Raw genomic sequence first — 72,089 nt, forward strand, 5'->3', positions numbered from 1 at the left:
AGCCGTACTGCGGCTCGCATACGGTGGGTCCGCAATACATGGGGCACCGGCTGTGTGCATTCCGCATCACGGATGCGGAGCCATTCACTTGAATGGGTCCGCAAATCCAGAGATGCGGAACGATAGCATGGAACGGAATCCCATGAAAGCACTACGGAGTGCTTCCGTGGGGTTCCGTTACGCAAAAAAATAGAACTTGTTCTATCTTTTTGCGGAAAAGACAAACCGCGGAATGGGTCCGCGATCCGCATGCGGCTGCCCCACTGTCGATGCCGTGCATTGCGGACCACAATTTGCATTCCGCAGCAATGGCACGGCCAGCACACAGTTGTGTGAAAGAGGCCTGAGACTTTTATACTGATGACCTATCCTCTGACATCCAAGACCCCCGCCAAAAAGCTTTTTAAGAAGGCACCGGTGCTGGCAGTAGCGCCACTGCCTACTCGCAGCTTAGCCTAGACCATGTGTCGTCTTGTTCATCGGCCTAGGGGCAGCTTAGTCCTATTAAAGTGTACGGTGTACAGTGCTGTGCTTGGTGAGCTGAGAGAAGGCCATGGCGCCGCTGTGAGCACTTGTGCCTTCTCAAACAGCTGATCTGCCGGGGTACCGAGTGGACTACAACCGATCAGATACTGATGATCTCATTAGTATAAAAGTCTTGGAAAACCCCTTTAATAATAAATCTCTTGTGGCCCTATGGACTTCTTTAGACTTCATAAAGGTGTCAGTTTTTCTGTCATAATTTATGGAATCTGTGACGTTTAATATTTTCTAATTCTTCTTTCCACTTCTATCTAAACCAGGTATCTACATCTGATGCCAATAATGAAGCAGAGAGCAAACCTTATAGTGTTAATAAATCTGCAGAAGTTGTAAATTTAGGTGAGAAATTTGTGTTCATTATTGTACAGGGTTTCTGTATTACTTTTATTTTTCTGTTTTTCCATGAATGGTCACCAAACTTTCAACAACCTTTGCATAAATCAATAGTTCAGGTAAATATACTGTAATAAACTTCATAGTATATCTTATCAGAGAAAATGCCACCACTTTTCACCACTAATCAGGCTCATTTCCTGATCCTCACCTCCTACATTCTTTTTGAATTCTGTGATAAAATATCTCTTGAGAGTCCAAGATCGACTGCCAGCTCACTGAAGGATCAGATTACAGGTGCCCGTATAAGTCTATGGAGAGGGGTAGGAGTGAACTGCAGTGAGACAGGCAGAGGCATGGATAAAAAGGCTGGAGCAGTTGACAGTAAGGCTTACATCTCACCAGGGTGGATAAAAATCTATGATTTTTAAAAAAATAAATAAAAAATTGGATTTTTTTTATTTAAATCGGATTTTCTTGATTTAAATCGGATTTTTTTGATATAAAATGCTTTTTGAGGAAAATATATTACCATCCAAAGGTTATTCCATCATGAAATAAAGATTCGTTTTTTAATTATGTAGAATATAGAATAAGGCTGTACGTAGACTCCCATATTGTTGAATAGATTAGGCAGTGGCTGAGGGACAGACAACAGAGGGTTGTAGTCAATGGAGTATATTCAGACCATGGTCTTGTTACCAGTGGGGTAACTCAGGGATCTGTTCTGGGACCCATATTGTTTAATATATATTGCAGAAGGCCTCGATGGGAAGGTGTGTCTTTTTTCTGATGACACAAAGATTTGTTACAGGGTTGATGTTCCTGGAGGGATACACCAAATGCAAAAGGATTTAGGAAAACTAGAGGAATGGTCAAAAATCTGGCAACTAAAATTTAATGTTGATAAGTGCAAGATAATGCACCTGGGGCGTAAAAACCCAAGAGCAGAATATAAAATCAGTGATACAGTCCTAACCTCAGTATCTGAGGAAAGGGATTTAGGGGTCATTATTTCAGAAGACTTAAAGGTAGGCAGACAATGTCATAGAGCAGCAGGAAATGCTAGCAGAATGCTTGGGTATATAGGGAGAGGCATTACTAGTAGAAAGAGGGAGGTGCTCATGCCTCTCTACAGAGCACTAGTGAGACCTCATTTGGAGTATTGTGCGCAGTACTGGAGACCATATCTCCAGAAGGATATTGATACTTTGGAGAGAGTTCAGAGAAGAGCTACTAAACTGGTACATGGATTGCAGGATAAAACTTACCAGGAAAGATTAAAGGACCTTAACATGTATAGCTTGGAAGAAAGACGAGACAGAGGGGATATGAGAGAAACTGCTAAATACATAAAGGGAATCAACAAGGTAAAAGAGGAGAGAATATTTAAAAGAAGAAAAACTGCTACAAGAGGACATAGTTTTAAATTAGAGGGGCAAAGGTTTAAAAGTAATATCAGGAATTACTTTACTGAGAGAGTAGTGGATGCATGGAATAGCCTTCCTGCAGAAGTGGTAGCTGCAAATACAGTGAAGGAGTTTAAGCATGCATGGGATAGGCATAAGGCCATCCTTCATATAAGATAGGGCCGGGGGCTATCCATAGTATTCAGTATATTGGGCAGACTAGATGGGCCAAATGGTTCTTATCTGCCGACACATTCTATGTTTCTATATGTGTAATTTTTTTGGTAAATAAATTCCATTAATCCATTCACAATGTCATGCTCTTCCAGAGGTTTTTGTAAGATTATTGGGCAGTTTCTCTGCCTACAAGATATTATCACAGATGCTTGGTTTACTTTTGCAGTTCTCAAAACTGAATTTGACTCAGCAGAGATCACATGCCTCTTCTTCACAGCAAAAATGTTATAACATGAACAGAGTTGAGAAAAATACCTTAATCCCAAACCTATGAATGCAGAATCAACCTAATCAAACTAATATGAAAAGTTGTTTAAATCTTCATCTACTTGCATATTATAAGTTATACCAGCAAGAATTAGTCTTTATGTAGAAAACTATGATTTAAATCAAGCCCTACTGACTAGTGATTTAAATCGTGATTTAAATAATTTTGATTTAAATCAAATCCACCCTGCATCTCACCCAAAGTGATTTGTTCACATCTGTAGTGCTCAGTACTTCTCTATAATGTATTCCATGCTGCTGCTTCTCTGTATATGACAATGCAGACCTACCCCAAAATCCCAACCCCACAATAGTGCCATTAAAACTACTGTACAACTTGTCCCGCATAAAACAAGCCCTCATACAGCTACATTGATGGAAAAAAAGTAAAAAAGCTATAGCTCTTGTTAGACAACAATGGAAGAAAAAAAAAAAAAAAACGCTTGGTCACAAAGGCTAGCAAGGCTGGTCATGAAGGGATGACAATACTGCTACTATAAGTAAAATTTTGCGTAAAAAGGCATCCGGTGGAGCATGATGTGCATCGAAAAAGAGAGCAAAATAAAGGAGTCTGCCCTCCACGCAGATGGAGGTCTAAAATGGTAGGTATGATACTCCGAAGACAGCTCCATGCACCAGGACAAGGATGCTTAGGCTCCTATAACATAGAGCTAGAAGTTGACATTTTGCTGTGTGTAATCTGAGAGGCAGCGTTATTACTGTCACACTAAGTTATTGTCATATTTCTGGATGAGATCGTGATGGAGATAGTAAAGTGGTTTCCCCATCCTGTTGCCCAAACATGACTAGAAGCAGGTGTGCCGCAGGCTACACAGCCAGATAGTGGGAAGCTTTCTGAAAATAGGAAGGAGGAGTACACTGTTAACAAAAGTATACACATGAAGCCTATGAGGATCCAGCCTACTGTAACTTGGGGTTTTATTTTTATTTTTACTAATACTGATTGTCCTAGACAATGTTGTGACATGGTTTGCGGATAACATGTTGTTTCTCGTCATATGGTGCATGTTTTGTAAAAAATAATTCAATTTTTGTTGTATATTTTATGCTTATATATGTCTGAATGTTTTTACACATACTTATTACTTTTCATTCTTTTTAACTGTCAGTTAAAGTCAGTACACTAAGCCTAAGCATATCTATAAACATCTGCTATCTTTTTGAGCTTTTATGGCATTAAATTAATGCAACTAATGTAATGTAATGCAAGCTGTAAATGTAAAGATCCATCCATATCAATCCAAAGCTATTGATGCACATAGAGAAAGTGACTTTGTTGTCAGCGTCATCACAGTCACAGGTCTTGAACCCAGCTATAATCTTAATCTCAGCTATCTCAAGAGTTAACATGACATGTCTCTGTCCTTGTTCCTCAGTAGATGTGCCTGACAATAAGCACATAGACAACTCCACCGCACCTTTACTTCCAGAACAAGAGTCTGGGGTAACAAGTTCTCAACCAGCCCAAAACATATCTGAAAGACAACATCTTGAGGGATCTCCTCTAGACATCAGTGTGGAGAATTTCCAGAATGTTTCCAGCAAAGACTCTGGTAATGCAGCTACTACAGCTGATGTAGAAGACTTGAATGATTTTCTGGTGGATATGGAAGAGGAAGCCAGCACTGAGCTTGACAGCATGTCTTATCCACCAGCATTTGACCCACACATGACGGGTTTGAGCGATAAGCCATATGGGTGTAAATTTTGTACTCGTAGGTTCTCCCACAGATCGAGCCTCTACCGACATCAGAAAAGCCACTCTGGAGAGAAGCTCTACAAATGTTCTGAGTGCAACAAAACCTTCACCAACTCATCAAATCTGAGCGTGCATTCCAGAATCCACACTGGGGAGAAACCATACGAGTGCAATGGGTGTGGGAAGAAGTTTACACGGAAATTTGCACTTGACCAGCATTTGAAAATCCACAAACAGGAGAAGTTATATATATGCTCCCACTGTGGGAAGAGCTATTCAGACTATTTCTTTCTCCTCAAACATCAACAGATGGAGAGGCCTTCTCCCCAGTATATTCCTGACAGTATTATGAAATAAACCATGTCATATTCATACTGGCTTCTTCTTTTTTAATGATAATTCACTAGCTACAAGGAATTGATGTGGCCTTTATATACAGTATGTGAGTGTCTGTGTACTATGTTGTTATGTACTGTATTTGCTATGTAGCAAAGCAGCTAGATATATAGGCATGGCTATGGTAAAGGAACTGTGGCTGTGCCATCTGCAGCAAGAGCCTGCTGTAATATAAAGCTAGGCTTCTGCTGCCACGGGTGTTTAACTCCTTGGTCAGGTAGAGAGAGGATGCCCTCTGTCACACCTTCACCAAACCACGGCCACAGATCAGTGTCAGCCAGGGCCAAATGTGATAATAGCAGATCAATAGCTGTCAGAGGCCTAACAGTGGTCAGAGGCTGGACGTACTAGGATTCCTGTCAGCATTACACTGACTGGCATAATACAGTGCATTACAGAAGTATTGCAATGTAATATACTAGGGATGGAGCCTATAGTTGAAATAAAAAATCTACATACAATATTTAACACTTTCCCGACCGCCTAATGTAAATTTATGCCAGTGTTCAGGTATTTAAAGATGGCGCCATTGCCGCTTAGTGCCTGCTGTTCAAAACAGCAGACACCTCGAGCTAATGCATGAAATCATAATGTCAATCGCACACATTTGTGAACACAGAAGCTGGGAACTCAAAAAACGGGAGCACACTCTCCCGGCCATGCACCAGCTCCCTCTAGCAAGGATCGGGGGAGCCCGATGGTATGTGCGGCATCCTCAGTCCTCCTGAATGATCCAAGGCTACCACACATAGGTTCCTATGGAGACCCTAGCCTGTGGCAGGGCTCCATATGAAAGCAGTCTGAGTGAAGCAATCTATGGATTGCTTATTCAAGTTCCCTAGGGGAACTATTAAAAAGTGTAAAAAAAAAAAGTATAAAAAAAGTTTTTTTAAAATATAAAAATTAAAATCACTCCACTTTCCCTCCAATTTTCAGTATTAAAACGCAAGAAAAAGTACACATATATGGTATCGTATGAAAGTAACAGGTCAGTTTTACCGCATATGGATTGCCGTAAAAACAAAATCCATAAAGCGGAATTGTGTTTTTTTTTTTTACAATTCCACCCCATTTGGAATTTTTTTCCCGCTTCCCACTACATTGTATTCAACCGTAAACGGTGCCATTAGAAAGTACAACATGCAGCACAGTGTAGCACATGCAGTTCTTGTTTCCCCCTGTTAGTGAGATTGCCTGTCTATTATCTCTGCAGTACGGCATCACAGGATGGTCATGTTTGAGTATGGGTTGTATGTATAAAAATGTCCATTTACTTTCTTGAGAATCTTAGTAATGAGCCTGCTGCCGTCCTGAGCATGGTGCTGTCCCTGCACCTCCATTACCAGTGACTGACAGCTGCATCTCTTTATACATACCCGCTGCCGTCAATCAGTAGTGAAGGGGTCAGAAAGAAGTTAGGCAAGTTTTCTCTATGAATACAATGGACTCAGCTTTGTACCATGTTTCAAACTCTTGCCTGCTCATCATCTATCACCTATGACGGCTACTTCTTCAATAATGACGGAGGAGAAACAGGATTGTATCTTAGGTAACATAGTAGAGAAGAGCGAATCGATTCTTAACGAATCTGATTAGTTAAGAATTTTAGAAAATTTCTGCTGCCATACGACTCTGAAGTTTTGGTCATTTGCTTTGGGACAAATTACTCAAAACACTGCCCATGCAATTTTACAGGGAAAATTGGCAGGGAAAACGACAGGAAGACGATGGAGGATTTGATCCTGAAAGGGAGCTTGCCCTGATTAGCTCAGACAGCCTGTTAGCCAATCAGGAGGCAGGATTAGAAGGTCCTTGTGAGAACCCCATAAAAGCCATTCTATGCACAGCTTGCAATCTGAGAGCGCGTGTGTTAGCTGTGTCTGCCCAAAAGGCAATTTCAGACACAAGACAGTAATCTAAGTGTGGTAAGGAGAGTATAGGGATATAATTAGATAGATGTAGGGTTTTTATCATAGTATAGAGAGGGGAGAACTGGTCACTCAGAGTTGTGTGTTTCATGCTGCTGGCAAGTGAAAAGTTCATGTAGTTCATATTGCACTGTAAATTCTTCAACCTCAGGGGTCACAGCATTCCTCCTGCTCCTCCTTGCGGTCTCAGAGAAACTTTTCAGTTGCATCATCCCTTTTTTACTTTCCCCTTATAGTGGGGTGCCTTCTTTTTTTCCTAAGAAGCAAAAATATTCTGTGTGCTATGTAACATACTCAAGATAGTCTCCCTGTTGATGATTTATGTGAGAAGCGTCAGATTCAGAATACGGACTGCCATGAGGAGGAGTTACGGGCAGAGATGGGGGATCCCATGCATAGCTGTGGTAGTGGCGGCACCTGTAGCTGTGAAGGTGGCAGTAGGGGCAGTGGTAGCAACAGTGGCACACATACGGAGGAGGGAATCCAGAAGGGAACAAAGAGCCCACGGGGACATATCACAGTCTGTGATACTATGGGCACAGGCTCAAAATGTGCCAGACCTAGGCCAAGCTGGGCAGCTAACATATGTGCAAGTATCCCCCGTTTTGGAGTTTGTTCGCCACAAGCCTGGCACACAAAACCACTGCCGTGAACAAGATCTGCTGGATGAAAATAAGCCATGAGCGTTCAATAAGAAACATTGTACCAGTTGCAATACATGAGGCAGCATCACAAGATCTTGTGGTAAAATAGAACTAGCCAGCACTCTGAATCAGAAAAAGTCTTCTCTCTTTCTTCCAGTCTTTGTGGCACCCAGGCCATATCCCCAAGCATTGCAGAGTCTTTATCATCAGCTGATTCTTCTCCTGCCCAGGCTTTTCCTCAACCCCAACGTGAGACATCCATAATGGACTTAGCCTGTGTGCAACCCAAACCCCCTGGCCCAAGTTGCTGGCGGTGCAGTTGCTGCTGTACCACTTAGTGGGTTCTGCTGCCCTTAGGGAACTGATTGCGTGCCCTCAGCCTTGCTGGAGGATACCTAGCCACCATTATTTCTCCAAAAATCCATTCTTGCCTTGTACTCTAATGTGGTAGAGAACGTGGACAGTTCCTTGCAAATGTTGCTGTGCGGCAAGGTGCATGCCACCATGAAAACCTGGAACAGCTATTACGGGCAAGGACGATACATGTCTTTCACAGTCCACAGGGTCAATGTTTTGCATGGTAGCAGCGACGTAGTAACAAGGCCAGGTTCTAGTGACACCTCCACCTCGAGAAGGATGATTAGCTACCAATGGAGGAAGAGAGGACTGATGATGATGAAGACAATGCTAGTCATGATGACCAATCATCTCAGTGGGGGGGTGGGGCCAGAAAAAACTAGGTTCTCGTGCACACTGTCAAGCATGGCAAGCTGTATGCTTTCTTGCTTACATACTGACAGGCATGTTGTTAGCAATCTGATGATTACTGGATAGCCATGCTTTTCTACCCTAGCTGTCAAAGGAAAATAGGGAAATGTATTCTTGTTACCGAAATGGAGACCAAATTACTGTACTTCCAGGACACACTGCGTACACAGCTTACCACAACTTTAAGTCTCCGTGTCTTAAGAGCAGACCCCTCACCGCCCCTGCCAAGTCACCCACCTCCTGCTGTCTCTGCTACCACAAATATCAGAAACTGCAGCAGCCAGTTCAGTCTCACAAACATAATGAACACTGATGCCTATACGGCTACTAACCACTCTTGTCCCAGACTAATAAAACATAACTTTTACTTGTTCATGTTAAAACACGAGTGAAAATAACAAATTGTGAGCTACCTATAGGGTTAAAAACACTGTACCCCATGAGACTTGCTGTGTATAAGGGAGCACTGCGGTGTATGGATTGGCGGGAGTGCACTATCACCACTCAACCATAAACCAGCATCCCTGCTGTATAAGCAGATTCCAAAAAAGTGCCTGATAACTGCTTGGCCCCCGTGTCTGGGGTATAGACACCAAGATTCAGCAGACCTTATGGCCGCACATATTAGTATATATATCAGGCACACAGATCCCTGCAAGAACTCAATGTGGTCAGCAGATTAAGAACCTAAATTCCGCCCCCCCAAACATAATGAAGCATTTTTTTCAGGTGCCACATCAGGCTGAGGCAAATCAACAAACAGAGAACCTGAACAACCAGGTTCAGTCCTACCTGGACTCTGACCTTACTGTAGACTTTGGCACATATCGTGTTCTCTGATCCTACGGACTTCTGGGCAGCCAGATTGGAACAGTTGCCTGAACTGGCCCAGTTTGCTTTTTCTGTACGGTCTTGCTCATACTCCAGTGTCATCTCAGAGAGGGTTTTCAGAATGACAGGTGGTGTTGTCACACCCAAACGGACAAAGTTGTCCTCTGCCAGTGTACAAAACATCATATTTGTCAAAATAAATAAGGCATGGATCCAGTAGGATTATCACACACCTGTGGCTGAGGGAAATGAAAAGATCTGCCATTGCTATTTGTCGCCGGACACATCATGCCACTGCCGCTGTCTGCCTAACATCATGTTTCATACTGTATGGCTGCTGCTGCAGCCACAGTCGCAGCTGCTACTCTCCCTACTGCCACTACCATTAGCCCTACCCAGCCACCACTTCTACTACTATTATTACCCCAACACAGCTGCACACACATCTACTGCCTTGTCTGCTCCAGGCTAAGCTGCTACTGCTGCCGCATGCCACAAATATCCAACCCTTTCCACAATTAGAAGTGAAAATTTTTCCATACTTGTGCAGAACAAGCCACTATTCCTCCTGACACTACAATACTTGTGTGTGTACAAACAGGGACAGGCATCTGCCCCCATTAAGGCATACTTTTTTTTACATTTTAAAATGCATAACAAATGTGAAGGTGCAGTGCATTTTTAAACAGGCTGTTTGTAACACAATAAACCATGCGTTTACCCTTTGCTATATACACTACCTGTCCCAAAATAAAGTCGCCACCAAAAAAAAAAAAAAAAAGATTCTCAATGGGGTTAAGGTCTGGACTCTGTGGTGCCCAAACCATGTGTGAAAATGATGTCTCATGGTCCCTGAACCACTCTTGCACAATTTGAGCCCGATGAATCCTGGCATTGTCATCTTAGAATATGCCGGTGCCATCAGGGGAGAAAAAATCCATTGATGGAATAACCTGGTCATTCAGTATGTTCAGGTAGTCAGCTGACCCCATTCTTGGAGCACGTACTGTTGCTGAACCTAGACCTGACCAACTGCAGCAACCCCAGATCATAGCACTGCCCCCACAGGCTTGTACAGTAGGCACTAGGCATAATGGGTGCATCAGTTCATCTGCCTCTCTTCTTACCCTCACTCTGGAACAGGGTAAATCTGGATTCATCACACCACATGACCTTCTTCCATTACTCCAGAGTCCAATCTTTATGCTCCCTAGCAAATTGAAGCCTTTTTTTCTGCTTTGCCTCACTGATTAGTGGTTTTCTTACGGCTACACAGCTGTTCAGTCCCAATCCCTTGAGTTCCCTTCGCATTGTGCGTGTGGAAATGCTCTTACTTTCACTATTAAACATAGCCCTGAGTTCTACTGTTGTTTTTCTTCGATTTGATTTCACCAAACGTTTAAGTGATCGCCAATCACAATCATTCAAGATTTTTTTCCCGCCACATTTCTTCCTCAAATACAATGGGTCCCCACTATCCTTCCAGTTTTTAATAATGCGTTGGACAGTTCTTAACCCAATTTTTGTAGTTTCTGCAATCTCTTTAGATGTTTTCTCTGCTTGATGCATGCCAATGATTTGACCCTTCTCAAACAGACTAACATCTTTTCCATGACCACGAGATGTGTCTTTCGACATGGTTGGTTAGGAAATGAGAAACAACTCATTGCACCAGTTGGGGTTAAATAACATGTTGCCAGCTGAAAGATAATCGCCCATGCAGTAATTATCCAATAGGATGCTCATACCTGTTTGCTTAGTTAAATCCAGGTGGTGATTTTTTTTTGGACAGGCAGTGTATATGTCAGTGTCTCTCTGACATTATTTTCTATTGCTTTCGTTATGTTAAAGAGAAAAAAGAAAAGAAACATGAAAGAAAAAAATAAGAGTCCTAGAAGACCTCAGAGTGTCATAAACCAATTTTCAGGCCAAGGGAAGTACTTTTGATTCAGGTAGAATCTATTAGGACACAAATAGAATTTTTAGAAAAATATGACAAATCGGACACAAAACAAAGTTCAAGAAAATTGCTCATCTCTACTCCATTGCTTTTTTTAGTCAGTGCAATTGTATAGAGACACAAAGGATTTACATTTAGAAATTGATTTGGCGACTCAAACTATACGGCCAGTTATATATCCTTGCATAGTTTTTTAATCTAATACTGTGCAATCCAGATCCTGCCTTTGCTGTGGGCTACCACACTTCTTTATAGCCCATAAGTCTCTAGTCAGATATTATTTAGTCCACCACAACATTATTCCTGCAAGTTAAAAAGCTTGTAGTAGTGCATTAACCCACATTACTGTGATTAAAACTTCTTTTATATATATACCTCCTAATGATTTAGCGCATCTTGCGCCATCACAAACTACATCAAGTCTGGCGTTTCAAACGCTAGTTTTGATAAATCTCTTCTATTGTCTTTTTGTGGCCTATATTGTAAACTTTGTACTTATTACGGTAATCACATTTGTACAGAAATAGTTTCCATTCAAACCATTGTAACCATCTGTGTCTATATGGTTAGCAGTAATTAATGGTGTTATAGCACTTCCTCTGGAGGTCCATATCCATAGGTCATAGTGAGGCGATAAACATTTCTTCATTGTAAATTTCCACATTTTATAATCATGTCCTTTTAGTTCTTTCTGTGCTGATTAATTTTATAAATATATTATAATAAATTTGGTGCATGTTACTCATGCACATTTTTATTGTGAAAAATATGTTTTAATAAATTGCCCCCTATGTCTATGCAGAGGCTACAGTTATAACAGATCCAAAGGGCACCCAATGGACCACAACAGACACCATTTTTTAACAGCAGTATACCATTACACGGTGCACTATTTTGCATCAAAATTATAGGAAACCTTGAAACCTCTACACGTTATACAACCAGCTATTTGAACATAATAAAAGTTCTCATTTTTGACAAGAAACTTTTTTAAGTGCACTCTCTATGTCCTGGTCTCTAAGACTATATATTATAGGGTTAAACAAAGGGGTAAATACAGTGTGCAGTAAGGAAACAATTTTCTTAATAAGCAAGGTGTGTCTTTTAGATGGGATCATGTATTTAGCTGTTAGCGTCCCGTAAAATGTCCCGACAACCATAAGATGAGAACTGCAAGTTGACAAAGCTTTTTGTTTGCCCGTTGTTGTAGGTTTCCTGACTATGGTGAGGATTACCCACCAACTAGGCTGCTCTGACTTAGCTCTTAGGAAGTGTTGGGAGCAGTGGCTTCTTGATGGCACGCACATTGCACATGAATAGGCTCAGGATGGCCCACACAAACCACCACTAGAGAGGATCGTTTAATCCACTGTCAAGCACGAGCAGCTCTTACAGTTTTGTTGTCCACCAACACAGGTGGCATCTTAATTACATACCCCTGTCTGTGCCCAGACCATTTCCAGGCGCTTATCAGGAGAAAATTTGGTGTCACAGAAGCCATTACTTATGCAGCTGTTGAGAGCCTGCCAATATTTCTTTTGTTTGCAGTGGTATCCTGAATGAGAAATCTGGATTTCTACAGACTAGAACTGTATGGTCTTTAGTGACTAATCCGGGTTCTTTTTAGGATCCCACAATGTTTAGGATCTGGTATGGAGACCTTGTGGTGAGCGCTTCAGTCCTGCCTTTGTTGTAGAGCGACACACTGCCCCAACTGATGGTGTGATGATCTGGGGAGATAATGCATACAACAATAAGTCACTCCTAGTAGTGATAAGAGGGACACTAACAGCTCAGCTACATGTGCAGGACATCCTGTGGCCACATGTCTTGCCACTCATAGCAGGGCTTCTAACTTACATTTTTCAGCAGGATAATGCTCACACACACAAATAGCAAGGATTTCCCAGAAATGTCTCTGACAGATTGCAATACTTCCTTGGCCTGCCTGGTCACCAGATTTATTGCCAATTGAGCATTTATGGGACAGCTGAGACATCATCTTCGGCAGCCCACACATGTGCAGAATCTACAGGCCCAGCTGAAACATCTGTGGGCAACTGTGCCACAGGATACCACACGGAATCTGTATGCCATCATGCCCAGCCGTAATATTGTGAATTTTCTTAGTTTCTACATTTGACGAGTGTCTTCATTTTTTAATAAATATTGTAAGTGCCTTATACAGTTTTGTGAATATTACGTGATCACTTAATTCTCAGCTCAAAATTATAAAGCATGAACTGTATACAGAATAGCTACAGGAACATAGGAACTCGGAGTGGGTAGCACCAGCATCAGAAGTCTCGAGTGGTGTAGTTGCGTTAGGATAATTTAATAAAATACAGCATTGACATATACTTTCAAAACGTAGTCACAACCTTGTCTGGATAAGAATTTAAAAGTACTGGAGCAAACTAGCCAACTACAAGGGGGCACATACTAATCAACAAAATCAAGCTAGCTGAGATCAGGACATGCAGAAGGTCTGAAATCCTGATGGAAGTGCAGAGTGGTCACAAATTAATAGTGTTGTCAAATGATTCAGGTCAAACATAAAGGAGGCAACAAAAACAGTCACAAAGGACACTATAAACCTCTATAACTAGCACCAGCAATAGGACAGAATCGAATCCAAAAACAGTGCCTCTTCTCTGATCTCAATGCAAAATGCCTTACATAAGTAAAATTAAACTCAGCATACTAACATAAAAGTGTAATTGCTCACTGTCAAAATTCAAATTCAGTCTTTTTATAAAAAAATCAAAAATGACAGTTGCACTTATTCACTGACACCTTATTCACACAATCAGTGTTCGGTCAGTGATTTCCATCAGTGATTCTGTGCCAAAACCAGGAGTTGGTCTAAACACAGAACAGGTGTAGATCTTTCCCTTATATCTCATCTCTGTGTCACTTCCAATCCTGGTTTTGGCTCACAATGACTGATTAAAATCACTGACCAGAACACTGATGTGTGAATAAGCCATAATTTACTGTTCAAAGGTGTCTTTGGCATTGAGTGACAACTTTTTGTTAGCTTTAGTATAAGCCCTAAAAGGTCCCTTTCCCCCAAAATATGCCCTGTAATACTGTGGGTGTGCTGAGGATAAGAATTAAGTCAGACGGCCATAATGTGGATGTATTTTAGGGTCCAAGACTCCAAATTAATGCCACAATTCCTGGACTGATCAGGGTTAAATCACCCAAAATTAACTGTCAGATAAAATCACAGTGTAAAAGCAAATTCCCCATTAGCAGTGGCCTGTATGACCCAGAAAGAAGTGCAGCAGCATCTTAAAAAGATTAAAATAGACAAATCACCGGTCCAGATGGCATACACCCCTGTATCCTAAGAGAATTTAGTAATATCTTAGACAGACCCTTATTTCTGATATTTATATCTATATTGACAGGGAGCGTTCCACAGGATTGGCGCTTAGCAAATGTCGTGCCAATATTTAAAAAGAGGTAAAAAGCAGAGCCTGGACCGGGGTGAGTCAATAGATGCCATATATCTTGACTTCTCCAAAGCATTTGACACTGTACCACCTAAAAGGTTAGTATATAAAATGAGAATGCTTGGACTGGGGAAAATGTCTGTATGTTGGTAAGTAACTGGCTCAATGATAGAAAACAGAGGGTGGTGGGCGGTGATCGGAACCCGGTGCCTGCTGAAATCATTGAGCAGGCACCTTGGCTAAATGCGCGGGGGGGTCTAGTGACCCACCCGTGTCGGCGATCGCCGCAAACCGCAGGTCAATTCAAACCTGTGGTTTGCGGCGGCGTGTCCTCATGCAGGTCCCCATGCGGCTGTAGGGGGGACCCGATGGCATGGAAGGCAGCGCGATGCCTAAGAAAGGCATTGCACTGCCTTCCGGTGACGAGCCTGTGAGATCCAGCCCCCTGGATCTCACAGGCCGGAAGCTGTATGAGTAATACACACAGTATTACTCATACAGCCAATGCATTCCAATACAGAAGTATTGGAATGCATTGTAAAGGATTAGACCCCCAAAAGTTCAAGTCCCAAAGTGGGACAAAAAAAAGTGAAAAAAAAGTCGAAAAAATAAAGTTTTCCCCCCCAAAAAATAAAAGTTTCAAGTAAAAATAAACAAAAACGTAATTTTCCCCAAATAAAGTTTAAAAAAATTGGTAAAAAATAGGGGTGAAGAAAAAGTATACATATTAGGTATCGCCGCGTCCGTATCGACCGGCTCTATAAACATATCACATGACCTAACACTTCAGATGAACACCGTAAAAAAGTTTTGAATACCTTGAGGGGTGTCGTTTCTTAGATGGGGTCACTTTTATGAAGTTTCTGCTCTAGGGGTGCATCAGGGGGGCTTCAAATGGGACATGGTGTCAAAAAAGCCAGTCCAGCAAAACCTGCCTTCCAAAAACCGTATGGCATTCCTTTCCTTCTGCGCCCTGCCGTGTGCCCGTACAGCGGTTTACGACCACATATGGGGTGTTTCTGTAAACTACAGAATCTGGGCCATAAATATTGAGTTTGGTTTGGCTGTTAACCCTTGCTTTGTAAATGGAAAAAAATTATTAAAATGGCAAATCTGGCAAAAAAGTGATATTTTGAAATTGTATCTCTATTTTCCATTAATTCTTGTGGAACACCTAAAGGGTTAACAAAGTTTGTAAAATCAGTTTTGAATACCTTGAGGGGTGTAGTTTATAGAATGGGGTCATTTTTGGGTGGTTTCTATTATGTAAGCCTCACAAAGTGACTTCAGACCTGAACTGGTCCCTAAAAATTGCGTTTTTGAAAATTTCTGAAAAATTTCAAGATTTGCTTCTAAACTTCTAAGCCTTGTAACATCCCCAAAAAATAAAATATCATTCCCAAAATGATCCAAACATGAAGTAGACATATGGGGAATGTAAAGTAATAACTATTTTTGGAGGTATTACTATGTATTATAGAAGTAGAAAAATTTAAACTTGGAAATTTGGTATTTTTTTTAACATCTTTGGTAAATTTGGTATTTTTTTTATAAATAAAAATTTATTTTTGGGACTTCATTTTACCAGTGTCATGAAGTACAATATTTAAGGTGAAATAGGGCTGAGTCCTGATCTTGTAGAAGGCTTGCACAATAAAATAAAACATTTTTTCAGATGACACTAAACCGTGTAAAGTAATTAACATGGAAAAGGACAATATACGGCTGCAGATGGATCTGGATAGATTGGAGGCTTGGGCAGAGAAGTGGTAGATGAGGTTTAACACTTACAAATGTAATGTTATGCACATGGGAAGGAATAATGCAAGTCACCAGTACATACTAAATTGTAAAACACTGGATAACACGGGTGACATGGAAAAGGACCTAGTAATTTTAGTGAACCGCAAACGAAGGCGACTTTCACACTAGCGTTAATATTTTCCGGTATTAAGATCCATCATAGGGTCTCAATACCGGAAAAAAAAGCTTCAGTTTTGTCCCTATTCATTGTCATTGGGGACAAAACGTAACTGAACAGAACGGAATGCTAAAAAATGCATTCCGTTCTCATACTGGAGAGCAATCCGCAGCATGCTGCGGTTTGCTTTCTGCCCTGGAATGCGGAGCAAAACGGATAGGTCATGACCCACAATGCAAGTCAATGGGGATAGGTCCGTTTTCTCTGACACAATCTGACACAATAGAAAACGGATCCGACCCCCATTGACTTTAAATGGAGTTCATGACGGATCCATCTTGGCTTTGTTAACCACCTCCCGTCCGCCCATAGACTATAAACGTCCGGGAGGTGGTTCTCTATTTCTGAATGGACGTTCCAGAACGTCCATTCAGAGATCGCAGATGCACGCTAATCGTGCAGCTGCTGATCGGGTTGCCCGCTGTCAGTGACAGCAGGGCAACCCAGAGAGAAGGCAATGACAGTGCCCAGGTGTCCCTGCCTTCTGGATCGCTGTATACTGGAGAGTGCAGGAGCTGTGTGAGGTCTTTCACAGACCTCGATCAGCCCTGCTCTGAGGCTGTACAGCGCAGAATTATGCTGTACAGCCTCTCTGGGGGGGTGTATTTCTCCTGTAACTGGGGCTACTATGTCAGCCCCAGTTACAGGAGAAATCAACAGTGAAAAAAAAAAAAAGTGAAGTAAATGTCCCCCAGAGGTCTTGTATGACCTTATGGGGGACGAAAAGTGTAAAATTAAAAAATAAAGTGTTAAAAAAATAAAATAAGAAAAAAGGTTTCCCATGTAAAAAAAAAATTACCCAAGTAAGGAATAAAAAATAAATGTTAATAATAGAAAAAATGAAATAGACATATTTGGTATTGCCGCGTCCGTGCCAGTCGGCTCTATAAATATTTCACATGATCGACCCAGTCTGATAAACACCAAAAAAATAAAATAATAATAACTGTCAAAAAAAGCCATTTTTGTCACCTTACATCACAAAAAGTGCAACACCAAGTGATCAAAAAGGCGTATGTCCTACAAAATGGTACCAATAAAACCGTCACCTCATCCCGCAAAAAATTAGCCCCTACATAAGAAAATCTCTCAAAAAATAAAAAAAAATATAGCTCTCAGAACATGGATACATTAAAACATCATTTTTTTGGTTTCAAAAATGCTATTATTGTGTTAAAGTGAAATAAATAAAAAAAAGTATACATATTAGGTATTGCCGCGTCCGTAACAACCAACTCTATAAAAATATCACATGACCTAACCCCTCGGATGAACACCGTAAAAAAAAAGACTGTGTCAAAACAAGCAATTTTTGTCACCTTACATCACAAAAAGTGCAACACCAAGTGATCAAAAAGGTGTATGTCCCACAAAATGGTACCAATAAAACCGTCACCTCATCCCGCAAAAAATGAGCCCCTACATAAGAAAATCTAAAAAAATGTAAAAACTATAGCTCTCAGAACATGGACACATTAAAACATAATTTTTTTGTTTCAAAAATGCTATTATTGTGTAAAACTTAAATAAATAAGAAAAAGTATGCATATTAGGTATCGCCACATCCATAACAATCTGCTCTATAAAAATCTCATTTGACCGAACCCTTCATGTGAACGCTGTAAAAATAAATAAATAAAAACTGCTAAAACAACCAATTTTTTGGTCACCTTGCCCCATAAAGTGTTATAATGAATGATCAAAAAATCATATGTACCCAAAAATAGTACCAATAAAACTGGCACCTTATCCCCTAGTTTCCAAAATGGGGTCACTTCTTGGGAGTTTCTACTGTAAGGGTGCATCAGGGGGGCTTCAAATGGGACACGGCATCTAAAAACCATGTGGAGTTCCTTTTCTTCTGCGCCCTGCCGTGTGCCCATACAGCAGTTTATTGTCATGGTCTTACCTTCTTGCTGTTCTCCTTCATTTGACATGTGCTGGCGGCCATCTTGGTTTCTGGGTTTCTTGTAGCCTTCCACCCTGCGGCTCCTCCTTCCCACTGGGAGGAGCTGGATGCCTAGCTCATATATATAGGAGGTCTGTGGCTTCAGTTCCTTGCTTGGTCCTCTTGTGTTCACATGCTTCTAAGACTGCTGCTGCTTCTGGTTCCTGATCCTGGCTTCGTCTGACTACCCTGCTGGTTCCTGATCCTGGCTTCGTCTGACTACCCTGCTGGTTCCTGATCCTGGCTTCGTCTGACTACCCTTCTGGTTCCTGACCTCTGGCTTCGCAAAGACTCTGCTCGGTTTCACCATCCGTTTGGACTTTTGCTTTACAGCTTTATTTTCAATAAAGCCTTCTTATTTTCACTTATCTCTTGTTGTACGTCTGGTTCATGGTTCCGTGACATTAGGACCAAGCCATGAATTCTGACGGTACAGGGCCATCCACGCTGGTTGCCAGACTTGATCAGCAGGATCACCTGTTGGGTCGGTTCGCTGTGGCGTTGCAAACCCTGCTTGAACGCACGGCTCATTTCGCTCCCGTTGCCGATGGGTCGGTTGTCGCTCCTGGGCTCGCTCCTACTGCCGCTCCGGTTGTTGCGCCAGAGTCTACCCCGACACCTGTTGTTGCGCCTGCGGTGTTTCGGGGTATGACCGGTTCTGCCCCTCTTCCACAGCGCTTTGGGGGAGAGCCAACTCAGTGCCGAGGTTTCCTTAACCAGGTGGGCATTTATTTCGAGTTGCTGCCACATGCCTTTCCCACTGAGAGATCAAAGGTGGGCTTCTTGATCTCGCTGCTCTCGGACAAGGCCTTGGCCTGGGCCAGCCCTTTATGGGAGAACAACAATCCGGTGGTTGCCGAGTTTTCCGGTTTTGTTGCTTCTCTTCGGAAGGTATTCGATGTGCCGGCTCGTGCTGCCTCTGCTGCGAAGCTCCTTATGTCCATCAGACAGGGTTCACGATCCGTAGCTGAATACGCCATTGAGTTTCGTACCCTGGCAGCAGAGGTGGGCTGGAATAATGAGGCTCTGGTCGCTGCTTTCTCTCATGGTCTCTCGGATGCCTTGAAGGATGAGGTTGCAGCTAAGGACCTACCAGTTGAGCTCGAGTCTCTTATTTCTTTCCTGATTTTGATTGACACCAGACCCAGGGAGAGACCTTCCTTTAAGGAGAACCTGCGGAGGTCTTCTAACAGATTGGTGCCTACGTTTGCTGTCCCACCCGTGCCTCCCTCTCCTCCCACGCCTCCTGGGGATGACTTGTCTGGGGGTGAACCCATGCAGCTGGGGTTTGCTCGCCTGTCCGAGGGGGAGAGGGCACTCCGGAGACGCGAGGGCCGATGCATGTACTGTGGTCTCGGTGGGCATTTTCGGTTGGCATGTCCGAACCGTCCGGGAGAACGCTCGTACCTGAGATCCTGTCGGGGGCAGATCTTGGGTGGAGTCTCCTCGTCCCCGGTTTCCCGTGTTGACAAACCACTGATCACTGTTGTCCTCTCCTGGGTCGGGGGCTCGGTGACGACCCAGGCGTTGGTGGACTCTGGTGCTGGTGGTTTGTTCATTGATAGTGTGTTCGCTGCCGCCAATTCCATTCCTCTGCAGGCTCGAGGTTCCCCACTGGCTCTTGAGGCGATAGACGGCAGACCCCTTCTGCCGCCACACGTGACTCATGAGACCCTTCCAGTGGGGATAGCCATTGGTGCCGTTCACAGAGAGTCGGTCTGCCTCCAGGTTATTTCGTCTCCACACTACTCGGTGGTCTTGGGGTACCCCTGGCTCCAGAAGCATAATCCGACTTTCGATTGGAGATCGGTCGAGATCCTCTCGTGGTCACCGCAGTGTGGGGCTAGTTGCATCCATGGGTCTGTCAAGTTGCTGTGTACTTCCTCGGACTCTCTGTTGCCTCCTGAATACGAGGAGTACCGGGATGTATTCGATAAGGTGCGCGCGGTTGCCCTACCTCCGCACCGCCCATACGATTGTGCCATAGAGTTACAATCTGGTGCCGTTCCTCCTCGTGGCAAAGTCTATCCACTGTCGGTAGCGGAGAATGAGGCCATGGAGGAGTACGTGAGGGAGGCGCTTTCACGCGGACACATTCGCAAATCTTCGTCCCCGGCAGGGGCTGGATTTTTCTTTGTGAAAAAGAAGGGCGGTGAGTTGAGGCCTTGCATCGATTATAGGGGTCTCAATCGCATCACGATCAAGAACGCTTACCCGATACCCTTGATTTCCGAGCTGTTCGATCGCCTTAAAGGGGCCACGGTCTTTACCAAACTCGACCTGAGGGCGGCATATAACCTGGTAAGGATCAAGGCGGGCGATGAGTGGAAGACCGCGTTTAACACCAGGACCGGTCATTACGAATCCTTGGTTATGCCCTTTGGGTTGTGCAATGCGCCCGCAGTCTTTCAGGAATTCATCAACGATGTTTTCCGTGACCTGTTGCAGCAGTGTGTGGTGGTCTATTTGGATGACATCTTGGTATATTCTGAATCCATGGAGGCCCACATTCTGGATGTCAGACGAGTGTTGCAACGGTTACGAGAGAACAAGCTGTTCGGTAAGCTTGAGAAATGCGAATTTCACCGATCCCAGGTAACCTTCTTAGGTTACATCATTTCCGCTGAGGGGTTCTCCATGGATCCTGAGAAGGTTTCGGCTGTCTTACAGTGGCCCCAGCCCAGTGGTCTTCGTTCCCTGCAGCGCTTTTTGGGCTTCGCCAATTATTATCGGAAGTTCATCAGGGACTTTTCCATGCTGGCCAAGCCTCTCACGGATCTGACCAGGAAGGGCAGTAATTCCCAGGTCTGGCCGCTCGAGGCCATCCGAGCTTTTGAGGCCCTAAAGTCCGCCTTTGTGTCGGCTCCGATTCTGTCGCATCCCAACCCTGGGTTGCCCTTTGTCCTCGAGGTGGACGCGTCTGAGACGGGAGTAGGCGCCCTTCTGTCTCAGCGTAGAACACCAGAGGGTCCTCTGCTTCCTTGTGGGTTTTACTCCCGGAAACTGTCTTCCGCGGAGTGCAACTATCAGATTGGTGACAGGGAGTTATTGGCCATCGTGCAGGCCCTTAAAGAATGGAGGCACTTGCTCGAGGGTTCGGTGGTTCCGGTTCTCATCCTGACGGACCACAAGAATCTGACCTACCTTTCTGAGGCCAAGAGATTGACACCACGTCAGGCCAGATGGGCTCTGTTCTTGTCACGTTTTAATTACGTGGTCTCCTACCTACCCGGTTCCAAGAACATCAGGGCGGATGCCTTATCACGGCAGTACTCCGAGCTGTCCAGGGAGGAGTCGATTCCGACTTCGGTCATACCTCCGAATCAGATCCTGGCTGCCATTCGCACCAGCCTGACCTCTCCCCTGGGTGAGCAGATTTTGGCGGCTCAATCTGGTGCTCCCTCTGGGAGACCCAACGGCAGATGTTTTGTGCCTGAGGAGTTGCGCACTCGGTTGTTGCGAACCTACCATAACTCCAAGACCGCGGGGCATCCTGGAAAGAATCAGCTGTCCTGGGCTGTTTCACGTCTGTTCTGGTGGCCTTCCCTACGTTCCGACATCGCCGCATATGTAGCGGCATGCTCCGTTTGTGCCCAGAGTAAGTCTCCTCGGCACCTTCCGTTGGGCCTTCTGCAACCCATAGCCACCGGGGAGCGCCCATGGTCACACCTGGGGATGGATTTCATTGTGGACCTCCCTGCATCCCGAGGCCATATGGTCATTCTCATGATTGTCGATCGGTTTTCCAAAATGTGCCACTGTGTTCCTCTCAAGAAGTTACCCTCTGCACAAGAGTTGGCCACGATTTTTGCCAGGGAGGTCTTCCGGTTGCACGGTTTGCCCAAGGAGATTGTGTCGGATCGGGGGAGTCAGTTTGTGTCCAGGTTCTGGCGCGCCTTTTGCTCCCAGTTGGGGATTCATCTCTCCTTCTCCTCGGCCTACCACCCTCAGTCCAATGGGGCCGCAGAACGATCCAATCAGGCCTTGGAGCAATTCCTTCGTTGCTATGTCTCCGATCACCAAGACAATTGGGTTGACCTCCTGCCTTGGGCTGAGTTTGCCAGGAACACGGCGGTGAACTCTTCCTCTGGGACGTCTCCCTTCATGGCCAATTATGGGTTCCAACCTGCCGTGTTACCGGAGGTATTCTCTCCCCAGGATATTCCGGCTGTGGAGGATCACCTTTCCGTCCTACGTGCTTCTTGGGTACAGATCCAGAAGTCCCTTGAGGTCTCTGCGCAGCGCCAGAGACTCCAGGCTGATCGCAGACGAGCGCCTGCTCCTTCCTACCAGGTCGGAGACCGTGTATGGTTGTCCACCCGCAACCTCAACCTTCGAGTGCCCACTCCCAAGCTGGCGCCTCGCTTTGTTGGTCCCTTCCGAGTGCTTCGCAGGGTAAACCCGGTAGCCTATGCCCTTGCGCTTCCTCCTGGCATGCGGATCTCCAACGTGTTTCATGTCTCCCTGTTGAAGCCACTGGTGTGTAATCGTTTCACTTCCTCGGTTCCTCGGCCTCATCCGGTCCAAGTGGGCAATCGTGAGGAATATGAGGTGAGCAATATCCTGGACTCACGCCTGGTCCGCGGTCGGTTGCAGTTTTTGGTCCATTGGCGTGGTTATGGTCCAGAGGAGCGTTCCTGGGTTCCCTCCGCAGATGTCCATGCTCCTGCCTTGCTCCGAGCCTTCCACGCACGCTTCCCTCAGAAACCGTTTTGTGCTCCGCGGAGGAGGGGCCCTTGAGGGGGAGGTACTGTCATGGTCTTACCTTCTTGCTGTTCTCCTTCATTTGACATGTGCTGGCGGCCATCTTGGTTTCTGGGTTTCTTGTAGCCTTCCACCCTGCGGCTCCTCCTTCCCACTGGGAGGAGCTGGATGCCTAGCTCATATATATAGGAGGTCTGTGGCTTCAGTTCCTTGCTTGGTCCTCTTGTGTTCACATGCTTCTAAGACTGCTGCTGCTTCTGGTTCCTGATCCTGGCTTCGTCTGACTACCCTGCTGGTTCCTGATCCTGGCTTCGTCTGACTACCCTGCTGGTTCCTGATCCTGGCTTCGTCTGACTACCCTTCTGGTTCCTGACCTCTGGCTTCGCAAAGACTCTGCTCGGTTTCACCATCCGTTTGGACTTTTGCTTTACAGCTTTATTTTCAATAAAGCCTTCTTATTTTCACTTATCTCTTGTTGTACGTCTGGTTCATGGTTCCGTGACATTTATGACCACATGTGGGGTGTTTCTGTAAACCGCAGAATCTGGGTAATAAATATTGAGTTTTGTTTTGCTGTTAACCATCGATGTGTTAAAGAAAAAATTGGATTAAAATGGAAAATCTGCCCAAAAAGTTAAATTTTAAAATTTGATCTCCATATTCCTTTAATTCTTGTGGAACGCCTAAAGGGTTAACAAAGTTTGTAAAATCGGTTTTAAGTAACTTGAGGGGTGTAGATTCTACAAGGGGTCATTTATGGGGGTATCCACTATGTAGGCCCTTAAAAAGTGGGTTTTGGCAATTTTCTTAAAAATTTGAAGAATTGCTTCTAAACTTCTAAGCCTTCTAATGTCCTAAAAAAATAAAATGACATTTCCAAAATGATGCCAACATAAAGTAGACATATGAGGAATGTTAAGTAATAAATATTTTATGAGCTATCACTTTCTGTTTTAAAAGCAGAGAAATTGAAATTTAGAAAATTGAAAATTTTTCCAAATTTTGGGTAAATTTGTGATTTTTTCCTAAATAAAGGTGAAATATATTGACTCAAATTTATGACTATCATGAAGTACAATGTGTCACGAGATAACATTCTCTGAATGACTTGGATAAATAAAGGCGTTCCAAAGTTATTACCACATAAAGTGAGATATGTCAGATTTGCAAAATTAGGCCTGGTCAGGAAGGGGGCAAATGGCCCAGATGGGAAGTGGTTTAAGATAATACAACCGGATCCGTTCATAATGGATTGCAGTTGGTTGTATTATCAGTAATAGATGCGTTTTTGCTGAACCCTGCCGGATGCAGCAAAAACGCCAGTGTGAAAGTAGCCTAAGCTATAGAAACCAGTGTCAGGCAGCTGCTGCCAAGACCAGTGTTTGGTTGAAACGCGTCAACTTTGAGGAGCAAGTGTGCTGTCGGGTCCACTATATGTTATTTTGAATTCAACCAATAAAGACGGAGTTTAGATATTCTTATCTGAAGTGCTGGACTATCTTTTCTACTGCCAGTAAGATAATGGGCTGCATTCAAAGCGGCTGTCATGGTCTTACCTTCTTGCTGTTCTCCTTCGTTTGACATGTGCTGGCGGCCATCTTGGTTTCTGGGTTTCTTGTAGCCTTCCACCCTGCGGCTCCTCCTTCCCACTGGGAGGAGCTGGATGCCTAGCTCATATATATAGGAGGTCTGTGGCTTCAGTTCCTTGCTTGGTCCTCTTGTGTTCACATGCTTCTAAGACTGCTGCTGCTTCTGGTTCCTGATCCTGGCTTCGTCTGACTACCCTGCTGGTTCCTGATCCTGGCTTCGTCTGACTACCCTGCTGGTTCCTGATCCTGGCTTCGTCTGACTACCCTTCTGGTTCCTGACCTTTGGCTTCGCAAAGACTCTGCTCGGTTTCACCATCCGTTTGGACTTTTGCTTTACAGCTTTATTTTCAATAAAGCCTTCTTATTTTCACTTATCTCTTGTTGTACGTCTGGTTCATGGTTCCGTGACAGCGGCATAGATGCCCATGATAAGAACATAGTCCTCCCACTTTACAAATCACTAGTCAGACCACACATGGAGTACTGTGTACAGTTCTGGGCTCCTATGAATAAGTCAGACATAGCAGAGCTGGAGAGGGTTCAGCGGAGGGCAACTAAAGTAGTAACTGGAATGGGTGGACTACAGTACCCAGAAAGATTATCAAAATTAGGGTTAGGGTACTTTCACACTAGCGTTTTTCTTTTCTGACGCTGAGTTCCATCAAAAGGGCTCAATGCCAGAAAAGAACAGATCAGGCATATCCCCATGCATTCTGAATAGAGAGTAATCCGTTCAGGATGCATCAGGATGTCTTCAGTTGAGTCTTTTTGACTGATCAGGCAAAAGATAAAACCGCAGCATGCTACGGTTTTATCTCCGGCCAAAAAACTGAAGACTTGCCTGAATGCATTTTTTTTACATGGGAATGTACATATTAGTGCCGGATCCGTCCTTCTGGTCTGCGCATGCACAGACCAAAAAAAAGGGGAAAAAAAAATAAATGCCGGATCTGTTTTGCTGGATGACACCGGAAAGACGGATCCGGCATTTCAATGCATTTTTCTGACTGATCAGGCATTTTTAAGACTGATCAGGATCCTGATCAGTCTTACAAATGCCATCAGTTTGCATACGTTTTGCCGGATCCGGCAGGCAGTTCCAGCGACGGAACTGCCTGCCGGAATCCTCTGCCGCAAGTGTGAAAGTAGCCTTATTCACTTTAGAAAAAAGACGACTGAGGGGAGATCTAATTACTATGTATAAATATATCAGGAGGCAGTACAGAGATCTATCCCATGATCTATTTATCCCCAGGACTGTGACGAGGGGACATCCTCTGCGTCTGGAGGAAAGAAGGTTTGTACACAAAAATAGAAGAGGATTCTTTACGGTAAGAGCAGTGAGACTATGGAACTCTCTGTCTGAGGAGGTGGTGATGGTGAGTACAATAAAGGAATTCAAGAGGGGCCTGGATGTATTTCTGGAGTGTAATAATATTACAGGCTATAGCTACTAGAGAGGGGTCGTTGATCTAGGGAGATATTCTGATTGCCTGATTGGAGTCGGGAAGGAATTGTTTATTCCCCTAAAGTGAGGAAATTTGGCTTCTACCTCACAGGGGTTTTCTGCCTTCCTCTGGATCAACTTGCAGAATAACAGGCTGTCTTTTTTTCATCCTTACAAACTATGTTAGGCCTCTTTCACATGAGCGTGACGGATTGGCTCCGGATGCGTTCAGGGTGCGTTCGGTGAATTGTGCACCATTTTGCAAGCAAGTTCAGTCAGTTTTGTCTGCAATTGTGTTCAGTTGTTCAGTTTTTTCCGCGCGGGTGTGATGCATTTTGATAAAAAATGGAAGGTTTACAAACAACATCTCTTAGCAACCATCAGTGAAAAACACATTGCATCTGCACCTACCGTTTTTCACTGAAGACCCATTCACTTCCATGGGGCCAGGGCTGCGTGAAAAACGCAGAATATAGAACATGCTGCGTTTTTCACGCAACGCAAAACTGATGTGTGAAAAAAAACGCTCATGTACACAGACCCATTGAAATGAATGGGTCAGGATTCAGTGCGGGTGCCATGCGTTCACGTCACGCCTTGCACCCGTGCGGAAAACTCGCTTGTGTGAAAGGGACCTTACTATGTAAACTAAACTTACAGCATAATATATGCCTGTTAAGCCTCATTCACACGTCAGTGTTTGGTCAGTGATTTCCGGTATATGTGGTTATAAGGGTGTTTTTACACTGTGTTTGCAGTGTACACTTTTAACATACGCATATGTGAAATAGACCCATAGCGCCCCCCCGCCCTCCATTGTACTGATGGACTCCAAAAGAGTATTCTTTTGGCCTCTGTTAGACAGGTATCTGATAGTTTCCAATTTTTCACTGCATGGAGTAACACAGCAGCCTGCTCTTTTTCATACAGAACCATGCAGCATTGCCACCTATGTGGGTTAGATGCATGAACCAAAGGTTTCCCTCGATGTAAACCTATAGTGGACACTGCAGACACCATGTATAAGAGGCCTAATATTGATGCCGTCCTACTCATATCCTTATAACAAGGATCAAAACGCAGTATAGATTACTTATTCTACTTATACCATGCTTTTATAGGTTTGTACGCAGCAGTTCTTTTGGATAATAGCGTGAATTACTTTTTTATGACTTTTGTACAGTTGCAGGATGTCTAGGGAGAATTTCTTGTATTCCCACTACACTCAAGAGAAAAATATAATTCCATATTAAGTAGTCAATGAAATTAATAATGCACAGCAAAACTACAGTATTTCACATAATATAACAAATAGCCAAAAAATGGTTAAGTGGCAGAAAGTAGGAAGAACTATTAACAGTATATCAGGACTTACAATACCCTACCATTTATCTAGGTTAGATGCCGGAGCAAAGAGCAGCTCCTGCCCTGGAGAACTCAGCTAATTTATTTGTTCCTTGATGCTCCTCTCAGCAACTTATCAACACCCTCCAAATTATACCCTAGAATACTGTAACATGCGGAGGGTAGGACGGAGTCCATTGTCTAGCTGTATGTTATACTGCTGTTTGTAATTCTATAGTTCAGCTTAATGTCCACAAAGTGGAGTGAGGTTGGGGGACAATCTTCATTTTGTAATGGGACCCTAAGGATTCTAGTTATGCCTTTAACTAGACATCAGTTTAGCTAAACATACATGGGTTCTCAATGTAGAGTGGTAATCCACTCCCTATAGAACAAAATGATTAGGTATATTGAAATTCAACATGTTCGACCCTTTTTTCCCCTAACACTTGCAATCGAGGAAGAGTTGGGACATGATGGTCAGCTGGTGCCACCAAATCATCTAATTCGTCTAATGTGTATAGCCTTCCTTTGACTTATAGATACCATTAAAGGGGTTTTCCAGCAGTAGAATATTGATGACCTCTTTTTAGTACAGGAAATCAGTGTAGATCTCACATCTTGTACCCCACTGATGAGTGTCGGGGACTCCTTACAGATTACCACGCACAGCGCCATACATTGTATAGTGGCTGTGCTTGGTATTGCAGCCCAAGTCCATTGTTTTGAATGGGACTGAGCTGCACATAGGTCATGTGACCGATGAATGTGCCGCCACTGGCCTAGGAAGAGGTCTCATCGGAGCGCCACAGACTCTTAAAACAGTTGATCGCGGTGGTGGCGGGAGACATACCCCACCAATCACATATTAATGGCCTGCCTAAGGATTGGCCATCAGTATTCTACTCCTGGCAAATTCTTTAAATGTTCCAGGAGCTGTACTCATTTTAAGTGCTACACAGAAAAAATATTACATTATACACAGAGATCATATTTAAGCCTTATTCATGTCAGTGTTTTGGTCAGTGATTTCCATCAGTGATTGTGAGCCAAAACCAGGATCGGAGCCTCTATAGACATAAGGGATAAGGTAAAGATCTGCAGCCTTGTGTAGGACCGCGCTGCTTCTCAATTCTCAGGAAGGATTCCTCCTTGCTACAGTAGATGTAACATCATTATACACGATTATCCCGAAAGAATTGGGACTGAGGGCAATTGAGGAGGAATTAAAAATGATCTAGAAATGTCTAATCAACAAGGAAAATGTATTTTAGATTGTGTAGATTTTTGTCTTACTCATAATTATTTTTGGTTCAAAAATGTATATTATTTACAGCGGACTGGGACTGCGATGGGGGTGAAAATCGCCCCCAGTTTCGCTAACCTTTTTATGGCCCTCTGGGAAAAAGAAAGAACTAATCCTATTTTAGAGAAAAAAAAACTCAAAATGGAGAACTTCGGTTTTGGAAGCGTTACATTGATGATTGCTTATTAATATGGGAAGGAGAACAACAGGGATTGATAAATTTCATTGCGGACCTTAATAAAAATAACTGAAATCTTAAATTTACAAGTAACATCAGTGCCACTTCTATTGACTTTCTAGATCTAACTATTTTTATTGATGATAATGTTTTTAAAACAAAAACCTTTTTTAAAGAGACTGATGTAAATGCATATATTGAAACTACCAGTTGCCATTATGGCCCCTGGCTTAAAAATATACCGAAAGGTCAATTTAAGAGAATATATCGTAACTGCACGGACATTAGTGACTATAAAATACAAAGTCAGGTCATTCATGAGCGGTTTGTAGAAAAAGGTTATCTAAAAAAGGATTTGACTATCTGCTGTAAAAACATAGAGGAAAGTGGAAGATTGGGGGGGGGAAAGGCCAAACAGAGGGTAAAGGATTTTCCCTTTACTTTTCTCACTCAATATATTTTGAGTGCGGGTTATATGAAAAAGGCCATTAAGAAAAACTGGGCGGTTTAAAAAAATGACCAGATATTGGGAGAGGTTATTTCGGATAAACCTGAGATTATATACAAAAAAGCCCCGAATTTGCGCCAGCATTTGGTGCATAGTTTCATTTCAACTGAAAATGTTAAAAAGAAAGGGAATAAATTCATATGGTGCGGTCTTTGCCTCCCGTGTAAAAATAGAGCTAAAGGAAATAGGATTAGAAGTGCACTAGTAATTCACTCAAATAAAAAAGATTGATTTTAAAATAAAGGGGGAAATCACGTGTGAATGTACAGGGGAAGTGTATTTATTAGAGTGCCCTTGTGGCCTCCAATATGTGGGGAGAATTATGAGAAAATTAAAAATAAGAATCCACGAGCATATCCGTAACATCAAAAAGGGCTTGGAGACACATAGTGTCCCTTTGCATTTTAAAAAAGTCCATCAAAAAAATCTGTGAACTGAAGTTCACTGGAATTGAATTAGTTAAATCCTACTGGCGGGGAGGAGATCCCCTTCGCAAAAATCAATCGCTGTGAGGTCAAATGGATTTATAAATTAGAGACATTACAGCCACAGGGATTAAATGTGGAGTTTGACCTAAAGCCCTGTTTGATGTGATGGAATTGCTATGAACCGTTACTGGCTTTATGCTGCGACACCTTTAAAATGTTTGAGAGTGGGGAAAGTGCAGGGGCAGTTTTTGTTGCACCTACATTGTGAACAGCACCCAGTGGATAAAAAGGATTTGGTGCTTTAATTAACTTGAGAGGATTCGCTTGTAGGTGGGGAGGGTGCGGTCCCTGGTCTCCTGAGCATATCATGAGAATAGATTTCTGCTAGAGAACAAGAGAGGGAAGGATATCTACCTCTTGTGAATGAAAGATGTGTAATTTTTTATTGGTTAAGAGTGAACCATGTGATCGGGGGAGTGATAAATGGTAGATTGGTGCTTTGAATGGGACAAAAATTAATTTTCGCTTTTTAGAATATTGATTGATAAAATTATGTGCATTGAGTGCAAATTTATGAATATGAATTGAATTGTGTGTAGAAAAATGGTTTTATATGGATATTGGTTGGGGGGGTGGGGATTTTAAAGATCTAAAAAGACAGCCCCCTAAAGTAGGTGGAGTATTCGCCCCTGACGAAGCATGAGCGAAACCCTGGTCGGGCAGGAATACGAGGGTGACTTTATTGCTGATATGCTTTTAACTCTATCACGTTTGAGAGTATAAATAAAACGTTTTATATGTGACTCTGTAGATGGTGCTTCATTATCTATGCGCCTTTCCGATACATCACAGAGCAACTTACCCAGTGGGACAGTGTCTCGTGTGAAGATTGATGTTCCTTTTCCTGGGTCTGCAATATACCTGTGACTTGAATATAGGCGGAATCCTCCCTGAGAATTGAGAAGCAGCACGGTTACAGAGGCAGCGGACTCCCTCTGCCTCCCATCGGCACCCTGCAGATGAGATCATGGGATGGCGATTTCAGTGCAAGCAGACTGGGGCCTAGTGAAAGCCCAAGGCCTGCCTCCAACATTTCCCAAGTGGCTGTGTCAAAGAGGCGCAGCCTGTTGAGAAACGCTGGAGGCAGGCCTTGGGCATTCACTAGGCCCCAGTCTGCTCGCACTGAAATCGCCATCCCATGATCTCATCTGCAGGGTGCCGATGGGAGACAGAGGGAGCAACGTTAATGTCAGTATATCACTGACATTAAAATATAATGCACTACTAAAATAGTGTATTGTATTTTAGAAGCAATCAAAATATTGCCTATTATAGTGCCCTTGTGGGACTATTAAATGGTTAACAAAATAAAAAAATGAATTAAATAAAAAAAATCTAATTAACCACCTCAGCTCCCCTAGCTTAAACCCCCTTAATGACCAGACCACTTTTTACAATTCTGCACTACACTACTTTCACGGTTTATTGCTCGGTCATACAACTTACCACCCAAATTAATTTTACCTCCTTTTCTTCTCACTAATAGAGCTTTCATTTGGTGGTATTTCATTGCTGCTGACATTTTTACTTTTTTTGATATTAATCGAAATTGACCGAAATTTTTGCAAAAAAATGACATTTTTCACTTTCTGTTGTAAAATTTTTCAAATAAAACTACATTTCTATATAAATTTTTCTCTAAATTTATTGTTCTACATGTCTGATAAAAAAAATGCAATAAGTGTATATTTATTCGTTTGCGCAAAAGTTAGAGCGTTTACAAACTATGGTACAAAAATGTGAATTTCCGCATTTTGAAGCAGCTCTGACTTTCTGAGCACCTGTCATGTTTCCTGAGGGTCTACAATGCCCAGACAGTAGAAACACCCACAAATGACCCCATTTTGGAAAGTAGACACCCTAAGGTATTCACTGATGGGCATAGTGAGTTCATGGAAGTTTTTATTTTATGTCACAAGTTAGCAGAAAATGATTATTATATATTTTTTTTTTTCTTACAAAGTCTCATATCCCACTAACTTGTGACAAAAAATAAAATTTTACATGAACTCGCCATGCCCCTCACGAAATACCTTGGGGTGTCTTCTTTCCAAAATGGGGTCACTTGTGGGGTATTTATACTGCCCTGGCATTTTAGGGGACCTAAAGCGTGAGAAGTAGTTTGGAATCCAAATGCGTAAAAAATGCCCTGTGAAATCGTAAAGATACTCGTTGGAATTTGGGCCCCTTTGCGCACCTAGGCTGCAAAAAAGTGTCACACATGTGGTATCGCCGTACTCAGGAGAAGTAGGGCAATGTGTTTTGGGCTGTATTTTTACATATACCCATGCTGGGTGAGATAAATATCTCTCTAAAATCAACTTTTCCCATTTTATTATACAAAGTTGTCATTTTACAGAGATATTTCTCTCACCCAGCATGGGTATATGTAAAAATACACCCCAAAATGCATTGCTCTACTTCTTCTGAGTACGGCGATACCACATGTGTGACACTTTTTTGCAGCCTAGGTGCGCAAAGGGGCCAAAATTCCAATGAGTACCTTTTAGGAGGGCATTTTTAGACATTTGGATTCCAGACTTCTTCTCACGCTTTAGGGCCCCTAAAATGCCAGGGCAGTATAAGTACCCCACATGTGACCCCATTTTGGAAAGAAGACACCCCAAGGTATTCTGTGAGGGGCATGGCAAGTTCATAGAAGATTTTATTTTTTTGCACAAGTTAGCGGAAATAGATTTTTTTTTGTTTATTCTCACAAAGTCTCCCTCCGCTAACTTGGGACAAAAAGTTCAATCTTTCATGGACTCAATATGCCCCTCAGCGAATACCTTGGAGTGTCTTCTTTCCAAAATGGGGTCATTTGTGGGGTGTTTGTACTGCCATGGCATTTGAGGGTCTCCACAATCATTACATGTATGGCCAGCATTAGGAGTTTTTGCTATTCTCCTTATATTGAGCATACGGGTAATACGTTTTTTTTTTTCCGTTCAGCCTCTGGGCTGAAAGAAAAAATGAACGGCACAGATTTCTTCATTCGCATCGATCAATGTGGATGAAAAAATGTCTGCCAAAAAAAAAAAGGAGGGGAAAGGCGTCTGCCAGGACATAAGAGCTCCGCCCAACATCCAAACCCACTCAGCTCGTATGCCCTGGCAAACCCGATTTCTCTATTCACATCAATCGATGTGGATGAATAAATCATTGCCGGAATTTTTTAAATTAATTTTTTATATACAAAGTGTTTGCCAAAGCATATGAACACCGCCCCTCAGCTCATAAGCCTCGGCAAACGTATCTTTTTTACTGCAGAGGAGAAATCTCGTCTTGCAGCGCTGCATACACCAACTTTTGTGTAATCTGACAGCAGCGCAATGCTTCTGTCAGAATGCACATCAGTGCTGCAGCTGGTTCATCGGTTGGTCCACCTAGACGGTAAAAAAACAAAAAAAAAAAAAAAAAAACAGGCCGTAACGCAATCAATTTATTAACATTAACTTTATATAACATTTGAAACAGAACATTAACTTTTATAAACTTTATTGAACTTTATTAAACTTTTTTGCTTACCTGTGATTTTTTTTTTTACCTTTATAGGACAAACCTCTCCTTCCCCATGGGACAATGTGCAAAGCGCAAATCGCCCAGAGATGTGGCGAAGTACATTATGCACTTTGTCCCAGGTGAAAAGAGAGGTTTGTAGCAGCTCTGTGTGAAAGGGCCCTAAAACCCCTGTGTGCCTGTCCTGTGTCACGCAATCCCTATACTAAGTGTTCCGGAAACACTCCCCTAAGCATAGGGCAGGGTGGTCAGGGCAGTCAGGACAGAAATAGCGGGTGTCACGCCTTATTCCACTCCTGCTACAGACACGACATCTTTTTCGGGGTGGCGGTTGGTTTGAGGTACCAGCAACGACATTGGGGAAATGTCGCTCGTGTAGACGGCTCACTACACTGGTGGATGGGGCCACGGAACCTCCTGGATACAGGAGGTTCTCGATGATCTCTTCCTGAAATTTGAGGAAGGATCTTGTTCTCCCAGCCTTACTGTAGAGAACAAAACTATTATATACAGCCAATTGAATTAAATATACAGACACCTTCTTATACCAGCGTCTGGTCCTGCGGGAGAGTAAATAAGGAGCCAACATCTGGTCATTGAAGTCCACCCCTCCCATGAGCAAATTATAGTCGTGGACCAAGAGGGGCTTTTCAATGACTCCAGTTGCTCGTTCAATTTGGATTGTCGTGTCTGCGTGAATGGAGGAGAGCATGTAAACGTCACACTTGTCTCTCCATTTCACCGCGAGCAGTTCTTCGTTACACAAGGCAGCCCTCTCCCCCCTTGCAAGACGGGTGGTAACGAGCCGTTGGGGGAAGCCCCGGCGACTAGGTCGCGCGGTGCCACAGCAGCCAATCTGTTCTAGAAACAAATGCCTGAAGATGGGCACACTTGTGTAGAAATTGTCCACATAAAGGTGGTACCCCTTGCCAAATAAGGGTGACACCAAGTCCCAGACTGTCTTCCCACTGCTCCCCAGGTAGTCAGGGCAACCGACCGTCTCCAGGATCTGATCTTTACCCTCATAGACACTAAATTTGTGCGTATAGCCGGTGGCCCTTTCACAGAGCTTATACAATTTGACCCCATACCGGGCGCGCTTGCTTGGGATGTATTGTTTGAAGCCAAGGCGCCCGGTAAAATGTATCAGGGATTCGTCTATGCAGATGTTTTGCTCAGGGGTATACAAATCTGCAAATTTGGTGTTAAAGTGGTCTATGAAGGGCCGAATTTTGTGGAGCTGGTCAAAAGCTGGGTGGCCTCTGGGACGAGAGGTGCTATTATCACTAAAGTGCAGGAAACGCAGGATGGTCTCAAATCGTGTCCTGGACATGGCAGCAGAGAACATGGGCATGTGATGAATTGGGTTCGTGGACTAATATGACCGCAATTCATGCTTTTTTGTCAGGCCCATGTTGAGGAGAAGGCCCAGAAAAGTTTTAAATTCGGAAACTTGGACGGGTTTCCACCGGAAAGACTGGGCATAAAAGCTTCCCGGGTTGGCGGCTATAAATTGAGTGGCATACCGGTTTGTTTCTGCCACGACTAAGTCTAAGAGCTCCGCAGTGAAGAACAGCTCAAAAAACCCCAGTGCCGATCTGAGCTGTCTCAACCCGAACTCCAGACTGGGCGGTGAAAGGGGGAACTACTGGTGCGGCTGAAGATGGGGGCTGCCAATCAGGGTTTGCCAGCACCTCTGGGACTCTAGGGGCTCTACGGGCCTGTCTGTGCAGTGGCTGCGACGGGGGAACTAATGCACGTGCCACCGTACCAGCTTCAACTGCCCTTCTGGTGCTCGCCACTTCACCATGTTCTACGGCAGTGCTGGTACTAGGTCCAGGATGGGCTGCGCTGCTGGTGTATGCCTCACCACGTAATCCGACAGCGCCAGCCCCACTCTGCTGCCCTTGAAGCGGATCCTGCGCAATCTGTGGTCTAGCAACACGGGGCTGGGTACGCCTGGTGGTATCAGGGACCTCAACCTCATCGTCCGAACTTTGGGTCAGACTGCCACTGCTTTCTACAGGTTCGTATTCTGACTCGCTGGATTCGTCAGATGAGGGTTCCCATTCCTCATCCGACTGGGTCAGAATCCTGTAGGCCTCTTCAGAAGAATACCCCTTACTTGCCATTTGGTCAACTAAATTTAGGGGGTATTCCCTGAGACTACCCAAGTAAAAAAAAAAGCAAGCCTGTCTTACAAATGGGAGGCTAGCGAAGTACCGGAAGCCGCTGCGATTGATAAAGAATATCAAAACTGATTTTTTTTTTTATCGCCGCAGCGCTTGTGTAGTAATTGTGCAGTGATAAAAAAAAAAATTACATTTTGTCACTGCTGCGGGGCGGGCGTGGGTGAACGCACGAGTGGGCGACCGATCAGGCCTGATCAGGCAAACACTGCGTTTTGGGTGGAGGGCGAGCTAAGGTGACACTAATACTATTATAGATCTGACTGTGATCAGTTCTGATCACTTACAGATACTATAAAAGTACCAATGCTGATTAGCGATACGCTAATCAGCGAATCAGTGACTGCGGTGCGGTGGGCTGGGCGCTAACTGAAGCTAACTACCAAAGGGGCCTAAACTAATCTAAACCTAACAGTCAATACTGGTGGGAAAAAAAAAAGTGACAGTTTACACTGATCACTTTTTTTCCCTTTCACTAGTGATTGACAGGGGTGATCAAGGGGTTAATTGGGGTGATAGGGGGGTGATCTGGGGTTAAATGTGTAGTGTTTGGTGTACTCACAGTGATGTGTGCTCTCTGCTGGGACCAACCGACGAAAAGGACCCAGCAGAGAGCACAGAAGCCATTTAACACATTATATTTATAAATATAATGTGTTAAATGGCTTGTGATTCGATTTTTTGAAAGTCACCAACCTGCCAGCGATGATCATTGGCTGGCAGGCTGGTGACGAACTCCTCCTGTAACTTTTGCCGGCCCTCACTGCGCATGCGCGGGCCGACTATGCGCGTAATCTCGCGTCTCGTGAGATGACGCGCCGATGCGTCTACGAGGAATAACCCGGCCGCCCGCAAGACGCATTCCTGCATTAGGTGGTCGGGAGGAGGTTAAAAGACACTTTTTTCCATTGAAAAAAATGCTTTTCAATGGAATAAATTGCAAAAATAAAATCTCCTCCACATATTTGGTATCATACCACATGGTGTCCATAATGACCCACATTACACAATTATCATGTAATTTGTACAGTTAGCGCCATAAAAACCAGAAAATGCCAGAATTGCTGCTTTTTGCTTATCTGCCACCAAAAAAAACTTAATTAAAAGTGATCAAATAGTGTTATGTACCCCAAAATGATACCAATGAAAACTACAAGGTGTCCCGCAAAAATCAAACCCTCACACAGCACCATAAAAAGAATAATAAAAAAGTTATGGGTCTTGGGATGCGGTGATACAAAAATATTTTCTTCTATTTTTTTTATTTTAAAAAAAGGTTTTTATTGCGCAAAAGTAGTGAAACATTAAAAATACTTTATGTATTTGGTATTGCTGGAATCGTACTGACCCAGAGAATGAAGTTATCATGTTACTTTATTTATTTATTATTATTTTCCAAATAATTATCGTGTTAACATATAAACTGCATAACACAGTACTAGGTTTATACTTAGGCAGAAACAACCTAAGTTACGATACATTGCAGAGCAAATATGGTAAAAGACATGTGCTAATGAGAATGTAGAATTCCACATCAAACACTTACATAACATGTAAAACTGGAAATTAAGTCCTCAGTTATCATGTTACTTATGCTGAAAAATGAATGCCGCAAAATTTATAATGAAAAACTCAGTGGCAGTATTGCTGTTTTTTCCTATCCCCTTCCCAGAAACAGGTAAGAAAAGTTAATCAGTAGGTTATGTGTATTCAAAAATGGTACCATTAAAAACTACAACTAGAACCAGTTTCCATTGAGACCATTCTAACGTTCTGTGTCCATATGATGGTTGGCAGTAATTAATGGTGTTAGAACACCAATAAAATATCCATAGGTCAATAGCGAGCCAAAACACATGTTTTATTCATTGCTTTCAAATCTCAAATCAATTTTTAGGATCATGTCCTTTTAGTACTTTATGTGCTGAATGATATATCTTTATATCTTAATAAATTTGGTACATTTTGCTTCAGCACAATATTATTATGAAATGTCAGTCTTTATAAATTACCCCTTTGTCTATGCAGAGGCTTCAGTGTATAACAGATCCATATGGTGCCCAATTGCTGCATGGTGCACTAGTTTTGCCATCAATATTAAAGGAAACCTTGAAACCTCTACACATCATACAACAAGGTATTAGAACATAATAAAAGTTCTCATTTTTTACAAGAAACTTTTTTTAAGTGCACTCTTTATGTCCTGGTTTCTGAGACTATATATTATAGGGTTAAACAAAGGGGTAAATACAGTGTGCAGTAAGGAAACAATTTTGTTAATAAGCAAGGTGTGTCCTGTAGATGGGATCATGTATTTAGCTGTTAGTGTCCCGTAAAATGTCCCGACAACCATAAGATGAGAACTACAAGTTGACAAAGCTTTTTGTTTGCCCGTTGTTGTTGGTATCCTGACTATGGTGAGGAAGATATACACATAGGTTCCAACAATAAAACCACAAGGGCAAATAAAAATTGGCATAGAAAAAATAAAGACTTCCAGTTCTACAAGAGAAGTGTCTGAGCAAGAAAGCTTCTGAAGAGGCAAAAGGTCACAGTAGACATGGTCAATAATATTATCGTGGCAAAAATTAAAGTTTGCTATAGGTATGACGATGACAAAATTGAGCGTAAGACCCAGGACCCATGGCAATAGTGAAAGACGGATGCGATACTTCAAGTCCATTATGCAAGAATATCTTAAGGGGTTGCAGATGGCCAAATATCGATCATATGACATCACTGGAAGGAGAAAGCATTCAGTAACAGTTGTACCACTGAAGAAGTAGAACTGAGTGATGCAGCCTAGATAAGTAATCTTTTTCCCTCCTAGAAGAATGGCACCAAGCATGTTGGGAAGAGTGTTTGAAGCAATCACGAGATCAGAAGCAGAAAGATGACTCAGGAAATAGTACATGGGGGACTGGAGCTGGACATTAACTGACACTAGAACTATGATCAGAAGGTTTCCCATAAGTGTAAGAAGAAAGATGATCAGGAAAAAAATGAAGAATGCAATACTGAAGCTGTGAAGGTTTCCAAAACCCAATAGAATAAATTCTGTCACTTTTGTTCGGTTTTCCATATATCTTCTATGAGATGGAGCTCTGATCTGCAAAATGGAAGCAAAATAATGTTAATGCATAGTAACTTAAAGGGGTTTTCCAGCCTGGAGATATCGATAACCTTTCCTCAGGATTGAGATAAAATGAAGGCAAAAGGGAGATTCCAGAGCGCACTTCAGGGTGACTAATTTATTAAAAATGATATCTATAAAGAAGGATGTATATACTGTATGTGTGTATGTTCCGCGATCAGTCAAAAACGCAACCTTCGATTTCAACGAAACTTGGTAAACACATCCCTTGCTACCTGGAAAGAATCTTGTGGGGGTCACAACTCTCTAGCACGTACCGTTCCTGAGATATTCCCAAAAAAATACAAATATTGCACATCACATAACCTACATTAGCGAATAGAAGCCTGCAGGTCTTTCTCTTCATATCCCAACTGCCATACACACGGTAACATGTCCCTTATCAGATCACCAATAGAAGCTCACAGGCCCTTAGTCTGCACATACACACAGTTTTACACCAGGTTTCCATAACAACCCAGCCATTCTTTTTCACTGCTGTAGGTCAGCTTTAAAGGAGCTGGACACTATGGATGACACTGTTAAGAGAGCGGAGTGCTATGGAGGTCACAGTTCAGGGGCAGGTAGGGTGGCCATTCAGACCGTCCTCAAAAAATGAACTTAAAACCCCCACCCCAGGTCTTGTTAAGCCACGCCCCCTCCCACTCCGCAGCCGATGAGATTGAAAAAATGAAATTAAAAATCAACTTCTGTCAGCTGCAGGGGTGGGGGGGTGACTTTCTCCCTGCAACTCACGCTCAGACAGCACAGTACTGCTGTCTGAGAGTGAGCTGTTCAAATGAACATCCCTGTGTCTGTCCAGGCCCTGCGCCGGACGGAGGACAGGGAGTCTGAAAGCCGGACTGTTTGGCCTAAAACCGGACCTCTGGCCACCCTAGGGTCAGGCTGCTGTGGAGGTCACAGTTAAGGGGGCAGATTGCTGTAGAGGCAACTGTTAAAGGATAACTGTCATTTTTATTTTTATTTGCTAGTTTATTAGAGCTAGGCATGTATACCTGAGTTAGTCTGTCAATGATTGTCAAAAGATCTGTAATTACCTTATAATAACAGCTTTCATTAATGTCCTCTGTGTCTTTCCACTGCTCCCTTAAAAGACCGTAGCTATGGGCCATCTGTCTCCGGCTAGGAAGACAGGAAGACGGAGGGGTGGTCCTCTACACTGCATGCCTGCATTAGGCTTCAGAGTGAGGAAGCATGTCTCTCAGTAATCAGTGACCTGAGGGAATGCAGTTTTGGCCTCAGAGAACTGGCAGAGGAGCCATCTTGAGAAGATCCTCATAATGTAGGATTCAAAACAGCCGTAACTAAGGGGAAAACTCAAGGAAAACAGTGGTAAGTGAATAAACTAAAGATTGCTTTATGCATAATGCTGCTGCAGCAGTAACATATGCTAAGATAGATTTTTTGATGCAAATATGACAGTTATCCTTTAAGGGGACGGGGTGTAGTGGAAATCACTGTTAAAGAGATGGGGTACTATGGAGGTCACTAATGAAGGGGCGGCCGCTGTGGAGGTCACTGTTAAAGGGGCAGTCTGCTGTGGAGGTCACTGTTAAGGGGGCGGTATACTGTCGAGGTCACTGTTAAAGGGGCGGGCTGCTGTGGAGGACACTGATAAGGGGGTGGGATGCTGTGGAGGTCATTTAAAGGGGCGGGCACTGTTGAGGTCTCTGTTAAGGGGACACAGAACTGTGGAGGTCACAGTTAAGGGGACGGTCCGCTATAGAGGTCATTGTTAAGGGGCAGGGTGCTGTAGAGGTCACTGTTAAGGGGGCGGGGTGTTGTGGAGGTCACATTTTAAAGCAGCGGTTCTCAACCTAGGGGTCGTGACCCCTTTGGGGGTCGATCGGCCCTTTCCGGGGGGTCGCCTGAGGCTTCCTATTGTGGGTCGCCCGCACAACGGCAGCGGCCCCTTATCCTCGCGCACAGGAAGTGATGTCCTATCACTGCCTGTGCTTGAAGGAGCCTGACGTCTGGACGGGTAAGTCGGGCCGCCTGTCTGCTGAGGTCCAAGTTTTTTCGTTAATGACACCACCGCTGAGCACCACTGCCACCAATGATTTAATTGAGCCTGGCTAATTTTATTTTAATTATTTGGCTGAGCAAGGCTTAATTTATTTGAGGGGACATGAAGCACCGCTGATTTATTTATTTGGGGGACCCTGAGCACTTCTGATTTATTTATTTGGGGGACCCTGAGCACCATTGATTTATTTATTTGTGGGGGGACCTGAAGCACCGCTGATTTATTTATTTGGGGGACCCTGAGCACTTCTGATTTATTTGTTTGGGGGACCCTGAGCACCATTGATTTATTTATTTGGGGGAAACCTGATGCAACACTGATTTATTTATTTGGGGGGTACCCTAAGCACCGCTGATTTATTTATTTGGGGGACCCTGAGCACTTCTGATTTATTTATTTGGGGGACCCTGAGCACTTCTGATTTATTTATTTGGGGGACCCTGAGCACCATTGATTTATTTATTTGGGGGAAACCTGATGCACCACTGATTTATTTATTTGGAGGTACCCTGAGCACCGCTGATTTATTTATTTGGGGGAGACCTGATGCCCCGCTGATTTATTTATTTGGGGGACCCTGAGCACTTCTGATTTATTTATTTGGGGGACCCTGAGCACTTCTGATTTATTTATTTGGGGGGGACTTGAAGCACCACTGATTTATTTATTTGGGGGAGACCTGAAGCCCCGCTGATTTATTTATTTGGGGGACCCTGAGCACTTCTGATTTATTTATTTGGGGGGGACTTGAAGCACCACTGATTTATTTATTTGATGGGTACCCTGAGCACCACTGATTTATTTATTTGGGGGAGGCCTGAAGCCCCGCTGATTTATTTATTTGGGGGACCCTGAGCACTTCTGATTGATTTATTTGGGGGGGGGACTTAAGGCACCACTGATTTATTTATTTGAGGGGTACCCTGAGCACCACTGATTTTTTTATTTTATTTTTTTTGGGGGGGGGGGGGGTACTGTGAGCACCACTGAGTTATTTATTTGAGGGGTACTGTGCGCACCACTGATTTATTTTTTAGGGGGTATTTGTTGTTTATTATTTATTTTAAAGTTATTTATTTGGTTTACAAATATTTTGTATTTATGCTAAAGTTGTGTGGTTATGAATAAATACTTGTGTATTTGAATTAACATTTGGTGTATTGGTGTCTGTGCGTGTTTTTGGTGGATCATCATAACAGTAGCAAAATTAGTTATGACGTAGCAAGGAAAAAAATGTAATGGTTGGGGGTCACCACAACATGAGGAACTGTATTAAGGGGTCACGGCTTTAGAAAGGTTGAGAACCACTGTTTTAAAGGAACAGAGCTCTGTAGAGGTCACTGAAAAGGGGATGGGTTATTGTGGAAATCACTGTTAATGAGATGGGGTAATGTGGAGGTCACTAATAAAGAGGCAGCTGCTGTGGAGGTCACTGTTAAAGGGGAGGGCGCTGTGGATGTTACTGTTAAGGGGGCAGGCCGCTGTGGAGGTCACTGTTAAAGGGGCGTGGTACTGTAGATGTCAATGTTATAGTGGATACTGTCGATATCTTTTAATGACATACACAAACATTAAATGAAATAGATGAAATATACCCGTGCGAAGCCAGGTCCTTCTGCTAATATATATATATATATATATATATATATATATACATACACACACACATACACAGTGGATATAAAAAGTCTACTCTAAAAATGAGACAAAGATAAATCATTTCAGAACTTTTTCCACCTTTAATGTGACCTATAAACTGTACCACTCAATTGAAGAACAAACTGAAATCTTTTAGGTGGAGGGAAGAAAACAAAAATAACTAAAATAATGTGGTTGCATAAGTGTGCACACCCTCTTATAAATGGGGATGTAGCTGTGTTCAGAATTAAGCAATCACATTCACAATCATGTTAAATAGGAGTCAGCATACACCTGCCATAATTTAAAGTGCCTCTGATTAACCCCAAATAAAGTTCAGCTGATCTAGTTGGTCTTTCCTGAAATTTTCTTAGTCGCATCCCACAGCAAAAGCCATGGTCCACAGAGAGCTTCCAAAGCATCAGAGGGATCTCATTGTTAAAAGGTATCAGTCAGGAGAAGGGTACAAAAGACTTCCCAAGGCATTAGATATAGCATGGAACACAGTAAAGACAGTCATCATCAAGTTGAGAAAATATGGCACAACAGTGACATTACCAAGAACTGGACGTCCCTCTAAAATTTATGAAAAGACGAGAAGAAAACTGGTCTGGGAGGTTACCAAGAGGCCTACAGCAACATTAAAGAAGCTGCAGGAATATCTGGCAAGTACTGGCTATGCGGTACATGTGACAACAGTCTCCCGTATTCTTCATATGTCTGGGCTATGGGGTAGAGTAGCAAGACGAAAGCCTTTTCTTACGAAGAAAAACATCCAAGCCAGGCTAGATTTTGCAAAAACACATCTGAAGTCTGCAAAAGCATGTGGGAAAAGGTGTTATGGTCTGATGAAACTAAGGTTGAACTTTTTGGCCTTAATTCCAAAAGATATGTTTGGTGCAAAAACAGCACTGCACATCACCAAAAGAACACCATACCCACAGTGAAGCATTGTGGTGGCAGCATCATGCTTTGGAGCTGTTTTTCTGTTTTTCTTCAGCTGGAACTGGGGCCTTAGTTAAGCTAGAGGGAATAATGCATAGTTCCAAATACCAGTCAATATTGGGACAAAACCTTCAGGCTTCTGCTAGAAAGCTGAACATAAAGAGGAACTTCATCTTTCAGCATGACAACGACCCAAAGCATACATCCAAATCAACAAAGGAATGGCTTCACCAGAAGAAGATTAAAGTTTTGGAATGGCCCAGCCAGAGCCAAGACCTGAATCCGATTAAAAATCTGTGGGGTGATCTGTGCACAGTAGATTCCCTCGCAATCTGACAGGTTTGGAGTGTTTTTGCAAAGAAGAGTGGGCAAATCTTGCCAAGTCAAAATATGCCATGCTGATAGACTCATACCCAAAAAGACTGAGTGCTGTAATAAAATCAAAAGGTGCTTCAACAAAGTATTAGTTTAAGGGTGTGCACACTTATGCAACCATATTATTTTATTTTTAGATTTTTTCTTCCCTCTCCCTAAAAGATTTAAGTTTGTTTTTCAATTGAGTTGTACAGTTTATAGGTCACATTAAAGGTGGAAAAAGTTCTGAAATGATTTATCTTTGTCAAATTTTTTTGCATCACAAAAACCTGACATTTTAACGGGGGTGTGTAGACTTTTTATATCCACTGTATACATAAAATAAAGTGCAAACAGTGCTACGCATTTCGAGAGTGAACCATTCTCTTCCTCAGGCACATGTCAAACAAAGTCACTGATTAAATAGAGCATGACAGGAAGTGACATAATTGCAAACACCAGATGATGAATTAAAATTTAACATGATCAATGGTTTCATTTAACCCAAAAGGTACCAGAATGTTCAGTTTGAAAATCCATAATGATTCCTCAGGGTTGGTCATCCTAATGAAATCATGGTGGCCCAACAGCCGGCACCCCCACAATCAACTGTTTCCACTTGAATAGCAACTGAGCTGCAGTAAGCCTGCATGGGCACTACACAGTGGATGGAGACTTCTGCTTCTGGCTCTGTCCACTGTTTACTCTCCTGCCCTGGCAGCTTCCAAAAACAGCAGATGGGGGTGACAGTGGTCCCCATTGATCTGATATTGGATAGGTCATCAGTTTATACAGGCTGAAAAACCCTTTTAAACAGGTTAAAAATCTAAAGTACTACCTGTATTCCATAAATATATAGTCTTAGTTACAATGCATTCAGAAAGTCTTCAGACCCTTTCATTTTTTTCACATTTTGTTATCTTGTGGCCTTGTGCTAAAATTTGTGTTGAGCAAATCAAAGTATCCAAAGTGGGCTTCGATCCAAATTTCAGGAAAAATGTTGCCTCAATTGTAGGTGTCCTGTCTGGAAGAAACCCATCATTGCTCATTACCTGCCCAATACTATTCCTACATTGAAGCATGGTGGTGGCAGCATCATGCTGTGGAGGGTTTTCAGCAGCTGGGATGCAGAGACTGGTCATAATTGAGGTAAAGCTAAATGTAGCAAAGTACAGAGATATTCTTAATACAAACCTGATCCAGAGTGCTCTTGACCTCAGACTGGGCCAACAAGACAACGACTCTAAGCACACAGCCAAGACCACACAAGAGTGGCTTAGGGACAACTCTGTGAATGTCTTTGAATGGCCCAGCCAGAGCCCTCACCTAAACCCAATCGAATGTCTCTGGAGAGACCTGAAAATTGCTTTGCAGAGAAGAATGGCAGAAAATCCCCAGATCCATGTGTGCAAACCTTTGGGGCATCATACCCAAGAAGACTGGAGATTGTAATCGCTCCCAAAGATGCTTCAAGTCCTTACTAAAGGGTCTGAATACTTATGTCAATGCAATATTTAGTTTTTGTCCTTTTCTATAAATTAGCAAAGATTTCAAACATGGTGTTTTCACATTCTTATTATGGGGTATTGAGTGCAGGATGTTGGAGAAAAACTAGATTTTTTTTTATTGTAGCACAAGCTCGCAGCATAACAAAATGTGATAGAAGTGAAAGGGTCTGAAGACTTTCCGAATGCACTTTATTGGGGTTTTCAGAGATCTTGATGTTGATGGCCTACCCTAATACAGGCCATCAATATCAGATTGGTGTGGATGCAATTCTCAGCACTCTCAACAATCAGCTGCAATTATATATGTATTGCAGCTGTGCTACTGGTTCTGTAGCATAGTCCTCAGTCAGTCATGTCCTTGCTTCGGACTGAGCTGCAGGGCCATGTACAGCCTGAATGAATGGGGCTGTGGATAGGCCATCAGTATCACAGTCCCCAAAAATATGTCAACAAAATGTTTTTCTGCCAGTTAAAACCAGATAGTGAGTCTTCCTTTTTTCTAATCTCTTTTTATTTTATGATTACAGAATTTTAAAATTCTATTTCCTGAACATGATTATGGGGGCGGCCATCTTGCCTGAGTTGTTCTTAACAGCATTTAAAAAGCATTAAAGGGGTTATCCCACTTTGCGTTTTTATACTTACCTGCTGCCACCGCGCGTTCACTTCCTGGATTCTGGCTGGGGACGGGCTTCATCTTGATTGAAGTCTTCTCCCGGCCGAGCCGCGCACTGGACTGAACGCGCACGCCGCTGCGCATGCGCCATGTGACTTATTTCTAGCCAGTATAGTACAGAGCCGGCGTGCGCATTCGCAGCTCTGTACTATTCTGGCCGGGAAGAAGTCACCGTCGCGCATGCGCGGCAGCTTGCGCGGCAGCTTGCGCGTTCAGGACAGCGAGTGGCCCGGCCGGGAGAAAAGAAGGAGTCTTCTGGGCAAGCGCGACCATCGGGATTTTGCAGAAGAGCGGTGGTCGTAACCAGGGGAGACCGAGTCACAACAATAAGGTAAGTGGGGATGAATTTTATCCTAATCGGTGGGAATTTGTTAATAAAGTATATTTACAAAAATGATCACTGTCAAATCATTAACAGATTTAACAGTGATCATTATGATGGGATAACCCCTTTAAGAAAATTCCTTTACAGCAGCCCCATGGGCAGGGGTGCACCACCAATGAGGCCAGGTGAGGCACCAGATAGGGGCAATAGGGGGGCAGTGGAAGGGCCATGGGCAATAAGTGCTTTCATTGTGGAAACGCTCATCTCTACATATTCAACTGAATCTCTGTACTCAGGCCAGTACAGTTGAATGCTACGACAGGGCACAGGAGTATTGGGAAGCTCAGTATGAATGGAGAAGATAAAGAAAAAGAAAGCCTACATCAGAGGACACGTCACTGGATGTAAGAGGTATGTGGCACTGTATTACCCTGTATGTTTTGTAATGCTGTATGTTTTCTAAATATGTCTTTAACAGTAGTGCTGAAGAGAAGGGGTTAGGCTAAGAAATTGGCAGGGGGGGGGGGGGGCGTTTCAGTTTTCGCCTCAGGCAGCAAAAAGGCCATAGACACAATGGTCAGGAGGGGACCTCATTAACTTCTATGGGAGAGTTTTCTAGGCATGCTCTGTAACCTGTGCAGAGGTCATTGTACAAGGAAAGAATAGATAAGCCTTGATAATCACTAGAGATGAGCGAATCGAAGTTGACAAAGTGGAATTCGATCTGAATTTCAGGAAAAAAATCGATTCGCATCAAAATTTCCTCACGCTTTGTGGTAACGAATTCGCATTTTTTCCTAAAATGGCTGCTGCACGTGTTAGGACATGGAGCAAAGAACTCTAGGAACGAGGGATCACCCACAATGCCTCCGCCATTTTGGATTCTGCAATGTTCCAGTGTGCTTAGTACAGGGAGAGACGTCAGCAGGCGCTAGGGACAGTGCTAGGAAAGACTTTATTGTGCTAAAAAAAACTATTTACAAGTTCAGGGAAAGATTATTTAAGGTGTAGGGAAAGGATAGTGTGGCATCATCTACGCTATAAAAGGAGAACAGGGTGCAATAGGAGAGTGTACAGCCTGGGTAAAAGGAGCGATTACTATTACACCTTGCTGAACTAATTTGGGATCCGAATTGCAGTTATACTGCTGCTTTTAGGTTGTTTGAACTATATGATACATCACTAATTTCAGCAAACCTTGCTTGTGATTGGGGTGCAAGTTGTGTGTGATAAAGCCATTTACGGGGTGTATTAATAGGAAAGATACGTACGTCCTATTAGCCGTTCTGCGTTTATTTTACATTGTTTTATTTTTTTGGGGGGGTGTATTAATAGGAAAAAAAAGGAAAAATATATATGTCATAATTTCTGTTCAGTGGTGAAGTTACATTGTACTACAGCCATTTACGGGGTGTATTAATAGGTAATATACGTACGTCCCATTAGCTGTTCTGCGTTGATGTTTCATTGTTTTTTATTTTTTTTGGGGGTGTATTAATAGGAAAAAAAAGGGAAACATATATGCTATTATTGCCATTCAGCGGTGAAGTTACATTGTACTACATCCATTTATGTGGTGTGTTAATAGGATACATACATCCTATTAGCCGTCCTGTGTTGATTTTACATTGTTTTACTTTTTTTTGAGGGGTAGTGTATTAACCCCTTAAGGACCGGGCTCATTTTCACCTTCAGGACCAGGCCATTTTTTGCAAATCTGACCAGTGTCACTTTATGTGGTGATAACTTTAAAACGCTTTGACTTATCCAGGCCATTCTGAGATTGTTTTTTCGTCACATATTGTACTTCATGTCACTGGTAAAATGGAGTAAGAAAAAATTCATTTTTATTTATAAAAAAATACCAAATTTGCCAAAGATTTTGAAAAATTTGCATATTTCCAAGTTCCAATTTCTCTACTTCTATAATACATATTAATACACACAAAAATAGTTATTACTTTACATTCCCCATATGTCTACTTCATGTTAAGATCATTTTGGGAATGACATTTTATTTTTGGGGGATGTTACAAGGCTTAGAAGTTTAGAAGTAAATCTTGAAATTTCTCAGAAATTTTCAAAAACCAACTTTTTAAGGACCAGTTCTGAAGTCACTTTGTGAAGCTTACATAATAGAAACCACCCAAAAATGACCCCATTCTAGAAACTACACCCCTCAAGGTATTCAAAACTGATTTTAAAAACGTTGTTAACCCTTTAGGTGTTCCACAAGAATTTATGGAAAATAGAGATACAATTTCAAAATTTCACTTTTTTGGCAGATTTTCCATTTTAATATTTTTTTTCCAGTTACAAAGCAAGGGATAACAGCCAAACAAAACACAATATTTATGGCCTTGATGCTGTAGTTTACAGAAACACCCCATATGTGGTCGTAAACTGCTGTACAGGCACGCGGCAGGGCGCAGAAGGAAAGGAATGCCATACGGTTTTTGGAAGGCAGATTTTGCTGGACTTAATTTTTTTGACACCATGTCCCATTTGAAGCCCCCCTGATGCTCCCCTAGAGTAGAAACTCCATAAAAGTGACCCAATCTAAGAAACTACACCCCTCAAGGTATTCAAAACTGATTTTACAAATGTCGTTAACCCTTTAGGTATTCCACAAGAATTAATGGAAAATAGAGATACAATTTCAAAATTTCACTTTTTTGGCAGATTTTCCATTTTAATATTTTTTTTCCAGTTGCAAAGCAAGGGTTAACAGCCACACGGTCGTAAACTGCTGTACAGGCACATGGCAGGGCGCAGAAGGAAAGGAATGCCATACGGTTTTTGGAAGGCAGATTTTGCTGGACTGGTTTTTTTGACACCATGTCCCATTTGAAGACCCCCTGATGCACCCCTAGAGTAGAAACTCCAAAAAAGTGACCCCATTTTAGAAACTAAGTGATAGGGTGGCAGTTTTGTTGGTAATAGTTTAGGGTACATATGATTTTTGGTTGCTCTATATTACACTTTTTGTGAGGCAAGGTAACAAGACATAGCTGTTTTGGCACCGTTTTTTTTTTGCTATTTACAACATTCATCTGACAGGTTAGATCATGTGGTATTTTTATAGAGCAGGCTGTCACGGACGCGGCAATACCTAATATGTATACAATTTTTTTATTTATCTAAGTTTTACACAAGTTTTTAAACAAAAAAAAATCATGTTTTAGTGTCTCCATAGTCTGAGAGCCATAGTTATTTCAGTTTTTGGGCGATTATCTTAGGTAGGGTCTCATTTTTTGCGGGATCAGATGACGGTTTGATTGGCACTATTTTGGGGTGCATATGATTATTTGATCGCTTGCTATTACACTTTTTGTGATGTAAGATGACAAAAAATGGCTTTTTTTACACCGTTTTTATTTTTATTTTTTTACAGTGTTCACCTGAGGGGTTAGGTCATGTGATATTTTTATAGAGCCGGTCGATACGGATGCGGCGATACCTAATATGTATACTTTTTTCTTATTTATGTAAGTTTTACACAATAACAGCTTTTTTAAAACAAAAAAAATTATGTTTTAGTGTCTCCATTTTCTGAGCCATAGTTTTTTTATATTTTGGGCGATTGTCTCAGGTAGTGGCTCATTTTTTGCAGGATGAGGTGACGGTTAGATTGGTACTATTTTGCTCGTCCTCTAGCGCTAAGTGCCGGCGATTTAGGACGAGCATTCTCGTCCTGGGTGTTTAAGCTGTTAATAGAAAAATAAAAAAATATCCCGTTCGGCGGTAAAGTTACATTGTACTACAGCCATTTACGTGCTGTATTAAAAGGAAATATACATACGTCCCATTAGCCGTTCTGCGATGAATTGTGATTGTTATATTTATTTAATTTTTTTGGGTGTAGAAATAGGAAAAAGAATACGTCTTAATTACCGTTCTGCGGTGAAGTTACATTGTACTACAGCCATTTACGGGGTGTATTGAAGGGAAATAAACCTACTTCCTATTATCTGTTCTGCGGTGAATTGTGATAGTTATTAAAAATTTTTTTTTTAGGGGAGTTTATTAACCCTTTCAGTACCAGGCCACTTTTCACCTGAAATCCCAGGCTGATTTTTGCAAATCTGACATGTCACTTTATGTAGTAATAACTGGAACGCTTTTACTTATCCAAGCAGTTCTGAGATTGATTTCCCGTGACGCATTGTACTTCATGACAGTGGTAAATTTGAGTCAATATATTTCACCTTTAATTATATAATAATCCAAAAGTTACCAAAATTTGGAAAAATTCACAATTTTCTAAATTTGAATTTCTCTACTTTTAAGACAGATATTAATATCTCATAAAATGGTTATCAATCAACATTTCTCGTATGTCTGCTTTATGTTGGCATAATTTTGTAAATGTCATTTTATTATTTTAGGACATTAGAAGTTTAGAAGCTATTTTTCAAATTTTCAACAAAATTTTCCAAACCATTTTTTAAGCACCAATTCAGTTATAAAGTAATTTTGAGGCGCTTACGTAATAGAAGCCACTGATAAATAACCCTATTTTAGAAAATACACCCCTCAAATTATTCAAAACTGGTGTTAGAAACTTTGTTAACCCTTGAGGTGTTCCATAAGAATTAAAGGAAAATGGAGGGGAAATTTCAAAATTTCACTTTCTTGGTAGATTTTTTGTGTTAATCAATTTTTTCTTGCAACACAGCAAGGGTTAACAGCAAAATAAACCTCGATGTATATTCCTCTGATTCTGCAGTTTACAGAAATACCCCATATGTGGCAGTAAACTGCTCTATGGGCACGTGGCAGTGGTCAGAAGGAAAGGAGCCAGAACAAATAAAAAAATAAAACTGGAGCACTCGTCGGTCTTTAATTCATGCAGGTTAATTCACCAAAAATTGCGATGTTTTGACCTTCCGGTCTTTTTTATGATTTGGGGATACTACAGACTGGTATCCAACACTGCAGGCACCACCACCATAGAGACTTTTTGCTATAGATTCGTAAGTGCTGCTACTTTTTTTCTTTTTTCAGAAGGAAAGGAGCGCCATATGGATTTTGGAGGCACCATTTTGTATTTGAAGAGACCGTGACGTACCTACAGTGGAAACCCTCAAAAAGTGACCCCATTTTGGAAAATACACTCCTTAAAGAATATATTAAGTGGATACTGAGCACTTTGACCCCCTAAGCGTTTTTTACGGAGTTTTATTTCTTCCAATAAAATGTTGCTTTAGCCCCAAATTTTTCATTTTCACAAGGGTAACAGGAGAAAATGCACCCCATAATTTGTTACCCATTTTCTCCTGAATACAGCAACACCCTATATGTGGTGGTAAAATGCTGTGGGGGCACATCGCAGGACTCAGAACAGAAGGAGCGCTATATAGCTTTTGTAGCGCAGATTTTGATAGATAGTTTTATGGTGTTCATTTTTTGTGGGATGAGATGACGGTTTGATTGATACCATTTTGGGGTACATAAGACTTTTTGATCATTTGGTATTAAACTTTTTGTGAGGCAAGGTGAAAAAAATGGGTGTTTTGGCATTTATTTATTTTTTATAGCATTCATTTGAGGGGGTATATAATGTGATATTTTTATAGAGCAGGTTGTTACGGACGCAGCGATACTGTCACAGACACTCCCGTGACAGGGGCCAGGATATCAGAGAGACTGGCAACACGTGGTTCCTTGTGGATCTGTTGTGTCTGTGTTGTTATGGTAATGACCACACATTTGGCAGTTGTTGTTTTGGTCATTTAACTTCCCCATATTTATTACTGCTTACCCCTTCAAGGGGTGCAGTTTATAGCTTCAGTTTATGGCCTCTGGGCTTGCTGGTTATTGGATGTCAGTTGAGCTTCTGGCGCTGCCTTTACTCCTCGTGAAGCTAAGTGTTGTCATTTCCTATTTGTATTTTGTTTGTTGTATTCCCCTATCTATTGTATCCAGGTCTGAGGGATGCTCCTGTTCATCCTTCTGGTGGAGGAATAGGTTGTCTCAAGTCTTGTCACTATACCAGGGCCCTACAGGGTGTGTTAGGACTCTAGGTTCCTGTGTATGAACTTTCCTACCATCAAGGTCAGTTCATACTTATAGTGAGTCAGGACTTGGATTAGGGTTGTTCTAGGAGGTGACCTACAGGAGGTGCAGTTCTTGGGCTACCTGTTGACATCTTCGGGTTTTCGAATGGATCGAGAGAAAGTCCGTACTGTAATGGACTGGGATAGACCCGAAAATCTAAAGGCTCTTATGCGGTTTTTAGGGTTCACCAACTATTACCGAAAATGTATTCAGAATTATTCGACTAAGAAAGGGACGGATGTCTCGGTGTGGTCTGATTCGGCGTTGCGAACCTTTTCTGCGATTAAGGAATGCTTCGCTTCTGCTCCTATATTGGTGCAGCTGGATGTATCACAACCTTCCATTGTGGAGGTGGATGCGTCCGAGGTGGGGGTAGGAGCAATTTTATCGCAAGGCCCTTCACCTGGTAAATGGCGACCATGTGCATTTTTCTCAAAAAAACTCTCTCCTGCTGAGAGAATTTATAATGGGGGTAACAGAGTTACTGGCCATTAAGTTGGCTTTTGAGGAGTGGCGTCATTGGTTGGAAGGGGTGATTCATTTGATCACGGTCTTCACTGATCACAAAAATCTGGCTTACCTGGAGTCGGCCAAATGACTGAACCCGAGACAAGCCAGATGGTCGTTGTTTTTCACCAGATTCATTTTCACTGTCACCTATCCTCCAGGGGTTAAGAACGTCAAGGTGGATGCCTTGTCATGTCGTTTTTCTAGAGGTGGTGATTTTGAAAATCCAAGTCCCATACTGTCTAAAGGGGTGGTGATATCTGCTCTTTACCCTGACCTTGAGGTGAAGGTGTTAGAGGTTCAGGGAGATACACCGGATTTGTGTCCCTCTGGGAAACTATTCGTGCCACCGGAATTGCGTCACAAGGTGTTTGAGGAACAACATTGTACAGTTCTTACGGGACACCCTTGGACCAGATCCACCGCTGACCTCATATCTTGTAGATTCTGGTGGCCAGGGTGGCGTAAGTCTGTTATAGACTATGTGTCAGTCTGTACCACCTGTGCACGTGCTAAGGTGACACATACTCGGCCTTCCGGATCTTTACTTCCATTGCCTAACCCGTCCAGACCATGGACTCATGTATCCATGGATTTTATCATTGATCTACCTAACTCTTCAGGAAAGACAGTTATTCTGGTGGTAGTTGATCGCTTTAGTAAAATGGTGCACAAGTATTTGTTGACAACATTGTGAAACTCCATGGCATTCCCTCTAATGTGGTCTCAGATTGTGGGACTCAGTTTGTTTTCAGATTCAGTAAAGCGTTCTGTACTCGACTGGAGATACAACTGTTCTTTTCTTCGGCTTTTCATCCTCAGTCGAACGGACAGACGGAGCGCACTAATCAGAGTCTGGAGACTTACTTGAGATGTTTTGTATCTGAGAACCAGGAGGTGTGGTCTTCCTTTTTGTCGTTGGCAGAGTTTGCCATAAACAATCGTAGTCAGGAGTCCATTGGTGAGTCGCCGTTTTTTGGGGCATATGGGTTTCACCTTCAGTTTGGCACATTTTCTGGTTCTGATACTTCTGCTATCCCTGAGGAAGAACATTTTTCATCATCATTATCATCAATATGGCGAACAAGTCAAAATAATTTGAAGAATATGGGTAACAAGGATAAACGTGTGACTGACAGTAAATGTATGAATGGTCCGAACCTAAAAGTGGGTGATTCTGTGTGGCTGTCCACAAGAAACATTAAGTTGAAGGTACCTTCTTGGAAGTTGGGTCAAAGATTTATTGGTCCATATAAGATCACTGCCATCATTAATCCTGTAGCTTTTCGTTTTGAACTTCCTCAGGCCTTGAAAATTCATAATGTGTTTCACAAATCTTTGTTGAAGAGATATGTTGAACCTTTTCAGCTGTCTTCCTTGCCACCTGCTCCTGTCATGGTGGACGGTAGTTTGGAAATTCAGATCGCCAAGAAAATCGACTCTCGAGTTCTCCGTGGATCTCTTCAGTATCTTTTCCACTGGAAGGGTTATGGACCAGAAGAGAGGATGTGGGCACTGGCATGCGACATGAATGTCAGTCGCTTGGTGAAAACCTTTCACAAGTCTCACCTGAATAAGGTCGGACCTGGGTGCCGGAGGTCACCCGTAGAAGGGGGGAGTACTGTCACGGACACTCCTGTGACAGGGGCAAGGAGATCAGAGACACTGGCAACACGTGGGTTAATCTCAATGGTTTCTTGTGGATCTGTTGTGTCTGTGTTGTTTTTGGTAATGACCACACCTCTGGCAGGTGTTGTTGGTTTGGTCATTTAACTTCCCCTAATTATTACTGCTTACCCCTTCTAGGGGTGCGGTTTGTAGCTTCAGTTTTTGGACTCTGGGCTTGCTGGTTGTTGGATCTCGGTTGAGCTCCTGGCGTTGCCTTTGCTCCTCGTGAAGTTAAGTGTCTTCTTTTCCTATTTGTGTTTTGTTTGTTGTACTCCCCTATCTATTGTATCCAGGTCTGAGGGAGACTTCTGTTCATCCTTCTGGTGCAGGAATAGGTTGTCTCAAGTCTTGTCACTATACCAGGGCCCTACAGGGTGTGTTAGCGCTTTAGGTTCCTGTGTATGAACTTTCTTACCATCAAGGTCAGTTCATACTTATAGTGAGTCAGGACTTGGACTAGGGTTGTTCTAGGAGGTGACCTTCTCCCCTACCCTAGTTTCCAGGCCTCGTTCCTATCCCCTTCCTTCCTGTGCTCAGTGTGGAGTGTTCCCTCACACTCCATCCGTGACAGATACCTAATGTCTATCATTTTTATTTTTGTTAAGTTTTACACAGTAAAATAGTTTTTAAACAGAAAAAAATCTTTTTTTTTTACGGTGTTCACCTGACGTGGTGGATCATATGATATTTTTATAGAGCCAGTTGATACGGACGATACCTAATATGTCTACTTTTCTTTTTTCCCCTATTGTTTAAAATTTCTTTTTTTTTTTTACTTCTTTTTTCACTTTATTTTTTGTCCCACTCTGGAACGTCAAATTTTTGGGGTCTGATCCCCTTTACAATGCATTACAATACTTCTGTCTTATAATGCATTGGCTGTAAGTGTATTACTCACTGTAATACACTTACAGCTTCCTGCCTGTGAGATCCAGGAGGCTGTGCAACATTGCCGTGGCAGTGCAAGAGTTAATGCACCAGTATCAGTGTTTTCACCGATGCCAGCGCATACAGCAGGGGTCCAGCTATGTGTGACTGCCGGACCCCTGCAGCTGATTGGGCCCGCACAGCTCCTGTGCCCGCCTGATCAGAGCGCCGTAGCAGTACGGCGCTGGGATTTCTGTCCCAGTTTTCAGCGCCGTACATGTATCGTCATCATTTATTTGACCCTTCCTCTGATCTGTCAGAAGGAAGGAAAAATCTGACGCACAATGGATCCTGTCTATGTAGCAGCTGTAAAGCCTGTATGGTCCCATCAGAATTGGCTTATGATTTGGTAGCCAAAAGCAAGAGTGGTTACAAAACACAGAAGACATGCAAATATTCCATTCACGTGTTATCTCTGTTTTGTTTGGGAAAAGGTGCGGGTGCGTTGCGAGAACATGCGCGATTTTTCAGCGCGAGTGCAAAACATTGTAATGCGTTTTGCACGCGCTTGAGAAAAATCAGCATGTTTGGTACCCAAACCCGAACTTTTTCACAGAAGTTCGGGCTTGGGATTGGTGTTCTGTAGATTGTATTATTTTCCCTTATAATATGGTTATAAGGGAAAATAATAGCATTCTGAATACAGAATGCATAGTACAATAAGGCTGGAGGGGTTAAAAAAAATTCTAAATAATTTAACTCACCTTAATCCACTTGATCGCGCAGCCCGGCTTCTCTTCTGTCTTCTTCTTTGCTGTGTGCAGGAAAAGGACCTGTGGTGACGTCACTCCGGTCATCACATGTTCCATCACATGATCTTTTACCATGGTGAGGGATCATGTGATGATAAGGAAAAATAATAATGATCGGGTCTCCATCCCGATCGTCACCTAGCAACCGTGCGTGAAAATCGCACCGCATCCGCACTTGATTGCGGATGCTTGCTATTTTCACGCAGCCCCATTCACTTCTCTGGGGCCTGCGTTGCGTGAAAAACGCACAAAATAGAGCTTGCTGCGATTTTCACGCAACGCACAAGTGATGGGTGAAAATCACCGCTCATGTGAACAGCCCCATAGAAATGAATGGGTCCTGATTCAGTGCGGGTGCAATGCGTTCAACTCACGCATTGCACCCGCGCGGAAAACTCGCCCGTGTGAAAGGGGCCTAAGAGCGACGCCTGTCATCTGCATGTCATGCTGACTCACAGTATTGTTTCACTACCACAGCAGACTCCTTATGCGTGTACTGCAGGGATGGCCAACCTGCGGCTCTCCAGCTGTTGTAAAACTACAACTCCCACCATTCCCTGCTGTTGGCTGATAGCTGTAGGCAGACTGGGCATGCTGGGAGTTGTAGTTTTGCAACAGCTGGAGAGCCGCAGGTTGGCCAGCCCTGGTGTACTCCAAGGTACAGTGTTCTACACCACTATAAAGGCTCTCTGCAACCAGGAATAGACGTTTTTTAATGCAATTCGCCACAAATAAATTCTGATCGAATCGCATCTTTTCTGAAAATTCGGCGAACCGACCAAATCAAATTTTTGAGAAATTCAGTAATTTCTAATAATCACATATTGTGAATGGAGGACCCTGTCTTATCTGTCATTGTAATGCTGTCTATAATAATATCACCTCTGTGTATAGATACAGTAACCAAGGAACAGCAGTAAAGTGATCTGTACAGACCAAGATGTGATGCCTGTCATAAGGATTAGTGGCCAGTGTGAAAACTGCAGGATTTTATGGCTTTTGTTTAAATATAGAAAGTGACATAGAAAATTTAAAATAATCACCAACAATTCCTTAAAAATACGTTAAACAGAAATACATAATTTAAACAATAGGTCATTTTCTGAAGGCACATTTCCTTTAATGACAAGATCAATCAATATACAATGTTTTAAAAATATCATATAACGAATGCGACCTGAACACTGTGATTTTAAGCTAGTTCTGTTAGGGTACTTTCACACTAGCGTTTTTCTTTTCCGGCGGTGAGTTCTGTCCTAGGGGCTCAATACCGGAAAATAACTTATCAGTTTTATCCCCATGCATTCTGAATGGAGAGCAATCCGTTCAGGATGCATCAGGGTGTCTTCAGTTCAGTCTTTTTGACTTTTCAGGACGGAGATAATACCGCAGCATGCAGAACACATTAAAAATCCGGCATTAAAAATACTGCAATGCCGGATCCGCAGACCTTTAAAAATGTGAGAAAAAAAAATAGAAACTGATCCGTTTGTCCGTATGACACATCCGGATCCGTCTACAAATGCTGTCCATTTGCATGCAGATTGCCTGATTCGTCAGGCGGTTCCGGCGACGGAACAGCTTGCCGGGTCACTCTGCCGCAAGTATGAAAGTAGCCTTAGGCCTCTTTCACACTGACGTGTGCGCCCCGTTGCCGTTACACGGGTGGCGTTCCGCATCACGGATGCGGACCCATTCACTTGAATGGGTCCGGAAATCTGGAATGGTGCGCAACGGAACCCTACGGAAGCACTACGGAGTGCTTCCGTGGGGTTTCGTCCCATACTTCCGTTCCGCAAAAAGATAGAACATGTTCTATCTTTTTGCAGAACGGCCGGATCGCGGACCCATTCAAGTGAATCGGTCTGTGATCCGCTGTGGCTGCCTCATGGACTGTGGTCGTGTATTGCGGCCCGCATTACACCAGTGGGAAAGAGGCCTTATACAGATGCACTACGCTGGAGATAACGATATCACACAGGGCAGCCAAATATCTTCTACAGATTACTACAATGAATTTCTAAACATAAAGTACGACGTAAAATGTGCATATTACATAATTACTTTTAATTCTCAGCATAAAATTATAAAGCGTGAGCTGTCTACAGAAAGGCTGCAGCAACATGGGAACTCGGAGTGGGTAGCACCAGCATCAGAAGTCTCAAGTAGGGTAGTTGGGTTAGGATAAATCCATAAAATACAGCATTGACATATACTTTGAAAACGTAGTCACAAGCTTGTCTGGATGAAAACTGAGAAGTACTGTTGCAGACTAGACAACCACAAGGGGGCACAAACTAATCAACAAAATCAAGCTAGCCGAGATCAGGACATGCAGAAGGTCTGAAATCCTAAAGAAACTGCAGAGTGGTCACAAATTAATGGTTTTGTCAAAAGATTCAGGTCAAACACAAAGCAGGTGACAAAAACAGAACCACAAAGGACACAGTATAAACCTCTTCTAGCACCAGCGGCAGCAGGCCAGAATCAGATCCAAAAATGGTGCCTCTTCTCTGATCTCACTACACAATGCCTCTGTGCAGCACCAGCCTTACAAAGGTAACATTAAACTCAGCATACTAACATTAATACCTACTATGTCACATAGTTTTCCATCTATATTACAGCTGCAATTCTCACCCTGACCAGTGGTTAAATGACCCAGTGTAAATTTCCAGCATAAAGCCTTATTCACACGTCAGTGTTTTGGGTAGTTATTTCCATCAGTGATTGTGAGCCAAAACCAGGACTGGAGCCTCCACAGACATAAGGGATAAGGGAAAGATCTGCAGCTGTTCTGTGTTTAGAGCCGCACCTGGTTTTAGATCAAAATCACTGACTAAAACATTGACGTGCGAATGAGGCATAATACTTTATATACCTATGATACTGTAGGTTCAAGTGACGAGACCTGCAGTTGGGCTAGGAACTGCGGGCATAAGGCTGTTTTCACACTGTTTGCAATGTACAATTAACATTCACAAACTGCCCTTTTCCATATAGACCCATCCAGCATTGCCGCCTATAGGAGACTATATCCTCAAATGTAAGAAGCAGGATATAGGACACTGCAGACACTGTGAAAGATAACCTATGCCTACATTACTACCGTCTGAATGAGGCCTAAGAGGGAGTTCACTCCCAGACTGCTCTTGTCCTTCTAATAAGCATCAAAAAACATTAGAAAGCCTGATAGAAATGTTTGCAATTGCATTTACGACATACTTTTGAAGGTTTGTGCGCTGTAGCTCTTTAGTATAATAGTGTGAATGACTTATATGATTTTTCTACTGCTAAATACAGTCGCAGGATGTCTAGGGAGGATTTCTTGTATTCCCACTACACTCAAGAGAAAAACATTGCATGTTAAGCAGTCAATCAAATTAATAATGCACAACAAAACTATTTCACTTAATATAACAAATAGCAGAAAGTAGGAAGAACTAATAACAGTATATCAGGACGTACAATATCCTACCATTTATGTAAGTTAGATTAATTCTGATAATCAGAGCAAAAAGCAGCTCCTGCTCTGGACAACTGAGCTCATTCATTTGTTCCTTAATCCTCCTCTCAGCATCTTAGTAAAATCCTCGGATGTGGAAAGCACACGGAAGACATTCGTATGTCCGTTCTGCAAAAGATAGAACATGTCCTATACTTGGCTACAAATTGCAGTCCACAGACTATTGAAATAAAGAAAAAAAAATGATGCAACATGGACGTTATCCGTATTTTGTGGATTTGGGTTTTGTGGACCGCAAAATACATACAGCCATGTAAATGCACCCTAAGAGGGAGCCCATTGTCTATCTGTATTAGTTATTCTGCTGTTTGTATTTCTACAGATCAGTTTAGTGTCAACAAAGTGTGGTTAGGGGGAGTAATTCCTGACTTTGTTATGGGACCCAACACTTTTTTCCCTGACAACTGCCATCCAAAAAAAGTTAGGGCAGCACCGTACACATTAGATGGTCAGCAAGTTACTGTGAAAATTGGTCGGGAAAACCAGGAGGGAGGGTGAAGATGAAGGAGCAAGGGCGGGGGCTTGCCCTGATTGGCCCAAAGGCTGACGGACAGCCTGATCTGCCAGGACAGGATTCTAGAAAATCGTTTTGCTCAAAAGGCAGAAAAGTCATCCTGTGCGCAGCTAGCCATCTGAAAGCATGTGTTTTGGCTATGTCTTCCAAACAGCAATTGCAGACACAACCTAGCAATATAGGTATGATAGGGAAAGTAAAGGGAAAATATAGGGAGAGTATGGTGATGTAATTAGGTAGAAATTGAAGGCAGGTTTAGACGCTGTGATGTGTAGCCGACAGTCGGGAAGGAAGCGGGAAGAGTTTGCTTCATTTACATGCAGCGACCTCCTTCACAGTATGAGGATGAGGGATCACCATTGCGATTGCTCGTCCCCATACAGAATCATTGTTTCTGAGCAGCAGATCGCTGTTTAGACCGCACAATCTGCTGCCCAGAAACGCTAATTGATGTGTCCGGACAAACTACATGATCACCCTATGAACGCTTATCAGGCAGTGTAAATCCACCTTTAAGTACTGGTCACTTAGAGTTGTGTATTGTTTCCTACAGCTATAAATATCAAATAATTTTTCTCTGTACATGAACAGCCATCCAGACTCAGGAGGGGTGAATACAAATGCATGCCACACTTTCCAGATTTTACACGGGCAGTGTAATGAAGAGAAAGAAGCGCTCACACGGAGCGCCACCTCCTCTTCAAACAGCTAATTGGCGGGGGTGCCAGGTGTCAGGCTTTGTTCAGATAAAAAAAAAAATATATATGTATATAAAGGACGTATGTATGTTCCGCGATCACTCAAAAACACAAGCATCAATTTCAACGAAACTTGGTATACACATCCCTTGCTACCTGGAAAGAAATCTTGTGGGGGGTCACAGCTCTCTAGGATGTACCGTCCCTGAGATATTACCAAAATATGACCTTCATTAGCCAATACAAGCCTGTAAGTCTTTCTCTTCATATCCCATACACACCGTCACATGTCCCTTATCAGCCAATAGAAGCTCACATGCCCTTAGTCTCCACATACACACAGTTTTACTCCAGCTGTCATGGATGGATTTTTGCAGCTGTCATGTCACAGTCGCAGCATGTCACATGTCGCAGTGCGACACCATAGCCTATCATTCTAAAAATTGTTGAGACACATGTCGTTGTGTAGCCCTAGCATTAAAGGGGCGGGCACTGTGGAGGTCACTGTTAAAGAGGCGTTCACTGTGGATGTTACTGTTAAGGGGGTAGGCCGCTGTGGAGGTCACTGTTCAAGGAGCGGACATTGTGGAGGTCACTGTTAAGGGGGCAGGGGCCACTATTAAAGGGGCAACTGCTGTGGAGGTCACTGTTAAGGCAGCAGGGTACTGTGAGGTCACTGTTAAGGCAGTGGGGTACTGTGGAGGTCACTGTTAAGGGGGTGGTCCCCTGAGGAGGTCACTGTCAAGGGAGTGGGGTGCTGTGAAACTTACTGTTAAAGGGGCGGGCTGCTGTGGTCAAACTTTAAGGGCTTCTGTCACCCCCCAAAAGTAATTTTTCATTTTTGGGCTAATTAAAATCCTTATAGTGCGATTTTTCAATATATAGTGCTCTTACCCTTTTCTGTTCTCTAGTTTCTTTAAAAAACTGACTTTTATAATATGTTAATTACCTGGCTACCAGCAAGTAGGGCGGTTACTTGCTGGTAGCCAGGTAATTAACATATTATAAAAGGGTAAGAGCACTATATATTGAAAAATCGCACTATAAGGATTTTAATTAGCCCAAAAATGAAAAATGACTTTTGGGGGGTGACAGAAGCCCTTTAAGGGGGTGGGCTTCTGTGGATGTCCCATTTTAAAGTGGCGGGGCACTGGGGGTGGGTCAGTGTTAAGGGGTGGGGGACTGTGGAGTTCACTATTAAAGGGCAGGGTGCTATAGAGGTCACTGTTATGGGGGATACTGTCGATATCTTTTAACGACACACACAAACATGAAATGAAATAGATGAAATATACCCATGCAAAGCCGGGTCCTTCTGCTAGTATATATATATAATAAAAATGAATGTATGTCTGTCTATCTGTTCTTTATAGCATACAGTGGATATAAAAAGTCTACACACCCTTGTTAAAATGTCAGGGTTCTGTGCTGTAAAAAATTAGACAAATATAAATCATTTCAGAACTTTTTCCACCTTTAATGGGACCTATAAACTGTACCACTCAATTGAAAAACAAACTGAAATCTTTTAGGTGGAGGGAAGGAAACAAAAAAAACTAAAATAATGTGGTTGCATAAGTGTGCACACCCTCTTATCACTGGGGATGTAGCTGTGTTCAGAATTAAGCAATCACATTCAAAATCATGTTAAATAGGAGTCAGCATACACCTGCCATCATTTAAAGTGCCTCTGATTAACCCCAAATAAAGTTCAGCTGCTCTAGTTGGTCTTTCCTGAAATTTTCTTAGTCTCATCCCACAGCAAAAGCCATTGTCCACAGAGAGCTTCCAAAGCATCAGAGGGATCTCATTGTTAAAAGGTATCAGTCAGGAGACAGGTACAAAAGAATTTCTAAGGCATTAGATATACGTACCATGGAACACAGTGAAGACAGTCATCATCAAGTGGAGAAAATACGGCACAACAGTGACATCACCAAGAACTGGACGTCCCTCCAAAATTGAGGAAAAGATGAAAAGAAAACTGGTCTGGGAGGCTACCAAGAGGCCTACAGCAACATTAAAGCAGCTGCAGGAATATCTGGCAAGTACTGGCTGTGTGGTACATGTGACAACAATCAGACATATGTCTGGGCTATGGGGTAGAGTAGCAAGACGAAAGCCTTTTCTTACGAAGAAAAACATCCAAGCGAGGCTACGTTTTGGAAAAACACATCTGAAGTCTCCCAAAAGCATGTGGGAAAAGGTGTTATGGTCTGATGAAACCAAAATTGAACTTTTTGGCCATAGTTCCAAAAGAAATGTTTGGCGCAAAAAAACACTGCACATCACCAAGAACACCATACCCACATTGAAGCATGGTGGTGGCAGCATTATGCTTTGGGGCTGTTTTTCTTCAGCTGGAACTGGGGCCTTAGTTAAGATAGAGGGAATTATGAACAGTTCCAAATACCAGTCAATATTGGCAGAAAACCTTCAGGCTTCTGCTAGAAAGCTGAACATGAAGAGGAACTTAATTTTTCAGCATGACAATGACCCAAAGCATACATCCAAATCAACAAAGGAATGACTTCACCAGAAGAAGAGTAAAGTTTTGGAATGGCCCAGCCAGAGCCCAGACCTGAATCCAATTGAAAATCTGTGGAGTGATCTGAAGAGGGCTGTGCACAGGAGATGCCCTCGCAATCTGACAGATTTGGAGTGTTTTTGCAAAGAAGAGTGGGCAAATCTTGCCAAGTCAAAATGTGCCATGCTGATAGGTTCATACCCAAAAAGACTGAGTGCTGTAATAAAATCAAAAGGTGCTTCAACAAAGTATTAGTTTAAGGGTGTGCAAACTTATGCAACCATATTATTTTATTTTTATAGTTTTTCTTCCCTCTACCTAAAAGATTTCAGTTTGTTTTTCAATTGAGTTGTACAGTTTATAGGTCACATTAAAGGTGGAAAAAGTTCTAAAATGATTTATCTTTGTCTAATTTTTTTACATCACAGAAACCTGACATTTTAACAGGGGTGTGTAGACTTTTTATATCCACTGTACCTCCCAACTTTTGAAAAACTTAAAGAAGAACAATGTGTGCGGCGTGCGTGCCCCCACATACAGTTAGGTTCATATATATTTGGACAGAGACATTTTTCTAATTTTTGTTCTGTACATTACCTCAATGGATTTTGAACAAAACAATTCAGATGCAGTTGAAGTTCAGACTTTCAGCTTTAATTCAGTGGGTTGAACAAAATGATTGCATAAAAATGTGAGGAACTAAACCATTTTTTAAACGCAATTCCTTCATTTCAGGTGTAAAAGTAATTAGACAAATTAAATAATTGTGAATAAAATCTTAATTTCTAATACTTGGCAATGACTGCGTGAAGTCTTGAACTCATGTACATCACCAGACGCTGTGTTTCCTCCTTTTTAATGCTCTGCCAGGCCTTTACTGCAGCGGTTTTCAGTTCCTGTTTGTTTGTGGGCTTTTCTGTCTGAAGTTTAGTCTTTAACAAGTGAAATGCATGCTCTATTGGGTTCAGATCAGGTGACTGACTTGGCCATTCAAGAACATTCCACTTCTTTGCTTTAATAAACTCCTGGGTTGCTTTGGCTTTATGTTTTGGGTCATTGTCCATCTGTATTATGAAATCCGACCAATCAGTTTGGCTGCATTTGGCTGGATTTAAAGAGGACTTTTCACTAGAAGAAAAAATTTAAACTATAAGCATACAGACATGGAGAGCGGCGCCCAGGGATCTCCCTGCATTTACTATTATCCCTGGGCGCCGCTCCGTTCTCCCGGCATAGGCTCCGGTATCTTCATATGTTTGGCTCAACTGGGTGGAGCCTGCCGGCGTCTCCTTCTTCCAGGCTGTAGCGCTGGCCAATCGCAGCGCTCTGCTCATAGCCTGAGAGAAAAAAAAACCTCTCAGGCTATGAGCTGAGCGCTGCGATTGGCCAGCGCTACAGCCTGGAAGAATGAGACGCCGGCAGGCTCCACCCAGTTGAGGCGAACATATGAAGATACCGGAGCCCATACCGGGAGCCGCTCTCAATGTCTGTATGCTTAGTTTACATTTTTTATTCTAGTGAAAGGTCCTCTTTAAGCACACAATATGTCTCCTAAAACCCCAGAATTCACCCGACTGCTTCTGTCCTGTCTCACATCATCAATAAACACTAGGGACCCAGTGCCACTGGCAGCCATGCATGCCCAAGCCATCACACTGCCTCCGCCGTGTTTTACAGATAATGTGGTATGCTTTGGATCATGAGCTGTACCATGTCTTTGCCATACTTTTTTCTTTCCATCATTCTGGTAGAGGTTGAACTTGGTTTCATCTGTCCAAAGAATGTTCTTCCAGTAGTGTGCTGGTTTTTAAAGATGTTTTTTTTAGCAAAGTCCAATCTAGCCTTCTTATTCTTGAGGCTTATGAATGGCTTGCATCGTGCAGTGAACCCTCTGTATTTACTTTCATGCAGTCTTCTCTTTATGGTAGATTTGGATAGTGATACGCCTATATCCTGGAGAGTGTTGTTCACTTGGTTGGCTGTTGTGAAGCGGTTTCACCATGGTAATTATTCAGCGATCATCCACCACTGTTGTCGTCAGTGGGCGTCCAGGTCTTTTTGCATTGTTGAGGTCACCAGTGCTTTCTTTCTTTCTCAGAATGTAGCAAATTATAGATTTTGCCACTCCTAATAGTGTAGCAATTTCTCAGATTTTCTTTTTGTTTTCACAGATGAAAGATGGCTTGTTTCACCTGCATGGAGAGCTCCTTTGACCACATGTTTACTTCTCAGCAAAATGTTCAAAATGCAAGCACCATATCTCAACTCCAGGCCTTTTATGTGCTTAATTGAGAATGAAATAATGAAGGAATTGCCCACACCTGCCCACGAAACAGCCTTTGAGTCAATTGTCCAATTACTTTTGGTTCCTTTAAAAACAGGGTGCCACGTGTAATTTAGCTGAAACTCCTAAACCTTTCATCCAATTTTAATGTGGATACACTCAAATGAAAGCAAAAAGTCTGGACTTTATGTCCATGTCCATTATATAACTATAACTTGAATATGTTTTAGTAAACAGGTAAAAAAAACTAAATTTGTGTCAGTGTCCAAATGTATATGGACCTAACTGTAGTTATTCCCCCTTTGTGCCAATTATACCCACATTGTGCCCCCTTCACAGTAATGTCCACATTTGCCCACTCACAGTAGTTATGACCACATTGTGTTCCTTTTATAGTCGTTATGCCCACATTGTGCCCCCTTCACAGTAGTTTTGTCCACATTGTGCCCTCTTCACAGTAGTTATAACCACATTGTGCCCCTCACAGTTGTTATGCCCACATTGTGCCTCCTTCACAGTAGTTATATCCACATTGTGCCCCCTTCACAGTAGTTCTGACCACATTGTGCCCCTCACAGTAGTTATGCCCACATTGTGCCCCTTTCACAATAGTAATGCTCACACGTGCCCCCTTCAGAATAGCTATGCCCAGATATGCCCCCTTCACAGTAGCTATGCCCAGATATTCCCCCTTCACAGTAGCTATTCCCAGTTGTGCCCCTGCACAGTAGCTATGCCCAGATATGTGCACCCTCACAGTAGTTATGGCCAGATATGTGCCCCCATACAGTAGTTATGCCAGATGTGTCCTCTCACAGTAATTATGCAAAGATTTTCCCCCCTCCTAGTAGTTATGCCAGATATGCCTCCTCACAGTAGTTATGCCAGATATGTGCCCCCTCACAGTAGTTATGCCCAGATATGTACCCCATTCACAGCAAATAAAAAAAGTAACTACTTACCTGGTTCCTCCAATGATCACACCTCTCCAGCAGCAGAAGGACTCTGTCACACATCGTGCTTGCTGTGTAGGAAGAGCAGAGGCTGATTCCCAGCCTGCCCTGCTCCTCCTACACAGTCCTGCAGGGCAATGTGTGACAGATATCATGCTGCTCTTTTCTGAGCTGAATGGTGAAGCAGAGAGCAAACAGCTCCCTGCTTCACCATTACAATCAGCTGAGAGCGGGACATATGTACCTCAGTCATTCTGAGACCTTGGTACAGCCACTGAAATCTGCGACTGTCCTGCCGGATCCGTGATGGTTGGGAGGTATGCTCTATAGGCATTAAGACACCTGAACTGATGGACACCAAATTTGGAACATAGGTACATTGGGTGTCTGGGAAGGTTTTCGAAAAGGTCTCAGTTCTGTAGGACATACCATTCATAAGATATTCCCAAAAACTGTATTACCCAATAGGAGCTCGCAGGTTCTTCACTCATATCCTAACTGCCAAACACATGGTCTCATGACCATTATTAACCAATAGAAGCTTGCAGGTCATTCATTGTTGACATACACACTTTTACACCAGGCTTCTATAACAACCATTTTTCTTCACTATTATAGGTCACTGTTAAGGGGCCTGGTGCTGTGGAGGTCACTGTTAAGGGGACATGTTGATGTAGAGATTACTGCTAAGGGGGTGGGGTGCTGTGAAGGTCACTGTTAAGGAGGGGGAGCTGTGAAGGTCACAGTTAATGGGGCAGGCAAGTGGGAAGGTCACAGTTATTGGGGCGGGTTGCTAAGGAGGTCACTGTTAAGGGGTTGGAATGTGTTAAAGGTCACAGTTAAGGGGGTGGGTTACTGTGGAGATCACTATTAAGGAGGTATGGTGTTGGGGGAGGTTACTGTTAAGGAAGAGGGCTCTCTGAAGGTCACAGCTAAGGGGTCGGAGTGCTGTGGAGGTCACTGTTAAGGGGCAGGGAACTGTGGAGGTCACTGTTAAGGGGGCAGGCAGTGTGGAGGTAAAAGTTAAGGTGGGCGGGGTGCTGTGGGGGTCACTGTTAAGGGGGCAAGGAGCTGTGAAGGTCCCAATTAAGGGACAGGGTGCTCTGGAGGTCACTGTTAAGGTGTGGGCACTGTGGACGTCATTGTTAAGGAGGGTGGGGATCTGTGGAAGTCACTGTTAAAGAGATGGGGTGCTGTGGAGGTCACAGTTAAGGCGGCGGGGTGCTGTGGAGGTCACTGTTAAAGTGGGAAGGTCACTGTTAAGGGGACAAGTTGCTGGGGAGGTCAGTGTTAAGGGGGCATAGTACTGTGAAGGTCACAGTTAAGGGGGCTTTGGAGGTCACTGTTATGGGGCAGGGCACTGTCGAGGTCACTGTTTGGGGGCGGTGTCCTTTGGAGGTCACTGTTAAAGGGGAAAGGTCACTGTGGAGGTCATTGTTAAGGGGGTGGAGCATGGTGGATGTCACTGTTAAGTGGGCGTGGTGGTGTGGAGATCACAGTTACAGGGGTGGATGCTGTGGAGGTCACTGTTAAGCGGGCATAGTCCTGTGGAGGTCACTGTTAAGGTCACAGTTAAGGGAAGTCACTGTTAAGGAGGTGGGGCGCTGTAGAGGTAATTGTTAAGGGGACGGGGTGCCGTGGAGCTCACTGTTAAGGGGCAAGGTGGCAAGATACTGTGGAGGTCACTGTTAAGGAGGTGAGGTGCTGTGAAGTTAACTGGTGGGGTGCTTTAAAGGGTACTGTTAGGGGGTGTGGTGCTATCGAGGTCACTGTTAAGGGGGTAGAGCGCTGTGGATGTCACAGTTAAGGGGTCAGGGTGTTGTACAGGTCACTGTTAATTGGGAAGGTCACTGTTGAGATGCTGTGGAGGTCAGTGTTAAGGGGCGAGGCTGGGGTGGTGTGGAGGTCAGTGTTAAGGGGGCGGGGTGCTGTGGACATTATATATAAGGGTTCAGGGTCCTGTGGAGGTCACTGTTAAGGGGGCAGGGTGCTGTGGAGTTCACTGTTAAGGGTGAGGTCACTATTAAGGGGGTAAAACGGGACATTGTGGAGGTGTCTGTTAAGGAGGTGTAGTTCTGTGGAGGTCAATGTTAAGGGGACAGGGTGCTGTGGAGTTGACTGTTAAAGGGGCGGGTGCTCTGGAGGAAATTGTTATGGAGGACAGAGCACTGTGGAGGTTGCAGTTAAAGGGGCGGGGTGCTGTAGAGGTCATTTTTATGGAGGACAGTTAATAAAATAAACAGTGTGTAACTGCTGGTGTATATAGCGCTACTAGTGATTTCCCCGTAAAAAAAAAAGAGGGCATTGACTGGAGTTTGCCGCAAGCCATCTAGTGGACACAGCAATCATGTTGAAAAAGATGCTTTGGTCAGGTGAGACCAAAGTTGAACTTATTGGCCTAATTCCAAAACGTGCTGTAGGGATGCGTTTCTTCAGCAGGGACAGGGAAGCTGGTCAGAGTTGATGGGAAGATGGATAGAGCTAAATACAAAGCAATCTTGGAGGAAAACCTTGTAGAGGATGCAAAAGAGAAAAGACTTGAAACTGGAGCGGAGGTTCACCTTCCAGCAGGACAACAACTCTAAACATACAGCCAGAGCTACAATGGAATGGTTTAGATTAAGTATGAGCGTACCTCCGAACTTTGCTTTTTTTTCAGAGAGCAGACGAACCTGAATATGTTCAGGTAAGTTTCAGACTAATCCACTAAAACGGTGCGTAGCGCCATTTTAGTGCACATGTCAGCAGGAAAAAAGCACTAAGGAGGAAGAAGAAGGGTTCTCACATGACTCTGAGAGTAGGTGGCTGAGCCAATTAATGTTGCAGCAGACAGGGAGGTGCCCTATCAGAATAAGCAGAACACTATTCTGTGCTGGGCTGTGAATGAGGGTGGTTGGGTGTTACAGTGTCTGCCAGAAAAAGGATCTTAGGGAGTCAAAGAGGATGAGAAAATAATCAGGGTATTCAGAAATCCATCAAGCTTATTGCCAAGGAGGGTTAAGGGAAAGTCTAGGATTACAAATAAGTAATTGTGTGTGTAGAATAAGGAGGCAGGGCAGCTGTCAGCCAGGGAGGAAGGAATGAAGAGCTGTAGCTGCTGTGCCTCCTAGAAAAACTGCAGCTTCTGCAGTGCAGATCTTTTTTTGGGGGGGTTCAATTTAATTAAGCTGCATATATACAGTTGCAAGAAAAAGTATGTGAACCCTTTGGAATGATATTGATTTCTGCACAAATTGGTCATAAAATGTGATCTGATCTTCATCTAAGTCACAACAATAGACAATCACAGTCTGCTTAAACTAATAACACACAAAGAATTAAATGTTACCATGTTTTTATTGAACACACCATGTGAACATTCACAGTGCAGGTGGAAAAAGTATGTGAACCCCTAGACTAATGACATCTCCAAGAGCTAATTGGAGTGAGGTGAGATGAGATTGGAGGTGTTGGTTACAGCTGCCCTGCCCTATAAAAACACACACCAGTTCTGGGTTTGCTTTTCACAAGAAGCATTGCCTGATGTGAATGATGCCTCGCTCAAAAGAGCTCTCAGAAGACCTACGATTAAGAATTGTTGACTTGCATAAAGCTGGAAAGGGTTATAAAAGTATCTACAAAAGCCTTGCTGTTCACCAGTCCACGGTAAGACAAATTGTCTATAAATGGAGAAAGTTCAGCACTGCTGCTACTCTCCCTAGGAGTGGCCGTCTTGTAAAGATGACTGCAAGAGTACAGTGCAGACTGCTCAATGAGGTGAAGAAGAATCCTAGAGTGTCAGCTAAAGACTTACAAAAGTCTCTGGCATATGCTAACATCCCTGTTAGCGAATCTACGATACGTAAAACACTAAACAAGAATGGATTTCATGGGAGGATACCACAGAGGAAGCCACTGCTGTCCAAAAAAACATTGCTGCACGTTTACAGTTTGCACAAGAGCACCTGGGTGTTCCACAGCAGTACTGGCAAAATATTCTATGGACAGATGAAACCAAAGTGGAGTTGTTTGGAAGAAACACACAACACTATATGTGGAGAAAAAGAGGCACAGCACACCAACATCAAAACCTCATCCCAACTGTGAAGTATGGTGGTGGGGGCGTCATGGTTTGGGGCCGCTTTGCTGCGTCAGGGCCTGGACGGATTGCTATCATCGAAGTTAAAATGAATTCCCAAGTTTATCAAGACATTTTGCAGGAGAACTTAAAGCGAACCTGTCACCGGGATTTTGTGTATAGAGCTGAGGACATGGGCTGCTAGATCGCCCCTAGCACATCCGCAATATCCAGTCCCCATAGCTCTGTGTGCTTTTATTGTGTAAAAAAAACGATTTAATACATATGCAAATTAACCTGAGATGAGTCCTGTCCCTGACTTATCTCTCATACAGGACTCATCTCAGGTTAATTTGTATATGTATCAAATCTTTTTTTTTACACAATAAAAGCACACAGAGCTATGGGGACTGGGTATTGCAGATGTGCTAGCGGCCATCTCGCAACCCATGTCCTCAGCTCTATACACAAAATCCCGGTGACAGGTTCCCTTTAAGGCCATCTGTTCACCAGCTGAAGCTCAACAGAAGATGGGTGTTGCAACAGGACAACGACCCAAAGCATAGAAGTAAATCAACAACAGAATGGCTTAAACAGAAGAAAATACGCCTTCTGGAGTGGCCCAGTCAGAGTCCTGACCTCAACCCGATTGAGATGCTGTGGCATGACCTCAAGAAAGCTATTCACACCAGACATCCCAAGAATATTGCTGAACTGAAACAGTTCTGTAAAGAGGAATGGTCAAGAATTACTCCTAACCGTTGTGCACGTCTGATCTGCAACTACAGGAAACGTTTGGTTGAAGTTATTGCTGCCAAAGGAGGTTCAACCAGTTATTAAATCCAAGGGTTCACATACTTTTTCCACCTGCACTGTGAATGTTTACATGGTGTGTTCAATAAAAACATGGTAACATTTAATTCTTTGTATGTTATTAGTTTAAGCAGACTGTGATTGTCTATTGTTGTGACTTAGATGAAGATCAGATCACATTTTATGACCAATTTGTGCAGAAATTAATATCATTCCAAAGGGTTCACATACTTTTTCTTGCAACTGTTTGCGATTACTGCAGCAATACCCAAGGTATAGCAGCAATCTACCTGTGTGTATTAAGGTAAAATTGAGGTCCACGCATCAACCGTCCGTTTACATATATTCAATTTCCACACCATCGCACAAAAAAAAAAATCTTTTGGGGGGGATTCAATTTAATTAAGTTGCATATATACATGATTACTGCAGCAATACTCAAGGTGTGGCAGCAATCTACCTGTGTGTATTAAGGTGAA

At 42.9% G+C, this 72,089-nt stretch overlaps 2 protein-coding genes across 2 annotated transcripts in view; one reads left to right on the forward strand and one right to left on the reverse strand.

Annotated features, from left to right (window-relative positions):
• Positions 1-5,001, forward strand: part of LOC121003705 (zinc finger protein 184-like) — a 23,797-nt gene extending 18,796 nt beyond the window's left edge. The window contains exons 3-4 of the mRNA XM_040435570.1: positions 804-882; positions 4,187-5,001. Coding sequence (XP_040291504.1) covers positions 804-882; positions 4,187-4,866 — 759 coding nt within the window. The 3' untranslated portion in view covers positions 4,867-5,001. The remainder of the gene's footprint in view (positions 1-803; positions 883-4,186) is intronic.
• A 32,864-nt stretch (positions 5,002-37,865) lies between these two features.
• On the reverse strand, positions 37,866-38,780 carry LOC121005705 (olfactory receptor 11L1-like). The gene has a single exon (XM_040438477.1). The coding sequence runs from the start codon at positions 38,778-38,780 to the stop codon at positions 37,866-37,868; it is 915 nt and encodes a 304-aa protein (XP_040294411.1).
• Between the last annotated feature and the right edge of the window lie 33,309 nt (positions 38,781-72,089).

Source organism: Bufo bufo, chromosome 6 (assembly GCF_905171765.1).
Source record: "Bufo bufo chromosome 6, aBufBuf1.1, whole genome shotgun sequence".
NCBI lineage: Eukaryota > Metazoa > Chordata > Amphibia > Anura > Bufonidae > Bufo > Bufo bufo.

Bases quoted from the DNA above. Each gene is read 5' to 3' on its own strand.
- LOC121005705 (XM_040438477.1), bottom strand. From the start codon at position 38,780: ATGGAAAACCGAACAAAAGTGACAGAATTTATTCTATTGGGTTTTGGA.